Here is a 54679-nt window from a genome sequence, read left to right on the forward strand (position 1 = left end):
TGCGGAATATAAAGCAATGCTATTTTGATGTTGAAATTGTTTCGAACAATTTGTGTAGAAGTGGACTTATCCAACCAGTTAATTTGAACCCCAATGAGGCACTTACCCAGAATTTTAAAATTAAAGTGTAGTGTACTGTTAAAACGCGACTGCCTTTATGTAAATTATAGCAATAAACACACTTTGGAAATCAAATAAATCGTTTCTTATCGAAGCCAAAATTAACTTTACCTATGTTGTTAGTTGCAGAGAAGTCGCGTGGAATAAAAATCTTTAATTATTGCTACTTGGTTGATTTAAGGAGACCATTTCAAAGATCATTTGGGACCCAAACTGTCCAATCTGTCAATTCCATTCCTGCTTTACCTTTCACATTTCGCAAGAATACTGTATACGAAAGTCAAGGTCGGAAAATCAAGGTCAGAGTGCAGTTGTAGCTCCTGATACTTTGAATTGGTGCTCAAAGTTTAAACTGAGAGGAATTTTATTTTTTACCTGGCTTGGGATACTTGCCCAAAACAATCAACTATAATCTGTTGGTGCATTTATATTTCAAAGGGCAAATAGTTATTCTTTGGAACAGAACCACTATCAGTTATTTTCAAAGAGTAATCCCTCGTTTTGCTCTGTGTCATATTAAATGTTCACTCCAATTATTGGCATGGATTTGCGTCTCCAATAAGCTGGTTGAGAAGTTTAAACTTCAGAAAGAAAGCAATATTTTGCAGATGTGAAATTGTGCTGACCATCATTTCGTTGCAGAATCTGTGGTGCCAATCCGTCTGCCGCTAGCCTGACTTTCTGACAAAGAGTTTTGGGGCGAGCCAATTCGTGGGAATTTTTCCCCTCCGGGGGAAAAAGCTATCTGATATCTACTCTGAGACAAGAATGGGACCCAGCCTTAAACTTTTGTGAATAAAGTGCTTGGCTACGTTTCCAGTAGATTTTTTGCGGTTTCCGTTGTTGAAATGATAGCATTTTAGGAGACTAAAATAAATAACTGGGTCCACTTGTTTTCTTTTGAATAAAACGGGTTTTACCAACAGTTGAGTTGAAATCCTAGCTTCTTTTTCATTTTGCAGGGTCTGACACGCACATTTTCAGCAACATTTCTGTTGAAGTGCTGGGCAATGACCTCTTGTGATTATTAAAGAACCGCCTGACCGCCACTTTGTTCCGTTGCCCTCATTTATAATAAATTATGGTTTTAGTGGCACTCTGCTATTACCACTTATCTTAATTAGAGCTTGGTCTGCAGGGCACTTTACTAGCGTCGGTGGGAGGGAGAGATTATACTGTATATATGTGTGTGTGAGAGAGAGAGAGAGAGAAGAAATGCATAAAAGTTAGTTACGAGAAAGTGGATTTGTGTGGATAAAATGGTCCACTGCCTGCTCACAAAGTGTCTATAAAAGAAAATCCGTATTTGCACGTGTATAGACGAGAACCAGTGATTAATATATTGTAATTAGTCTTTGATCAATTCGTATTAAATCTACTCTGGATGGTTTAAATTAACAAAATAAAACGTAGGCTGGTCTAATGCTCAATACGGAATCCTGAGACAGTTTTTTTTTCTGTCGTTGGAAAAGGTATTCATTACACATTTAATAAATAAGGAATAGCACAAGAATGATACAGAGCTGCAATTGTCAACTTTTCCAATGAAAGGGACTCACCCCATTTGTTAATTTCTCATTGCTCTTTGCAAATGTTAACAAGTATTGTATAGTCCCTGCCTTTTTTTAAAAAAAAAGTTTGTCAGTATTTGATTTTTTTAAAAATATATTGCTAATATGATATAAATTCATGCTTTTCCTGTTCGTGTCTTACACATTTAGCAAGGCAGCCAGATAGATCATTTTTGATGCCTGGTTTCCAACGAGATAAATACAGACAAAAGATGCATGTTGTGACATTAATCAACTTGCTTTATGGATTACAGCCACGAAGTGACATGCCGACTGGCGATGATTGCACATACACCTTGGCTACAGACACAATACATTCCAGATAGAAAGAATAGTAATTGTATGATTATGCTGCAGCATTTGTAGATTTGTATACATGTAGCACAGAACTAACTCAAAACCTGTGAATGCAACGCTAATCAGCAGTATATCCTCATATTAAAAATATATACCTAATTTAGACCATACTTGAATACCAGAAAATATCCTTTCAGTTTCTGGATTTGACACTGGCAAAAGTTTCCAACAAATTACAAAGATCACGCCAATTTCCATTAGGTAGTGTGTTACATTATAAGTGATGGAACTGGCAGGATTCAGTCAAAGCTCATCAGTTGCTATAGTTTAATAATATGCCAGCACAATATACAAACCACACAATTTTACACAACTCTATCATTGTATTTTTAAAATTGAGCATTGTAATAAGCACTTATATGTACACTGTTTCTGAGACATCTCTATTCTCAACATAATCATTACTATTGTTGCTTCGCCCTTCTGTGAGGCGTGCTGTCAAATCAGAAGGTTAAAAAATAGCGTTATTATACTAGCGCACGCTGAGCATTACATCTTTGCTTCAAATTATTCTTTGCACTTTGGCAACTATATTAACCGTCATCTCACAATGGTAAACGGAAAAAAATATGAACCTACCAGGGTAGTTTATGGTAGTTTGCGGTTTCTATCTTAATGTTGAAATGATTTGGGTTTTTTAATATATAATTTACCAGCAACATTGAAATTAAACTCATTGAAATGTGATTGAGAAGTATAATCAATTCTTCTCATTTATGAAAAGGTCACTTTCCTAGTGTACCCACAGAGGTGTTTGATAATTTAATCAATCCCGGATGGCAGTGCTCTAGGTACGGTCTATTTATTAATTCTGGACATTATTTGGCTTATAGCACTGACGCAGCTCTTCATATTTTCATATTGTGGTAATAGTGTCATATCCATGAGAAACGGGGCGTATTATTTTTTACTTTGCTGAGTACTAGATTTTTGGGTGTCAGGTGCACAGAACAGACATCTGAAATTTTAACCCACGCACCTCCCCACGCGTGACAATATCACACGAGGAATGTCCTCCGGTTTGATTTTATATCCCAATATCCTTTGGTAAATATAAAACACTGCCTCTCTCAATTTATCCAAAAGCTTTGACAACGAAACAATACATTATGAATGAACGATCCCAGCGTAGTCATTATTATGAGGGAAGGAATTAATGGTGCTAGTAAATATATCCATTCCTCATCCACTTTTCTTTACCACTTTTCTTTAGGAGAGGGGACGGACGAAATCCGCGTTTTATGGAAGTCAGAAAGCCCTTTTGCAACATCCGCTCCCCCAGAAAAGATCAGCAGACCCCAAATAAAGTGATTCTGGAATTGAACGGTATTGTTTCATTGGTTAATTTTCAACCATCTGAAGAATGAACGAAATGAACAGTCGATCACAAATATGTTCTGACTGCAATGGATGCTTGGCAATGAATTGGATCGATAAATAGATTGGATGTTTTGGTTTCAGATCTCCAGAATCTGCGGAACGTTTATATGCCTTTGCCATAATTAGAAGCATTTGACAGAGAAAAAAATGAATATGGAACAAAACTATCAACGGCGATACAACCTGGAGAAATTCGAGTGAAGAACTTGATTATTCTGACCAGTTAGCAACATGTACGCTTTCATCTTTCCTTTAACAACGCGGAAAAAAAGGGGCAGAGGGACTTGAGGTTGGCGCTTTGCTAAAATAGTTTGACACTAATCTTATTGGGCATTGCACATTAAACAGTACTCAGATAAATCCCGTCAATGATGCAAAAACACACTTTAAATGCCCGCCTTTCCGAAATGTCCTTCAAGTTGGTAGTAAATGGTAACTTTTGTCCTTGGAGCATCTTTATTAAATGGGACCCTGTATTGATTATACATTAATTCAAAAATAAAATCAGTATGATTATTCTAAATGTATCGAGCTTGGTGGACCAGATGTGATTTTTTTGAGGGGGGGGGGGCGTGTGGAGAACAAGGAGTGGGAAGACGGGTGGTGGGTGTCGACAAATCTTTGGACTGTGGTGCTTTAACCGGTTCTATGAAGCCTCCGACGCCAGCCGAACTAGGAACAGGGCTTTATGACATCTGGCAAGTTTCTTCAAAATAAAGGTTTTAACGCGATTTGAAAAATAAACACGCACGCCCGTTGGAAGAGCAATTAGAAAGCGTACAATATCAGGTTAATAAACTTCCTGGCGAGTTCATTTGACGTTTCCTTCCGCGTCTATGAGTTCGACGAGAGCAAATAATGGGGAGAGGAGGGAGGGGGTTGAAAAGCTTTCTCCAAACAGATGTTGATAGAAGTCTCAACTCAATGATATTTGTAGATGAAAAAGACAGACATGTTGCACTGGCACCGTACCGGCCGCCCAAATCTGAGGAAAGGGTCTGGAGGGAAACTAATGATGAAAAAAAAAGTCTACTCCGTCTCAGTTGCCTTAATTAAATGCATGGAAAGAACCGAGAGGCTCACATCTGGTTTCAATATGGATCTCTTTGATGGCATCAAGTGTTCTTTTCCCATATCAGGCCGCTGCAAAGTAATGGGATGTCTATTGCAGCGTGGAGTCCAGACTCCTGCCATTTCCACACATGGGCTCCCCTCCACTCCCGTTGAGCCCTGTTTCAGAAGCCTCACGCAATCTTTGTAATGAGTGCAGACCATTGAAAAAAAAAGACTTCATCCCGATTCTCTCAGATATTTAACTCAAGTTTTAATAAAAATGACAAAAGAGATGGATTCCAGCTGAATCTTTAAATTCATACATTGCTTTGCAATGCTTTTTAAAAGCATAGAGAAAGTGGTCAACCTAAAAATAAAACTGCCTTTCCCTGAAAGCTTCGGCGTTCTCCCCTCCCCCTTCTTATCCGTGTCTCTCTGGTCGCTGTTGCGTTCTGTACGTCCAGTTATAAAAGTGAAACAAAAGCAGAGAGAAAAAAAAACCTCTCCGGGCTGCGTCCACACAGACAGGCTCCAGTAATGGCAGTGTATCGCCTGAACCCACAGCGCGCTGCGAATACCTAGAGACGCCGGCGGTTCGCACACGGCCAACATAACGGGCTCGGTTTTTAGATCTTCAAACAGTTCCGAAATGAAAGTTAGGGTCATCGGATTAGCCTTTTACTCGCCACTTCACGTTGATTTGGCGCTGCTCGTGTAGGTGAGTACACGGCCCTTGTAATATTTTATTTTGCCTGAAGCAAGGAACTACTTATAGCAGTAAGCGACGGGAAAGCGGATTTTTTTTGGGGGGGGGGGAGGGGAGAAGTGCACAGCGATTGGTATAAAACATGCAAATTAGTTATTTAACCGCAATGCAAAGCAAGTCTGTCTGACTTGACGGGATAAACAAGCTCGCTCTTTGATGTATTTTTCTGGCTGTCAGTTTCTTTTTTATATATTTTTCAGATGATAATTACGTCTTATTACGAAATACAAAGGGATCCCAGGGCAGATTACAAGAGAGCAAAGGTTTCATTTGCCCGCTCTAATCAAAGTGGTGGGAGTGCTGTGATGGAGAGGGGTCTGTAGAACGTCAGAGGCACAGAACACAGGGGCTTTGCCACGTAATTACAGGCGCGTATGAGCAGAATCTCGTCTCCCTGGGGTCGCCAATTTTAATTTATTCGGCGCAAAACAATCCCTGGACGGCACTCTGCTGGCTTTTGAAGTGCCAGAAAGGCCTTTTTTTTTACTCAGCAAGGAGGAGAAGTACAGCTCACTTCAGAGTTCCTCCCGCCTCGAGTCTTCCAGCAAAAAAACTTTTCCCCCTCCTGTATGTGTGTCTCCTTTTGAAAACAGAGTAAGTTGAGAAAGCTGCATGTACATCTGCAAAACATCATTCTTTCTAAACTGATGTCACCTATGTGAGTCAAGGAGAAGGAAGGACAACTTTTCTTCAAGTTCCTCTGAAGTTGGCTATGTGCTGCTGTTACATGGGCGTCGGAACAGCTCTCTATAAGGGAAGTTTGCTCATTTTCTAACTTAAAAAAATACGTTTTGAGTTTCCCGGCGTCCGGTTCAAGTGCGTGGAGTTCTCTTTTCTGACAACATTGGCCTAAACTGGAGACGAAGGGCGTCGAGTCTCGGAAGGTTGTGAGAATTTGCACCTACATTTTTTGTTTTAAAATAAAAGATTTTTTTTAACATCTAAGCCATGACCTCCAGTTATCCTCATGTAATGGACAGGCAAACGTCCTCTGTACCCAGTCGCTTGGAGAACACTATCACTGCCAACATGGACAATTTACAGTCTAAAAAGAATTTCACGGTGAGTCACCTGCTGGATCTGGAAGAAGTGGGGGAGATGAACCTCCAGCAAGCCGACGAGAGTGTGAGTGAGGCGGGCAGGAAACTGGTCGAGTCCCCGGCGGTGACCAGCGGCAGTGACACTCCACAACAAGAAAGTAAGTGTGAACAAAAAGAAAGAAATACAGTAGGGGACAAGGGGTAATTAACGGGATTATCACTGTGGCGCAAAGTGGGATCATCGCATTAACACGTGCGTGTAAATGTCATGGAACCGTTTGATATTACCGAACGTGGAGATACCGCTTGGCAGAGTCCCGAGGCGACTGTTGGGAGGCAGCTGGAGCTAAGAGTTTGGGGGGAAGAAGCGTAGAACAATTTAAAAGTTGGCGATACAGAATCTCACCTTTATTAGCAAGAGAGCCCACATTTCGCTTCCCTTTAAGTATATTTTTGAAATAAAAAAAACTTCTCCAATGTTAGCTTCACGCAAAGTTCACATCTGAGAGATGTGGTGGAGAATGTTCACTCGCACCAAGATCGAGTACTGTTCGCCTAATGTATGGTGAGGTCTAATAAATAGTATTTCATAAGGAAATCAACAAATGCCGATATGTTGAAAAAATGTGAAGGAGACATACAAGACACATTCAGTCGCCAGGGTCGGGAAGTCAAGTATATTCAGACAATAATGTTACAGCACAATGTGAATACTGGAGAGGCTACAGAGCTAGACCATCACTTCAATGGAAACCTTTTCAAGGACATGTACGTATGGATAGTAACGTTAAACGCATTGCTTTGAAAAAATCAGGGAGCTAATTCACTGCTAATTGAGCGAGTGTAGGAGTGCATTATTCAGCAATGTGCTGTATCGCCTTCCATTAGCAGGAACACATTGCACTTGATAGTTCATTCTCTCAGAACATGTGTAGGGATTATAAGTGGACGATTGAATTTGACAAAACTGCTTTAAGTGTCCCCACAGACAACACACTGGTAATGACAGCTAATCTGATTAGTTTGATAAATTGATTTGTCATGCACCAGCGATAAAAGACGACATCTTTGTTTTCAATGAATCATGCCTAGCATGTAACGCTAAGGAAACATTTACTTCTAATTATCCACGGCAACACGCCGGCCAAAACCCAACCGTTTCCCTTGCACCAAACGTCTGATTTGTATCAATTTTGGAAGTAGAACAATTATTAACTGTAGTGTAACTTGAATTTCTAGTCTTTTCTTTCAGGTTAGTCCATTTAACCTGAATGATGAGTCTAAGATTGTGTGCATGGATACAGGAAATTATTTGAAATCTGCATCTTCCATAACATATACACGCAGGCTTTGGTATACGCTTGGGAAAACCATGTCAGTTGATACAAAATTTAACCTTGAACAGAATTTTATTTCAACGTGTTGATTTTCAATATCTTTCTTGAGAAGAAACATTTTAATTAGGCCTTCTTTTAGTGCTGGCACCAGTTTGCTAATAAAAGATAAGGGCAAGCGTGTAAATTTCTCAGTTCCTTTCATCCCGATGCTGTTAAGATAAAGATTGTTAGAAGTTTTCCGACTGTCCATGCATCAGAGTGAGTTTGATGCTATGGCTGATTGATGTGAGGTGTTCAGAGCGTGCCTTGCTCTCCTTCTTTTCCTCCAGAGACCTCTACTGACCATTAGATACGGCTTAAGGAGCCAGTTCAGCCTAAATTCATTGGCCCCCACCCCCTTTACATCTCTCTGACAGCACAGCAGATGTGGATCGGCGCCGGCAATGTGCCCCTGACCGGAGATCTGCCTTGATCCTCTGGTCTGAGAATCTGCCCCGAGCAACAGAACTAGCTAAGCATTCTGGAGAAGGCCCCGGGAAATGTCTACAAACAGTTTATAGTTTATAGTTCTCCACTACATTTTAACTACCTAATTATGAAACATTTTGATGGTTAAGGGCATTTTGTATCAGTAATAAGTTTCGTAGGACCGGCTATTAACCTAGGAGGTTATTGCATGAGAGGAAGGCAGTCTGGACTACCAAGTTAAAATCTGTTTTCAGCTGAAGGCCCGATGTTCCCAATAAGAATTTCTAGGTTGGAGGCCTAGAATCATCCACTGTCCAGCAATTTAAAACAACGGATTTCACACAATTAACCACCAACTTTAAACCAACCTCTCAGAAGGCAATTTGAGGAAATGATGCAGGATAGTTGATCCTCGATTTAACCTCACTTTGTCCCACTAGCCGATGTCACTCCCGAGAGAACACAAGCCAGGGAGTTTTTCGTTCTTTTTCTCATATACCTAATGATTCAATTTACACATTCACATATTTGATCACTTACGGCATCAAAGGCCGAGTGTGGGAGATTGATTCGTCCGCAAATGCAGAATGAAATCTGAATAGAATCGAAACGACGTGACATCAGTCCCAAGACCATCAGAATCATCGATTGCTTTGCATTCTTCTATTGGCGAAGAGGGATGGCCTTTACTTTGTACAATATGTAGTGAACAATCCTAGCGTGTAAGTTGCTCAAAGTTGATCTTTGTTGAGGAGAACTGACAGTACATAAAGGATGCAGAAGGCGCAGACATGTTTGAGTGACATTCCGACCAGCAGCAGCACTTTTCCAAAACCTTTCTCCTGGGCTGCGAGGAAGCAAACATTCCGATTTGTGTCTGTAAGAGGCAGAGCGTTTGTAATTTGTTTATATCAAGAAAATATGTTATTTATTAACCTGACTTACAACCTTAATTATCAGTTCCAGCTGTAAATAATTATTTCATATGTTAGACAAAAAGAATCATTTTGGTATAGGTTGGTAGGTCTCCAGTGGATTTATACCGAGATTGTGAATGGCTGGAGGCTGGTCTGAACCACGTTCGTGCTGAATCACTCCCGACACTGGTCTGCTGCAATGTAGCCGCCAAGGAGATCACAACTTACACATTAGCATGGAGAAAACGAGAGGTTTTGTGCTCAAGATTTACAAAAAAGTTGAACATAATGTAACAACATTGTAAAACAGATTCTAAACTGGGAGGAGGCGGATAACACACTGTCCATCGCAGCAGATTTACACGGCCTAAGTACACCGCGCACCCAACCCGACAGGTTACCCAAGACAATGTTACCCAATAGTCAATTTCTTCAAATGATATCTAGTACACGCCCATCGTGCAAGCTAACTAAACTCTTAAACAACACTCACCACATTGACTGTTAGAATAAGGGGTTACCCTTAAAGGTTTACCATGTCAAACATTCACCATGAATGGGTGGCATTTGGAACACAGATCTGTTATGACATCTCGTTGATCCATGCATTATGGAACTTGCATCCATCGTTAAACAACACTGCGTATTCCTTGTGTTGGCAGGCCATTGGCAAATCATCCCTAGTCTGGAATCGCTTGGCGAATTTGTGGCGAACCTTAATTTCCAGTGAGAGGTAGCCATTTCATTTCAGCTTAGTGGTCGAGCAAGAAACCATTTAACGAGCAAAAAAATAAGCTAAATATTTCTCTAATCCCCACGCAAGTTTCCTGTGCTCGGAAGTTCCCTGTCGTGGCTTCAGTTCCAGTTATAGCTCAGGGAACCGGTAAAACTTCGGACAATATTGATGCTCAGTACGGTTTAATCTTCGCATCAATCAAAGCTAAGGCACTGCTTTGGAATTGGGAATTACAGATAAAACAAATGGAGTATTCTCTTAATGAAATGATGTAGCCCCAGGCATTCAGGAAAGTAATAAGGTTGGGAAAACATAAGAGAATGGAGGCTCTATTTTATGACTCAGTTGTGATTTATAAACGAATGCTGTTCCAAAAGGGCTCAGTAAGTAACAGGAAAGAGTCATCTGATAATGATTCCCTCTCATATCTCAAGAATGCTAAAAACTCATAGGATACCTAAACAAGTGTGTTTCGTTTCATAAATAAATGCTAGGAGAGCAGTGCCAGTTTGTTTTATCTCGGCATTTGTCCTTCATTGAAAGTGAGCAGCTTTTCAGACAAGTCATACCTCAACTCTTAAGTGAGCAAACGAAATTATATTTTTCTGTAGGACAAGGGAACCTGAATTGTTATCTCCACAGCCCTCTCTCCAATCTGTTTTAAAAGTTAGAATGAAGGGCAGTCTCTAATCTTTGATTAGCGCAGTGGTGGCGATTTACTTCAACTGGGCACGGTTGCCACGGATAACATAGAACAATACAGCACCGAACAGGCCCTTCGGCCCTCGATGTTGCGTCGACCTGTGTACTATTCTCAGCTCGCCCCCCTACACTATCCCAAAATCACCCGTGTGCTTATCAACTGCGAAACTGAGTCTCTAAAATTCAGTTGCGGTGGTACACAAATGGAAAGTCTTTAAGGTCCCCTGTACTTCGAGTAAAACTTTTGTCTCTTTTAATTTTCCAAGTGCTAACTGATTAAACGGTGCATGTAATTGTTTTTATGGAGTGTAGGTGATAAAATAAACACAGAGCAGAAGAAGAAACGGAAGCAGAGGAGGAATAGGACCACCTTCAACAGCAGCCAACTGCAGGCTCTGGAGAGAGTCTTCGAGAGGACGCACTATCCGGATGCTTTCGTTCGTGAGGATCTGGCCAGAAGGGTCAATCTCACCGAGGCTAGGGTCCAGGTAGTTTCATTTTATTCCGAATAATGGCTCTCGCCATTTGATATAATTCATTGGAAAATGGGTAATGGGGTAAAGAATTGTTTTCACAGGTCTTTCACTGCTAACAAACCATGCAAAAATATTGCGTCGTTGTAGCGCCTATTGCTGGAAGTGTTTTGCGCTTGTAGCTAAGCGCCAAGCAACTTTGTCCAACTCTCGGCTTTCAGTCAAATAAATCAAGTAACTCGAAGTGTTATTTTAAGACCTAAATCAATTACTTGCTGCTTTATTATTTACCTTCAATATTATAGAAATTTGTAATTCATTTCGCTTTTATGAAAAAAAAGAAGCACATAATAAGCGAATGCTCTTTACGGATGTTTAACATGAGAAATAACGGAGTTCCCGCTGTACAGACAGGTTAGACGTGAACACAGATATCTTTGCAAACCCCTCTACACATAATTTGTTTATAATTTTAATTTAAAGCCTACAAGGACCAATAAAGATTGGTATTCATAATTTCCTTGACAAAGTTAATCTCGCAATCTCTACTCATAATGAGAACAATTCCAATGTTACATGCTATTGCCGCTTTTTGAAATCGTTTGTTACTAATAAGTAGTGGTAGATCTCGGTCGAGCTGTTAATTGGAAAATATTATCTTCTGGAGAGTGGGTTCAGCATCAGAGTGATTGGAACTAGATATCTCAGTTATCTCAATTGTTTGGGTATTGACTGGAGCCCGAAAGATGACGGAAACGTTTCGAGAAAACATGAAAAAAGCAAAATTTCTTAATTGTAGGAATAAAAGTTATGTATGCTTCCTTTCGCCTATATACTGCGTTATCTTATTTCAGGACAGATCACCCCCTACTGTCTGAACCTGGTTGCACAATGTTGACCAGCACTTTTCCGACTGAGATAATTGTGTCTGTGGGTACGAGTTCATTAAACCTGGTAATTGACACATATTTTCTGCTTTAGTGTTCGAATTAAAACCGTGATGGCTTCAAGCGGAACCCAAGACCAAAGAAAAGTGCCGGCCAACTCAAATATATATTGTAAAAGTTGTGGCGACTTCATCATAAAGGCCACGTTTCAGACCCATTAAATCGGACACTGCAAATGTCCGTTTCATGTGCTTTACTCCATCGATTGGCCAATTTACTTTTTCACAGGATTATTAGTGCGAACCTTTTTTATTTACTTCATGTTTCCCTTAGTGTAGTCGAAGTAGCACCACGGTGTCCACGCAATAACGCTATGACAGTTTCCCAAAAGCTGTAGCCCAGGGCGGGTGGAGAAGGTACTCAGTCACCCCGAATCCTCATGAAACAGAAGTCGCCAACTTTACGCCACATCGCAATTTATTATACACATGAGCAGCAGAAAGTGAACTCCAAACTGTTAAATATCCTGCTATGCGGATATCATCGAAGCTTGAAACATTTTCACCAATTTTCCTTACATTTGACCAAAATATACCACCCATATAAGGAATATGTATGGCTCATGAACAGAAAATGCAACATACTAGAGTCGAATGTACGCAGTACACAGACAGTACATGTAACACAAGCACATCACATTGAAAAATGCAAAGTAAGTAGGAGCGAGTAGCTATTTGTTTAGGGTCAGCGAGAAGACAATTAAATATGAAAGTTTCTAGCTGCACTGGAGGTGCTTCTCCACTAATTAATTGTGTAGATGTAAGAAAACTCTGAGGGGAGAGTCACCCCTGGAACAATGGGAACCTTCAAATTGAGAGCTAGCCTCCAAGCCACATGGGGAAAGATTCTACGTGAATCAAAACAACAAAGCAAGAAACACTCTATCCATTGCTTATGGTCCAATTCCACCGCTATAGTCAATTTTATTATGTTCTTTGGAAGGCCACACCAAGTTCCACAGTGTGACTGACAAGTATTTAGACTATTTATTTTGCAAAAGGGCAATCAGCAGGTTTTTGGCACAAGTGATTGTTGCCATATCAAATAGGTGGGAGGAATCCAAAGAATATCTTTTGGTAGAAAACAGCAACAAAACACTAGGAATACTGGGAATTTGAAAGAGAAGCAGAAAACTTTGGATGTGCTTAGCAGATCAACCAGCATCTGAAGAGTAGGAAAAATTAGCATTTCAGGTCTGTGACCTTTCATCAGAATTTTTAGTAGAATGCTATCTGACCCCAGGCTATCTCTGTATCTTCAGACAAACTGGATAATAAATACCGTTTCATCTACTTGTACTGTACACCATCATTTCCATCGTACAGGAAGCACTTCAATGCATTTCCATGGCACCAGAAAATTTTGTGACACATGACATTATTTGTTCATGATATTGAGTTTAGTTTGGCAAAGCCATTAAGACCTTAATGGGGACTAAACTCTATATTGTAATTTCAAAATGCTGAACCTTCCAATTCTGTGCCCCATTGCAGTTGACAATGTACTGATTTGACTTATTGTATATTGACAGGAATCAGAAATTTGTGAAAAATTGAAAATAAACTATCATTTATATGCACAGTTAACTCTCCACATAGAGTCACAGAGATGTACAGCATGGAAACAGACCCTTCGGTCCAACCCGTCCATGCCGACCAGATATCCCAACCCAATCTCGTCCCATCTGCCAGCACCCGGCCCATATTCTTCCAAACTCTTCCGATTCATATACCCATCCAAATGCCATTTAAATGTTGCAATTGTACCAGCCTCCACCACATCCTCTGGCAGCTCATTCCATACACATACCACCCTCTGCGTGAAAAAGTTGCCCCTTAGGTCTCTTTTATATCTTTCTCCTCTCACCCTAAACCTATGCCCTCTAGTTCTGGACTCCTCGACCCCAGGGAAAATACTTTGTCTATTTATCCTATCCATGCCCCTCATAATTTTGTAAACCTCTATAAGGTCACACCTCAGCCTCCGACGCTCCAGGGAAAACAGCCCCAGCCTGTTAAGCCTCTCCCTGTAGCTCAGATCCTCCAACCCTGGCAACATCCTTGTAAATCTTTTCTAAACGCTTTTAAGTTTCACAACATCTTTCCAATAGGAAGGAGACCAGAACTGCATGCAATATTCCAACAGTGGCCTAACCAATGTCCTGTACAGCTGCAACATGACTTCCCAACTCCTGTACTCAATACTCTGACCAATAAAAGAAAGCATACCAAACACATTCTTCACTATCCTATCTACCTGCGACTCCACGTTCAAGGAGCTATGAACCTGCAGTTTTTTTTTATTGGAAAGAAAACTACTCATCAAGCCCAGAATGTGTCAAAATGGCTTTGCATATTGAAGAAATTGGATTATATCAGCTTATTTATTGAGATTTGTTATCAGGTGGTTCACAGAAGAACATAGAGATTACTGTATACTGCACTACCACAAAATACAAGTTATTAGGTGACAACTTTTCACTCAGTTATCCAATCAAATATGTCTCACAGATCCAGGAGGGCCCGTGATTAGAATCACAATTTGTACAAAAAAAGGCCACAAAATTTATTATTTTAAAGTCCAAGAATATCATTGTTCAAGTATTTATAAAGTGGCCTTTCAGTCTTATCACAGACATGACATCCATCTTGCCACATGATATAAATTACTCTCCTTTCACTCTCTCCCTAGTTGTGAAAGGAATGCTTATAAAGTTCCTTTTCTGAGTGAGTAATACATTACTACCATGTAACAAATCATTAGTGAAAGTGATCAATAAGGGAACTGGTTTAACTTTGCACTACCTAGAAAGTCTTGTAGATTGTATGTCTTCCAAATGAACATTTTCTTCCAAATGAACTTCAGTAATGTTGAACCTCAGTTTAACATCTGTGATTAACTTTGAATCTGTTTATTTGTGGAACCTAATTCAATGGAATCTGCACATGTGTAAACTACTAAACCAAGGAAGGAAGACTGTCCATAATTTTACATCTTAATCAATAAAAGTCTAGATTATTTTCATTTCTATTAAATCTAAGAATTCAAAGTGTAGGTTCTTGCTATTTTGGTGGGATCATGACAACATTGATAGAGGTTGTGGTTGGTCATATTGCAATACTTCTGTATTTCAACTTGGACGTTCACTTTAACATTGAATCCACCACTACAAATCAAAATCTAATCCAAAAGCATCAGTTTTGAAGTTGTTAATAAGTGGAAATTTCACATCTCATAATGGGACTTCTTTGGAGATTCTGTCAGTGGTATAATTTCTCCTGATGACAGTCCTGATTTGAACATTAGTCCACTACAAATATTTTGTTTTAACTTGGTATTTAACACAATATATCAACAATATAGAGTGCAGTGGCAAAATAAGGACTCTGTTCAAACTCCACCTCCTACTCTGGAGGTAATCATAACATGTTGAAAAGCTTGATTAAAAATAATTATAACCAAATGAGTCTTATGCTTTAGATGTTGCTACATAGCATCCTAATTATATTAGGAAGAAGCTAATAAGTTTAGAGGCAAGATTAAATGTTCTGTATTTATTATTCATTCTCACTTCTCTCTCAGGTTTGGTTTCAGAACAGAAGAGCAAAATTCCGACGGAATGAAAGAGCCCTGTTGGCCAGTAAAAATGCCTCTATCCTCAAATCATACAGCGGGGAGGCAGTGGAGCAACCCATGGCTCCGCGCCCAGCACCCAGAGCCCAGGATTACCTGTCCTGGGGAACGACATCTCCATATGGGTAATCTCTTATTGGTAATACAAATGTCATCTTTAACTGCAGTGAAGGCAAATTTGCCACAACATAGATACAACAATTTCCTCCTCATTGCATTCTCCAAGGCACAAAGTTAACTATTCTAACATAATTTCATAGATAATGTTATGTACAATCTCATACAATGCTACAGGGGACTGTGCAAATCTGGATTTAAACTCAAGAAACCCAAATTAACTGGCTCTGAGGGAAGTAAAAAAGCCATAATGACAATAAATTCACCGCTACTTGTCCTGACATATCCCTTTGGTTAATCCTTGATACAAATGTAATCTTTAAAATGGTGATAGATGCAGAATAATGGATATGTGAGAGAAGTATCATTAAATTTCACATTTACCGACGTTATAACATTGACAGTGTTCCAATAGCACATTGGTGGTGAGCCTTTTTGGTGCATCAGTAAACCTGAGAGGTTGCATAAATGCAAATTGTCTTGTTACAGTGGAAAAACAGGGGCATGAATAATTGGACAAAACGTAATTGAGATCTGGCTGATACAAGTTGAGTAAAATATTATTGGTTTAATTAGCATAATTAGAATTCCAAAGTAAGATAATAACTTTGACCTCCTGCCTGGTGATGGTTACCTAATAAACTGTACGAGTTCTTAGAACAATTGCAGTGATTTCCATGACTTTGGTGTGACTTGGCAGTGTCATCTAAGTACAGGTTGAGAAGCAATCCTGCGCATTTAGGTTTTCACCTGTTCACACTATTGAGAAGATTTAGCAAGAAACTCCAGCATGTGAAATCCACAGCATCCCCAAATAGGTTCAAACCCAATACAACTACTTCCCCAAGAACAGAAGTCCTATTGCCATGTGCAAGTATTGAGGCCTCAATACTGGAGTGTTTGAACAAATCTAAAATAACAAAGAAATGTACCTGTGTCATTTTCTTTTTATCTAGCTGGACTTGTCTGTAGGCAACCAGATAGTTAAAGTAATTTATTCGTTTCAGATGGATAGTATTTGCAGTGGACAGTTGGAGTGTCAGTAGCTATGCCTATTAGCAGCAAAACATCAATGAAAAATGGCAATCTATAATGGTAGGATAATAAATTAAAATCATAGCTTTAGAGTTTTGAAAAAGAGAAAAGAAAATGGGCTCTTTTTAGTAACCAGAAGATGAAATCGGCATGGGTTGAGTTTCTACATGGGCATGGTACTAATGAGCACCCACAGGCTATATCCAGACGCTAAATCATTAGTCAACAGATTGAAAGGCCACAGGGCCATATAAAACCTTTTTTTAAATTTATGCATGGGCTGTGGATATCGGTAGCAAGCCAACATTTATTGCCTATCCCTAACTAGCCTTGAACTGAGTGGCTTGCTAGGCCATTTCAAAGGTCAATTAACAGCCAACTACATTGCTATTGTCTGGAGTTACATGTGGGCCAGACCAGCAAAGGATGGCAGATATCCTTCACTATAGGACATTTGTGAAGCAGATTTGTTTTTGTGACAATTGTTACATGGTCCCCATTAGACTTTTAATTCATTATTTTTTATTGAATTTACATTACACTATCTGCCCTAATGGGATGCAAAGCCATGTCCCCAGAACATTTGCCTGGACTTCTGGATTATTAGTCCAGTAACATGACCACTATATCACCACCCACTCTTGTCTCACTTGGCTGGATGTTTGGATTGTGATGAAAGTGATACCAACAGCAGAGATTCAATTCCTACATAGGCTGAAATTACCATGAAGCACTCCCCTTCTCAACCTCTCCCCATGCCTGAGGCATTAAATTGACACCCAGGCATCTCTCTCGAATGGGAGAGCAGCTCTACGGTGACTCTACCTTTACCGTATAAAATTATAGAATTTACTGGAATATTACATTCAAATAACAGCCATTAACTCATCTCCAATATTGACAAGTTAATAAATTATTTCCACTGTGTTTTCTGCTTTTATAGCTGGAGATAAGTGGAGCACCTGAAATATTCTGTAGGGGACACTGACTATTCATAAGGCAAATGTATTTTGAACTCATGGTTAGTTCCAATATGAGGATTTGGCTTTCGTGAAATTCAGCTGATCCTAAACACAACTTTATTTAAGAATAAATGTTTAGGATACCATAAATGTTCACCCAAAGTCATACTTAAATCAAAAACAAATCACTCTTAACATTTTTTGTGTATCAGCTGTGCCTTAGTTGGTAGATTTGTCTTTGAGCTACAAGATTCTGAATTTAATACTGACTCCAGACAAAATTAAGGCTGATACTCTAGTGTGGTATTGTGGGAGGCATCATCTTTTGGATAAGAGTCTATTCAAGTGACATAAAATATCCAAAGGCACTATTTCAGAGAAGAGCAGGGAATCATCCCAGGTGCCCTGGCCAATATTTATCCCTCGATCAACACCTCTGGTCATTATCTTATAGCTGTTTATGGGAGTTTGCTGTGCGCAAATTGGCTATTGTGTTTCTACCAACACTGGCTGCACAAAGATTTGAAATGTCTGGGGTTTGTGAAAAGTACCACTTAACTACAAGTTGTACATTTTAGTTTATGTTAAACCATGTTATCTGAGCCTTTGCAACACTTTCTGAGGTAAAAATTGAATAGCATTCCAAATCTCAGAACAGTTTCCCTTGCTTTCCATAGTTCCTGCTTATTACTATACCCCTCATACTATGTTAAATTAGTGTAAATAAACTGGGACAGTTTGTGGATGCATTACTTTTTGACTTTTATTATTTATAACATCCAAGAGACTGCATTTAAAACAATCATTACTGGCTATTAATTACACATCCCAATTCCTAGAGGTCTTTTCAGTTGTAATTAGATTCTGTAATTAGGTGGTTAACTTTTTGATGGTTCATCTCATGTTGGCCAGGGACCAGCTGCTACTTGTTAAAATAGTTTGCCCTTTGCTAATTAGTGGATTCAGTAAAGAGATCCTTCCCGACCGTGTTCCTCATAGAAGTCATAGTTCCATGTAAATAGAAGGCAATAGAAGTACTGTTATGGAATATTGCAATTTAGAACTGGATCAGATTCATTGTTTAAATTATATCTAATCTTTTTAATATCTTGCTTTAGTTATAGTAAATATATTTCAATTTTATTTAAACTTCATGTCCTTTACCCTGTTGTCAGTATTCATAATTTAAAGTTAATGAAGATTTAGAATAAATATTGTTTTTAAAAGGGGATTGTCACTTAATTCTAAAAATTTCCAATATTTAAATAAAATGTCTCACTCTCCTGTTCTTTGCTATGGTTTATGCTTTAAAGTAATCAGTAAAGGACAGCAAGGAGACAGACATTTTGTTTAGAGATATCGAATACAACATCATGAAACTACAAGAAAGTGACCACATCATTTCAGAGGCCTTGTTACAGTCACAATACTTCTTACATTTATTTTCTTGAATTGAAATACCAAGATATCACTAGAAGAGCTCTATGCAAAACATTTTGCATCTGACAGCCATTAGGAAGCTCAAGGGTCAAATTGCCAGATCTTCCTTATAGTATTTCTATCTATGATCATTTCGAGCTGCAGTTTGAAAGGGTCATTCACTATTAAATATGTATTATTTCTAGGCTATGGTATAATGTGAAATACAGTAGAGCAAGCTTTATTTTAATATTTTACTAAATTTGAATATTTTACACAGAATAAGAAAGTATACTGAACAAGCAACTGAGTTGAAATGTGCAAGAGAAGGGTAGTTTAACCCAGGTTGAAAAGTGATATTTTTGTGATCGAATATGTAGTTTATGAAATTTATCAAAGCAAACAAAATAATGTACCATCTTCAAAATTTAATTAGCAAAGCTGCTGACCATTATATAATATTTAGTACACTTAAAAAACAGAATCTTGCGATACACACATTAAATATTTTCTCCCACTTTACATGTGAATTAGAACAGAAATCATCCCTGACTGAAAGCCATATTTATCTTAATACCCCAGACAGTACTTCAGTAAATGATGATCTATTGTGGATAGATATTACATAGATCACTACCAATTTGTCTAGCCAAGCTGTAAAGCAGAAAATTGTCCCTTTTAAGTGTTCTACAATAATCATGCATCTAAGAATACAATTTGCTTAGTATGATTAAGCATTCTAAAAATTGTTTGGTTCTAATATCTGTCACATTTTGTGAAAACGAATGATTCTAATTATCAAACTCAGTCAGAAATATTTTTATGAATTGGGAGGACATTGCTGTGAACAGCATTGCCAAAGAAACATTCCTACTTAATGGTTAATTAATTAATTTTCTTTGATTGAGATATATAGTGTCTTTTTATTTTTCCCCTTTCTCTACTTGAATTTTTAAGTGATGTGTCATATCTGTGTAAGTCAAGGCAGTCAACATCTTCTACACCTCTGACACTATAGCTTTGAAGCTACATAGTAACCGAGTGATGGAAAAACATGCTTTGTGGGTAAAATCACAATGATAAGTAATCTGACAAAATTAATTTTAAATAATTATTCATCAGTCATTTATATGTAAACAGTTTACATTCCAGTCCATTAATACTTAATACATAAACTTCCAGAGCAGACCAAAGCCCCACATCTCTAATCCTGAACATATGCTATCTGATCTGGGAATGGGATTTCATTGTGTATAATCATTGTTCATATGTCATTACTAATTTTTTTTATATAGACTTATGCAATTCATACAATCCTTGTATATATATCTTGTTTGCTCTAAGTTTTCATCTAATTTACAAACACCTAGAAATTGACTTGTGAAAATGCTTGCCTCCTTCAGTTTTCTTTTCTTACAATCAATATGCTTCAAAGTTCAGCATTTTCTAACCTGTGCTTCTAGATTTATTCTGTTTTCTCTTCTGCTCATTTCAAATTTGGTGGTGTCTTGGAATATGAGATTTTTGGTGATTTAACCTAATTAATGCAAATTTCTAATAATCCATCTTCTAATCAATGGGAAGCAGTCATTGTTTCAGATCCAATTTCAAATATTATCCAAAAATTTGTCTGCAAGAGATTATTTATATGCCTAGCCTATCCATGGCTATTTTCCACATAAGTATTATTCACTAATCAGCCTGGCCACCACCTCTACTAGTGAGACTTATTTTACAGTTCACATTTCTGTCAAAAATTTCTACCAATTATAATTTTGCCATTAGTGTCATGAGTATGAACTGGGTGAGAGAAAATAAATTTTGTGTCCATAGTGAGAAAATCAAGGATTTTCTTTTATGTTGGCTTCAGTGAATTGTGAAGTTTCTTGACTCTGCTGTAATGCCAGAGTAAATCTGTTTGCTTTCCTACGGTTAGACTCAATAAAATGGATATTTTTCATGATTCACTTTAGCTAATCCATTGTTGTTCCCTGTGTGAGACATAGGTGACAAGAGACAGTAGTCATCCTATTCCACTAAGTGTACCATAAAAGCAAATGGGTTTGTATTTTCATTTATTTATTCCACTCCATCTACTCTGCAGCTAACTTTCTCCATTTTTTCTGTACTTTGTTTTATGATTTCTTTCCTCACATGGGCCCTATGAACCATAATCCCTGACAAACAAGAACACTGGAGAACTTCTTCCACACCATGTTTCACCAGTCAGCTGCTAAATGATTGAAACAGTAGATTACTAGTTTCTCTCCTTTTGAACAAAACACTGTCCCCCAATCTAACCCCTATCCATATGGTGTGAATATATATCTACCATGAGAAAAATTGTAAACTCAAATTTTTATGCCAAAGTTCTGAGAAAACATCATGTCTGAATTGATATATTTTATGTTATCCTTGTTTGTTTTCCTTTTCTTTTCTAATTACTGCATTATACTTTCCTTAAACACTTCCATCAACTTGTGCTACCTCCAATATTTCACCCAAATAATTGTTAATCATAGGTGAACATTGTAAAAATCATTACAGCCAAGTTCGATTTTGTCTTCGCTTGATTCTCAAACATACATAATTTGCAGCAATAATTAGTAAATACCTACCACAACAACAGCAACTGACATTTAGGTAGTGATAGTGATTAGTGTGTAGAACACTAGCAAATTTCTCCCTCAGAAGCCTGGAGATGCTGAGGCCACAGGTTTCATTGCCACTGATGTCTCACTGTTAATTGTATGAGCACAGTCCAGGGATGGATTGTGACTTTCTCATTTTTATTGCTTGGTGTTACAAAACAGAATTTGTTTTTACCCACCAGTTCATTAGCACAGTCCTAAAAATGGAAATATTCCTGTATAAATGATCTCTTAGTGCAGAATGCATTTTAGTCATGCACAACACTCGATATACAACTTGATTTCAGTACACTTATTAATATATATATATATATATATAAATGTTTTTATAAGGACTGTGTGATATATGGAATAGCATGCAAAGTAATAATCTATTACTATTGCTCACTATTATTTTCACTTCCATTGTTATCGCCATTGGGAACATTGATTTGTTCTCAGGCAATTCAATGACAATAAGCTTTGTCCTGCCTGCATGCGTATCAGTAATTCTCACATACAGGTTTTATATTTCTTCTCCTGTTTCTAGTCAGAGTGTTTCTTAAATGCATTGGTGGCAGGGTTATCCCAGCATCCGTGGCATAGTGCAAGTTATCTAGTGAAACTGCAGACTTTATAGATTTTAAATCTTTACAAATTTAATTAAGCTACATAACGTGTGGGCTAATGATTTATGTTGATAATTAAAACACATGCACACAACACATACAACACGCATGCATACACAAGCACTTTGTTTTAATGTTGACTTTATGCAACACAATCTGAAATGTATTTATTCACTTGAAATTTACTTTATTCATTTGGAATGATTGCTATGTCAATAATCTGATGTCAATAGAACCTTATCAATAATCAATACATCAAGGGTAATTTCCACATTTTCTGTGCACAACCTTTCTAAACAGACTCTATACACTTGAGGATCAACCTTACCCTACTGCTAGTCTCTTTGGCCGTACATCCTATTGGACTCCATAAGTCCCATCCACAATTCCTCTGTACACAATGGGTATGTATCAATCACATTAATATACAATGTACCCATATGCCTAGATATAAATAGCACTGATCAGTAACACTCAAGCAATGTACATCACTTATTATATAAGAGCTGTAGCTCAGATTTGTCAAGGAGCATGTGTTAGCAGGGACTAACACGTATGCTACAATTCTGTTTGTCCTTGAGTTTGCTTTTTTCTCTCTCTTTCCCACTCATGCACATATGTTTAATTATACACAAAATGAATCTTTATTTTTCTCGTATGTGGATTTTTGTTTTTGCTTCTCACAGCTATCTCTAAGAAAATAAAACAAAAGTATTTACTCAACTTTAAGGGACGTAACTATTGAGAACAAAAATATGGTACTACAAGAAAAGGCATGAGGAATATCATTACCAGATGGGTGATATATATCATACTCCATTGTTGACGACAGGATATTTTAATTGTAACAGCTAAAGTAGGCTCTTAACTGGAAAAAAATGAATTTTTGAATTTAAAATGTTTTGTAAGGTCTGTTTTCCTTCATGACATTCAACTGAGGTTTATTCATGATATTTTTACTATCTGATCGCCAACATCAGCGTACAATTTACAGCACCTTGAATGTAATAAAATGTCCCAAGTTGCTCAGCAGGTACTTTAAAGAACAAAATATGATATCAAACCGCATAAGTGGATTTAAGGTCAGATGACCAAAAGTTCAGGAGAAAGTGAGGATTGCAGATGCTGGAGATCAGAGCTGAAAATTGTGTTGCTCAGTCAAATAGATAGGTTTTAAGGTATATCTTAAAGGAAAAAAGTGAGCTAGTGGGCAGATACATGAACAGAAGGAATTCTAGAGCTTAGAATCTACCCAAAGAGGGCAGTTGCTGGTTAAATTGAATTGAAGTAGTTTTTGTGGTTAAATTTTGGGGCGCTCAGCAGAAGAGAGTTAGATAAGCACAGATATCTTATTGGACAGTACAAGACTACAGAGATTGGGAGGAGTGAGAAATCAATTTTAAAATCAGAGTATTGTTTGACTGGTACTAAGTGTACACACTTGATGAACAAAGCTGGATGCAGACTAAAAAATAGTTAACAGAATTTTGGATGACCTCAAGTATATGGAGACCAGAATATGGAAGACTGGTCAGAAGCCCATTGCAATAATCAAGCCTAGATGTAATGGAGGGATGAATGAGGGCTTGAACCCCAAATGCGCTGAGACAGAGATGAAGCTGGGTGATGTTGTGATGGTGAAATAGCCTGTCCTAGTAATGGAGTTAATTTGTGGTCAGGAACTCACCGTGGGGTCAAATATCATATGAAACATTTTAAGATCCTCTGAACATTTAACTGTCTGAGAGTCATTCAGAACAGTGTTAGTCAACCTAATGACCTGTCCATGAATATTTTATTTGTGTAGCTTATGAATTGTGTTAAGGATCATAGATGCATATTGATTCAAATTTAAGGTAAAGTTTTAAGTAAGAAAAGGGGAAAGAATAAGGACAAAAATATGAGTGCTATTTCTGGGAAAGTAGTAAATTACTAGCATCTTGTGTAATTCATAAATAAGTAAAATATCGTACTGGGCTGTGAGGTAGGAGCTGTGCATGTCAATTGATATATCAGATCTCTAACTTGTATTGGTTGGTTGTGTTGAAATATGCCCTCTCCATGTTAAAAATATGACAGTTTTAACATTGATAATCAGTTCTTACCCATTTCTTCAGTACAAACTGTAATATCATTGACTAGTAATTTGTTGATGATTTAAATTTTGGTTTGTAGGTGGCCTCTCCCTACAGGCACAAACAGTTGGTAATGAGAAAGAGATGTCCCCTCATGCAAGCAATTGTTTATGCCTTGGGTTATGTCTCACTCAGGCAGAGCTATCTATATATGGTAGTGGCTTCAATTTGCATGACTTGTACTTCATATAGGCTCAACTGCAATCAATGGGAAGCTATATTTTAAACAGTAACAATAACATTTAAAATATTAATGTAGTCTACTATAATTTTAATGTTATTTACATGCTGACAGGTCAGTCAGCTCTTCACTAAGTTAAATATTTCTTTAGTAGCCTCTGAATGGTGAAGGTTATATTATATTATAATGCAATTTGAGCAGATATGTCTAAGGGAAGCGAAGAGACGAAAATATAACTAAATAATGCAAGCTCACATCAATCTAAAGAAAATGCCTGTAACAATGTAAAATTTACTGCGGGTTCTTGGCATTAAAAAACGAACAATTAAAGTAAAAATTAATGCCGTGAACTGCACAAATTCGCTGTTCCAAATGAGTTTTGTTAGAGAAAACGTCATCCTTACCCGAGTGGGACAAACAGTAAACCTTAACGTTTGTATCGTGTCTTTAGTATCATAAACATACGAAGCCTTTTTGAAGTGCAAAGACCATCCTTGTGTCAGAGCACAGGATATGATCTGAGAGAGCTTGGGCTTCCAGCGACCTTCTTAGTGTTTTAAATTATTGAAAGCGCTGCATGCAACATGACCTTATGTGGCCAATAGACAAGTGTCGGTGTTTGCGGTGGAATTTACCTAGGAGTAAAAGTTAAATGCTAAAAAGCAGCTGTAATTTGTTTGCAAAAATAAAGCTTGAAACGAACAGATCGCCTATCTATATAAAAACACACACAGTTGGATAGTGTTTCTCTGAACTCCAAAATTTTTCCTAGTTTCTTCTATCCTCGTCATAAAACTCTGAGCTGGAATGGGGTACATTTTAAAATTACAAACATGGGTCTTCTGCATATACAAACTTTCAGAGACAAAGAATCGGGCGTATGCTAACCTCAGTAATAAACCATAAGTGACAACCTGTGAAAGGTTACGGAGAACAATTAGGAAGAGCAAACGGAAATTGCCCTTTTGATTGGATGGCACCCGACGTTCAAAAGGTTGTGGTACCTGGTGATTTAGTTCTACAATGCCTTAGAGGAGTGTGCATGAGATTTCAAAAATTTAGGAGCCTATACAATTAGATACAACAATGGGTAGTTATCTCAACCACAGATTCTACATTGAGATTAGGAAACCGTTAAATGCAGAGCAAACTTCTGGATCATGTTTTGCTTCTCTTTGGCCTATATCCCTTTGTTGCTCCAGGAGTTCTACGATTTCTCTTCCATAGCCCTCCCGAAATATTGAGGGTGCACTGTAAAATTCACTCTCTGGAGCTCTTTTCATATCAGACCGTGATCCAACTAAGCGCCAGAAGTTGTTAATAGGTCGCTTGTTACAGTTTTATTCTTAGCTTCCGCCTACTCTTTTCACCCTCCAGCCCAATGTAACAGCAGTAGAAGCGATTCAAGCCAGTGTGAATATCCATAGAGCCTATTCCAAATAATTCACCCACCAAGAATCGTTTGTTTCATATCGTTGATTTATTGTTACTGCAGTTCAAATGGCATATTGCTTTACACAGCAAACTGAGACGCTTGTTTACTCGTGTGAAATGTTTTAGACCAGCAAATCATTACTGAGAGCGGAGAGTATTAAAATAACCAGTGCGAATGGGTGATCTATTTTACAAAATAGCTGTGGTATTTGTTTTACGAGTAAATGTTTCCTGCCTGAACCTAACATGTTCTCTATTTACCCTGATAGAAAACTTTCTTAAGACACTCTTGATATTGCTTCTAATACCACCAGTAATGTAAAAAAAACTTAACTTTTATTACAGGTACAAAATATTGTAAAATAAAATCTTACCAAAGAAAATTTGTATGATGACTAATTCACATCCCTGTGTTTGTCCCGCAGTGCTATGGCCACGTACTCCTCCTCTTGTGCTACCACTAACCCTACTCAAGGAATGAACATGGCCAACAGTATTGCAAACCTTCGTCTCAAGGCCAAAGAGTACAGCTTACAAAGAAATCAGGTGCCCACCGTAAACTGAGCGCCCTTCATGGACTAAAGCAATCAGGGGTCCTTCAATTCCCTGCAACCAGACAGCATCAGCAAAATATCTCATGGAAGGACAAAGACACAAGCTATAAACAGCAACAAATATCCCAATACAACAGGCAAATAAAAACAAGGACACGCACAAATACTTGACCTGTAGAGAGCCAGAATTGCTGACGCGTTTCATCCCTGTGGATTTTTAATAAAGATAAGAGTAAGTATATATTCCAGTTTTGTCAAAATCTTTTCCACCCTGGATTTAAGATACTGGGACACAATTGTCAAACTTTGGCTAGACCAATTACAAGACTTTTTTTTTGTTTGTGTGTATGTTTTAAAGGGGCTTTTATTAGTTTTCCAACTGTGTTGTATTAAAGTTATATTGTATTGTTTCTATACAGATTTTACATTTTGTATCCCATGACAAGGTTATTGTTAGCAATGCATTTTTTTCTATAGAGGCAAGCTTGATAAGGCAATCTTTTTGTTGACCAAACTATTTTTGAAATAAGGCAAATCTGATTTCCTATTCTTTCTACGTCTGTAACAGCCTTTACCGATTCTTAAAGGAAAAATGATTCTGTTGTGTACAATAAAGGAACAAGCACTCAAAAGACGTGGGTTTATATCTGACTAGAAATGCATCAATAAATTATTACTAAAGTATTGTTGGTGCAAACGGGTCTTTTTTAAGATTATTTGTTTTATTTTTTAACAATATTGCTATATACATAAGTCAAGCAGACAAGATACACAGGGACATTTCTTTCTGTTTTGATTTTATACGTATAGTTGATGTGCTGGACTGAAATTGCTTGTTTGCTTTTTGATGGCCCAGTTTCTAAATTTCTGCAGCGTATGTCATCAAGACAATTATACAAAATGAACTGGGCCAACTTTCCAATACTGCATCCTTTCCCATCTCTCTCGCAGGGCGCAAGCACCTCAAATCTAATTTCGCTTGGGCTATTTAAAAGAAAGCCAGACTAGCTCTACAAACGTTCCTCACATGGCTTACTGCAGGGTGGTTTCAACTGAAGCTTGGCTGTCTAGAAAATGGGAAGTTATAATTCAGCACATCTAGATGTTATTAAAGTGGAATTAGGAGTAAGTGTAAACGGTCCTAATATTATGGCTGGTATGCTCCAACCATAAGAACAATGCTCTTAATTAATTTATGGCCTCTCATCACTCCACACGAATTTGGATGGCAATGTAGTTTTTTCAGGTGATTTGTAGAAGGTTTGAATCGGAGGTGGGGAAAATGGGATTAATTGAACCGAAGGGTCATCCTTTGAACAGAAATAGGTCATCCAGCACAGTTTATCCTGTATTCTATATTGAAACAAAACTGCGGACGATGAAAATCTGAAACAAAAACGAATTGCTGGAGAAACTCAGCAGACCGGGCTGCATCTGTGGAAAGGAGACAGAGTTAACGTTTCAGCTCAGTGACCTGTTTTAAAGAAGGACCACTTGACTGGAAACGTTAACCCTGTTTTCTCCCCACAAATGCTACCAGATCTGCTGAGTTTCTCCAGTAGTTTCTGCTTGTGTTTTCTATATTATTTGCCTCAGTCAAATATTTAATCTAAACCTATAATCGCATTCTTTAATTTCATTTCCCTCTGGCCTTTCTTTAAATGCATGTATGCCAATGCGTTTGCAGTAGTGAATTTTCTATCTAATGTTAGTTATTAATATTTGGAATAGTTTTGAAGCGAATGCAAGGTGTAAGCACCTAATGTATGGAGCGTCTTAAAGTACAAAATACTCGTCAGTGGCTGAGAGATAGCCAATTATAAGGCTGGGAGACTGGGAATGCAAAGCAGGCCAGTGTCACATGAGAGCTGGTTGTGTGCTCGGCATATGTGTTCTTACAGGATCTAGAGAAGCTACCAGGAGAACTGAAAATAAGGTCGTAGGCCTTGAAGTCAACCCTGGGAGGGGTTGTTTGACAGGACATTGCTTTAATGTTGTTACTTTAAGAACAGACACCCCAACAACGAAGTGGAACCCGCTGTAAAGTTGTTCCATGCAGTTCTTCGACCTTTCCGGTCTTCCATAAAATGTCCCAAGGGGTTTACTTCCACAAGTCCACATTCACAATGTGTTGGACTGTCGAAAGGAGAAAAAGCATTCACTTTCGCATTTAGTTGGGTAGATATTTCCCAACGCCTATCTGCCTGCCTCCCTAAGTTCAAACACGGCTGCTAGCTGTAGTGTTCCTTTCATTCAATTTTTAAAGCGGCTAAGTTAAAGTCAGAGGAAAGATGGGGGGGGGGGGGGGGGGTAGTTTAGTTTAAAGTTTTTTTCCTCAATGACAGTTATAAATTGTTGAAACGTGAGGCAGACCCTTTGAATTTAATCAGTGTCGACGACGCTTTGTTTTCACATGAATTTCGTTTTTACAAAGCGGCTCGTTTCAAAATTGTACAAGTAGATTTTACGCAGTGACCTTTGTTAAAAGCTGAAACTGTAACTAACGCGTTAAGTTACGTTATTTTAAATGCACATAATCATGATCGAAGTTGCTTCTAGATTTGATGTTGAAGGTTTGGAGGAATTTGTCAAACACTCAGAATACGTGGGCCTGCTCTTGATTGCTGTGTGCGATGTGGAACCAAAGTAAACCGCCAGGGTCCGGGGCAGTTGTAGCAGCAGCTTTTTCGGGGACAGGGAGGGGAAAATGGTCAGGTCAGGAACATTCAAAGTGGGTAGCAACAGGAGTAATATAACAACAAATAACAACGGATTCTGGATATCTGAAACGGAAACAAATTGTTGGAGAAACCCAGCATCTGTGTGAGAGAGAGAGACGGTCTAGTGATCTTGCATCAGAACTAAACTGGACTGGAAATGTGAACTGTGCTTCTCTCTTTCTCTCAACAGATGCTGTCAGACCTGTTGGGTTTCTCCAGCACTTTCTGTTTGCAGGAGTTATCGGGTGTATTTACATTCTGGATTAGTGGTGCTGGAAGAGCACAGCAGTTCAGGCAGCATCCGAGGAGCAGTAAAATCGACATTTCGGGTATATTTACACCAGAGTGCTTTGCTCCTTCTTACTACTATTATTTTAATATAAACAATTCCAATGATCACTGTGAAATATAACTGTTCATTTTTGCACGAAAGTATAGCTTTCCATATACGCATTTGCTTAGCTGTATGTCCACTTGGTTGTTTATTTCAAGGAGTCAGCTGTGGCTCAATGAGTATAACTAGCAGGATATGGATTCAAGTTCAGTTTCAGAGACCGAAGGACAAAAAGTCTTGGTGACACTTGAGTGCAGTACTGAAGTACTGCAATACTATCTAAGTGTCCTTGTTTGGATGAGATTTCAATCTAAGGCTGCTGCTTAACTTTGTTCATTTTTTGAAAACTGCTAAAAGAAAATTGTTGAATCTTTTCATTTTGCATTCATCAGGATCACAAGAATACAATTCAAAGTGGAAACCAACATTTATACTGTACAAAAGCACAATGTTAACAGGTTGGCAAATGGGCTCTGATTGGTACAGCATTGTGATGGAGAATGCACTAAATAATGTTTAATGACCGTTGACTATCAGACTTTGCTTACATTTTAAACCAAGCACTTGACTGATTGTTCTGGGCACTGCATTGTGTCTATTTCATTTCAGCTAAATAGGTGACATCCATTTGATGGTTCATTTCAAGGGTTTTTCCTTTGCATTGAAAATCTTGTGAATTGGCCTGATGATTGCAAGCTGAAACTCTTCAGCAACATTTGTCCCTTTCCACAAACACCTAAGTTCTGAATCATTGGAGGTGTAATAATTTAACTTACGTGGATTTGTTAAAGGGATAATGCATATCTCTTTACTCATTGATCCTCTCAAAAGTTTATGTGTCTATCGTCTCTTTCTGCTTTTTAACCCTTTCTCTTTGCCTCACGTCATTGTCCTTCTATCCTTTCATTTTCTTTCGTTATCCTAGTATTCTCTCTCTTCCTACTTATATCCTCATCTGTTCTTCTTCTACCTTGTTTTCCTTCATCTACACTTTAGCTCAGTGGATACCTTTTGTGTCAGAAGACTGTAAGTTCTTCTTCCACTCCAGAGATCTGGGTACTATATTAGGCTGCTCATTCACCACAATACTGAGGGAGTTTTGTATATTGGAGGTACAGTTTCTTTGACTAAGGAAATAAATTGTGGCTGCATACTCTTTCAGGTGGATGTAAAAGGTCCTGTAACACTATTCCAAGAAGACTCTGAGTTCTTAATGGTTTCCTGGCCAATATTTATCCCTAGGCAAAAGTGAGGACTGCAGATGCTGGAAATCAGAGTCTAGATTAGAGTGGTGCTGGAAAAGCACAGCAGGTCAGACAGCATCCGAGAAGTAGGAAAATCGATGTTTCGGGCAAAAGCCCTTCAACAGGATTGAAGACAGGGAGCCTCCAGAGTGGAGAGATAAATGGGAAGGGGGTGGAGTGGGGAGAAGGTAGCAAAGAGTACAATGGGAGGATGGGGGTGGGGATGAAGGTGATAGGTCAGAGAGGAGGGTGGAGCGGATAGATGGGAAGGGAGCTTGGCAGGTAGGACAGGTCATGAGGATGGTGCTGAGCTGGAAGGTTGGAACTGGGTTAAGGTGGGGGGAGGGGAAGTGAGGAAACTGGTGAAGTCCACATTGATGCCCTGGGGTTGAAGGGTCCCAAGGCGGAAGGTGAGGCATTCTTCCTCTAGGCGTCAGGTGGTGAGGGAATGGTGGTGGAGGAGGCCCAGGATCTGCATGTCCTCGGCAGAGTGGGAGGAGGAGTTGAAATGTTGGGCCACGGAGCAGTGGGGTTGATTGGTGCAGGTGTCCCAGAGATGTTCCCTAAAGTGCTCTGCGAGAAGGCATCCAATCTCCCCAATGTAGAGGAGACCATATTGAGAGCAATGGATACAATAAATTACATTGGTGGATGTGCAGGTGAAATTTTGATGGATGTGGAAGGTTCCTTTGGGGCCTTGAATGGTGGTGAAGGAGGAGGTGTGAGCACAGGTTTTGCAATTCCAGTGGTGGCAGGGGAAGGTGCCAGGACGGGAGGGTGGGTTGTTGAGGTCGTGGACCTGACTAGGTAGTCACGGAGGGAAAGGAGCGGGAAGGGAAATATATCCCTAGTGGCGGGGTCCGTTTGGAGGTGGTGGAAAAGTCGGCGGATGAAAGGTGGAAGGAGGGTTCTGTCCTTTTTATGGTTGGTGGGGTGGAGTTCAAGGACGGAGGTGCGGGATGTGGATGAGGCATTGGAGGGCATCTTTAACCATGTGGGAAAGGAAGTTATGGTCATTAAAGAAGGGGGCCATCTGGTGTGTTCTGTGGTGGAACTGGTCCTCCTGGGAGCAGATACAGCAGAGGTGGAGGAATTTGGAATACAGGATGGCATTTTTGCAGGAGGTGGGGTGGGAAGAGGTGTAATCCAGGTAGATGTGGGAGTTGGTGGGTTTGTAAAAAATGTCAGTGTCAAGTCGGTCGTCATTGATGGAGATGGAGAGGTGCAGGAAGGGGAGGGAGGTGTCAGAGATAGTCCAGGTAAATTTAAGGTCAGGGTGGAATGTGTTGGTGAAGTTGATGAATTGCTCAACCTCCTCGCGGGAGCACGAGGTGGTGCCGATGCAGTCATCAAAGTAGCTATGGAAGGCGTGGGGAGTGGTGCCGGTGTAACTACGGAAGATGGACTGTTCTACGTAGCTGACAAAGAGACAGGCATAGCTGGGGCCCATATGGAAGTTAAGAAACGGAGGGTTTGGAGGCCCTGGTCATGGCGGATGGAGGTGTAGAGGGATTGAATGTCCATGGTGAAGTTGAGGCATTGGGGGCTGGGGAAATGGAATCTTGGAGGAGGTGAAGGGCGTGGGTGGTGTCTCAAACGTATATCGGGAGTTCCTGGACTAGAGTTTAAGAAACGGAGGGCTTGGAGGCCCTGGTCATGGCGGATGGAGGTGTAGAGGGATTCCTGCATCAACACAAAAATAGAGTACCTGTTTGTTAACCCATTGTTGATTATACAACCTGTGTGCAAAATGATTCTTGTGTTTCAACATTATTACACTTTAAACATATAGTTCCTTTCAGTCTCATCTACTTCTCTACAAGTATTCCTTAATTTCATTAACTCTCACTTCTTTTTCTTTATCTACCCAAGAGTCTACTACTGCAAAGTAATAAGGTCAAAGGGAGCTAATACCAGTGCAAATGTTAATAGTAAACCTGAGAATTTGAAGTGTTTGAAAAAACTGCAAAGGGCAACTAGAAAATTGCTTAAAGGAAAAGCATACGAAAAACTGAGAGTACATTGGTCAGGAATACAAAAACAGATTGTAAGAGCTTTTACACAAATTGCATACAATAAAGAGTAGGTAATTAAGGGCCTAATAAGAGTGAGGAATTTATGGCAATTAATATCAGAAGGGAAACTGTATTAAAGAAACTTAGGGGATGAAAAGGCAACAAATCACAGGGCCTAAGGCTTAGGGTTCCAAAAGAGATGGCTGCAGAGACAACGGATGCATTAGTTATAATTTTTAAAAATTTCTTCGCGTTTTGATTGGTTCTTGTTAATTGGAAGTTAAAAAATGCAACACTACCAAACAAGAAAGGGGGGAGAGGGAAAAGAGGAAACTACAGACCAATTAAGTCAGCCATCAATCATCAGAGAAATGCTGGCATCTGTTATTAAGGAAGTCTTAACAACGTTCTTAGAAAATTATAGTACGATCAGACAAAGTCACCATGGCTTTGCAGAAAGGAATCATGATTGACAAGTGTTTTACAGATTTTTTTCAGACATATTAGGTAACTAGTAACCAACCATAGAGAACTAATAGATGTAGTATATTTAGGTTTTCCAAAAAGCACACAATAAACTGCCAGTCAAAAGTGAATACACAAGACAAGAACTTATGGAATTGCAACTATATTAACATAGTGAGAGAATTGGTTAATTGACAGGAGTTAGGGACCATGAACAGGACATTTATAAGTTGGGTGTCTGTGACCAATGAGTGTCATAGGAATGAATGCTGGGGCCCTCAGCTCTTTGTAATTTATATTAATGACTTAGATACAGAAACTACAAATAATGGGACCAAAAACAAAGTGCTGGAGAAATTCAATGGGTCCAGTTGTATCTGCAGAGAGAGAAAAATACAGTTAATGTTTTGAGTCCACTGACTCTTCATCAGAACAATGTATAGCCCGAATTTCTAATGAAGGATCACGGAATGTGAAACTTTAACTCTTATTCTCTACACTTGCTGCTAGATCTGCTGAATTTCTCCAGCATTTTCTGTTTTTATTTGAAATTTCCAGCATCCTTTTTTTTGTTTTATAATAATGTGATCAAATCTGTAGATGATTCAAAGTTAATTAGAGATACAAGCTGTGATGAAGACTCAAAGAAATATTGACGTTAAGTTATAGTCAACAAGATGGCAGATAGAGCATAATATGAGGAAGTGTGAGGGTATTTATTTTGGCAGATAAACAAGAAAATAGAAAAGGATACTTTGTAAAAGGCTTGACAGGTTTAATTGGAGGCAGAGAAATTTGGATGTTGTCCTGGACATATAAGATATGTTCTCTTTATTGAAGAGGATTCAAGAACAAAGAGGTCTTGCTGCAATTAATCAGACCTTGCTTACTGTGTGCAGTTTTGGTCTCCATACTCAGTGAAGGATATATTTGTCTTGGAAGCAGTACAATGAAATTTTACTAGTTTGGGTCTTTTGGATGAGAGGGTTGTCATAGACTGAGGATCTGAATAAATTAGGATTATAATCTTGGATTTAAAAGAATGAGAAGTGATCTAATTGAGACACAGAAGATTTTGAAGGAGATTGATGAGAATAAGATTTCTTTTTATTGGCTGGAGAATCTAGAACATGAAACATAATCTAAGGATATAGGATTAATTATTCAGGATTTGGAAAAGGAGAAATTTCTTCATTCAGAGCAGTGTGAATCTTTCAAATTGTCTTTCTGGAGGGTTTGGATGTTCCAGCATTTAGCATATTCAATGTGAAATGCTAGATTCTTTCAGCGATCTGAGGAATATATAAAGAACACACAATAAAGTGGAATCAAAGTAGAAAATTAGCAATGATTTTATTGAATAACAAAGAAGCCCTGAGGGCTGGTTGGTCTACTCATGCTCCTGTATATTTACCTTTATTATCTGAATTAATTTTATTGTGAATGCTTTGAAACCTCTGGAGGACCAGAAACTCATTACAAAAATGTAAATTATTTCTTCCACAAACTATATCTTGCACTACTCTTTGTACACCTCTCTCCTTCTCTGTGCCTCTACCTGGGCCATTTTCTGTTTTCTTCTTTTGTTCCTTTCTTTTTTTATAGCTTCTACCTCCTTTTTCACTATCTCTCTCTCTCTCTCTGTCCTTTCCTGTACTCTTTTCTCCCTATTTCTTATTCTATTCTAGTTTCTGCCTCAATTGTTCATACTCTTTTTGTTTCACTTTCCTTCTTCATTTGCCGCTATCTGATTCTTTTAGTTTTTATTCCTATATCTCCACCTTGAACTTCCCCTCTCTTTATCATTTCACTCTCCTTTTCTGCTTCTACCTCAATTCAATTCTATATGGTATTCTAACTCTTCCCTCTTACGTCTAACTTACTTGAATTTTATTTGTCTTTTCATTGTCAACTTCCTTTTGCGCTATCTTTCTTGTTATACCCACCAACTTGAATGTTCCTTTTAACTACACACTGACAGATTTGAGTGGATAACAGAATAGAAGATCTGTGCAGAATATATTGGAACTACCAGCCTCAGAGAGTTTGCTTTGAAACTGTATCACTTGACCACATCACATCACAATAACATAAAACAAACAAAAAAAATGCATTGCAAGGAGTTGAATGAGTCTTGGGTCCACAAGTACATGAGAGTACTTATTTCCATTGAGTGGAAACAGAAATATCCAGACCAGATTGCATGTATTTCACCTACAAGACCGAACACATTACATCATTAATTTGGCAAGTTTGCTGACCTTCTTTCACTAAAAGAAGAAATCTTACAATTATCCCCCTACATTGTGTATATTTATGTCAATGAATTAACGTATGGAAATTGCCTTGTCTGCATCGTAAAGAGCAAAGTGATGGAGTTACTGATTTACGAGGGCAGAGTCGAGGATAATGACTTTTATATTTTCATTTTAATAGACTTATACCATTGCTGTCTACGTCAGAGACAACATCTGTTACACCGTTTTTTCCTCAAGTACAAATACATTATTTTTGCATGACTAGCTTTAGTATAAATTTTAATTTTACTGACATTCACTTATGAAGTGTCCAGAACCCAAGAATGCAACTCAGCTGAGGCCTTTTCCAGCATACTGCAGATTCTGCAGTTCATCTTGTCAGTACCCAGAAACCAATGCTAAAAAGTTCATAAGACTGAGTTGGAAGTTGCAATTCCAAACTTTAAAAAAATGATGAACTGAAAGACTGCTTTACATCACAGTAAAAATTGTCTTTACTTCCTGCAGGTATCACTTGGATGAGTAATTGCACTCCCACCTCTTTTTAAAAAGTTGTGAATTGGAGTCCTGAATCCATGCTGACACATTGATAGGATTTTACTGGCCCTGGGAATGTGGGGATGGGTGACAGATCACCAATAATACTGTAGAAGGCCAGGTCTAATCAGCTGGCCAATGAGGTCCCACATCAGGATATATCTCCAATGGCAGGACTGAACAGGGAGAGGTTACCCACCACTGAGTGACAGGCAGCTGATTACAATAATTAAGGTACAATTTTATGTTGTTATTGGCTTTTAGGCAATGGGAAAGCAACCCCTTCCCCTGGTCCTGTTGCATCCCTCAGCAGTGACCAACTCTCCCATTGATGTTGCTCTGACGTCATGGCTGCTGGCCCTCTGTTTAGAAAGTGAGTCCACAGGCACTTAATTAAGACAGTGTCTATGGTAAAATTGAGGATGAAGTTCTGCTTTTCACCCTGACATGAGAACTTTAAAGCTCCTTATAAAATTTAACTCCTCATTGCAATACTGAAGGGGGCTGCATTGCAGGAAATGTGTTTATGGAAAAGTATAGGAGGGTCCCTCTCAGATCCTATATCACAAAAAAAATGGGTGTTCTACCAGTGTCTTGGCCAATATTTTATTCCACAGTTACAAAATATACTGTTCGGTATACTTCACTGTTTGTTGGACCTTGCTGAGTGCAAATAGACCATATGCTATATTAAAGTATTATAATGTTCCAAAAGGACATTGTGGTCTTCTACATTTCTCAGAATTTTAACATTTATTGTAATTTTTTTGCTTTGTTTCCCTTCCCAAATGTATTCTGTGGCCATCTTCATTTGAATTCCCCATTCCATTTTTCTGCCTGTCCGATGATATTTTCCTGAAATATACAGCTTCTTCCTCATAATCTACCGTAGAGCCAATTTTATATCATCTGTAAACCTCTTACGCCCTCTTTTTGTATTTACTGATGTTATTAACTGATAAAATCACAGGCTTTTGTTATGTTGCATAAACCATTTCTATTCAGCTTTACATCAGGCACTGGAATATTTTCATTATTGAAACAATTTAAAACACAAATATTTTCTTTTTGCAAGCATGTCATAAAGCAGACATCAACTAGGTTTTGCATTTACCCAGTATCGTACTCTGGTGCAACATTTTAAATCAGTGCCCTGTTAATACTGTAGATTATGAAGGTGACTCAACTGAGTAAATAAGCATTATCACAACTTTGACACTTTATTCTCTTTATTTGTTGTGTTGTTTTATTATTAAATGAGATCTTTTTTTTCCTCACCTGCACCACCGTCACCATATTCCACTTGCTGGTAGAAATTCACAGGGCCTAACATATCAGTAACTTTGTCAGGTGGCTTGTTTTGTATATGAGCCTTGACAAAGTGTATTGGCAGACCTATGAATATCTGCAGGAGCAAAGTGAGCATGGCTGTAACTTTACTCAAATTTCCACTTTTTACTTCCCTGCAAGATTGTTGGGTATAAATAGCAAGAAGCATTTTTCTCACCCACATAGCATAAGCACCCTGTTAGAGATTGTAATGTCAATTAGATCAATTTACTTCATTACATTTTGTATGCTATTTTCAGAACATATTCGTTGGTATTTATAATGCATTACATGTTTTGAGGAATAGGCAATGCCATTTAAGTGTTTAACACTTCTTAAGGTGGTGTTGAATTGAATCATTATACTTTTGGCAGGGTTTTTCCTATGTTGATGCATCATTCCTGTTTTAATAGAAACATTTTCTGAGATATTTGTTAGGGATCTAGTTGTGTTGGCCATCAGGGAAAATTGTTTTAAGTGCCTGGTACTTTTTACAGCTATTGCTGAACACTAATCTGCTTTGAGTGGGTTGGTGTGGGTTGAAATCTATGCTTTAATTTCTCTCAACGGGGGCTGCTTATGTTTTTTTTCTCTCAGTAGCATTTGAACCTTTAAATAGGTTGTTGTACCAGGATTGACATCAAGGGTTAACAGGATGTCAATTTCTACTTGACTTTATCACTGACAAGGCCAGCATTTATTGTCCATGCCAAATTGACCATGAGTGATTAGTGTTGAGCCATATTCTTGTAGAGCTAGTGTCTGTGTAGTAAAGATTTACTGCAGTGCAGCTCAGTAGGAACGTGCAAGAATTTTATCCAGTGATGATTCAGGAATATCAACATAATTCCAAGTCAGCATGGTGTGTAAAAGCAATTTATTGTGGATGCAGGAAATCTGAAACAAACATAGAGAATGCTGGAGCAACTATTTAAGTAAGGTGGTAAGGAAAAGCCAGGGAACTATATACTGGTGAGCCTAACATCAGGGGCAAGTTGTTAGAGGGAATCCTGAGGGACAGGATTTACACATATTTGGAAAGACAAGGACTGATTCAAGGAAAACTGATTCAATTCCACTGGATTGGATCTCCATCCACCAAAGTAAACATTAACTTCCTCCATTACAAGCTACTAGATGCAGTGTAGCAACTCACCCAAGCTTCTTTAATAGCATTTCCACAATCTCAGACGGGTGGTATGTAAGCAGATCATCTGAACCAAAGCACACACTATCCTGAAGCAAACACATAGAATTCTGAAGTAACTTAACTAATCAGGGAAAAACCTACCTGGTTCACTCATGCCTTTTGGGGAGAAAACTGCCATCTTTACCTGGTCTGGCTTACATGTGACTCCAGACCCACAGCAATATGGTTGACTTTTAACTGGCAATTAGGAAAGGGCGATAAATGCTGGCCCAGCCAGTGATGCCCACACCCTGTGAATGAATAAAAAAAAAATCACATTCTGAATTGTACTTGTTAGGTAGTGAAAAGCTTTGGGAGTTGAGGGTTTATCATTCAGCAAAATATCCATCCACTGATCTGTTCTTGCAGCCATAATAGTTGGATCAGTTATCTAACTGCTCAATGGTGTCATACAACACTTTAGGATGTCAATGGTGGGAGACACAGCAGTAATAATGCTGTTTAACATTAAAGGATGATAGTTAGGTTCTCTTTTGTTGGACATATTCATTGCCTGAAACTTATGAAACATCACTATTACTTGGCACTTATCAAATGAAACCTGAACGTTGTCCAGGTCTTGCTATCCGCAGTCATGAACTGGGTCATGTTTGGAGAGTGAAAATGGAACTAAACAATATGCAACCATCAATGAGCACCCCCACCTCTGACCTTATGATTGTGAGAAGGTCATTGATGAAGCACCTGAAAATGATTGGGCCCAGTCCAAAAATGTGCAGGTTAGGTGAATTGGCCATGCTAAATTGCCCGTAGTGTTAGGTGAAGGGATAACTGTAGGGGAATGGGTCTGGGTGGGTTGTTCTTCGGAGCGTCGGTGTGGACTTGTTGGACCGAAGGGCCTGTTTCCACATTGTAAGTAATCTAATCTAATCTAAGATATTAGCATTGCTCTTTGGTTTAGACAATTGGCCTTCAAAATCAAAACCATCTTCCTGCACTAGGTATGACTTCAACCACTAGACTTTTTTCCACCTAAATGCTACTGACTTCAATATTATTGGGACATGTTGCTATTATTTTCAGTCAAATGTGGCCTTGCTGTCAAGTACAGTCACTCTCACCTGACCTCTGGAATTCAGCTCTTTTGCCATGTTTAGACTCAGGCTGTAATGAGGTCTGGAACTGAGTGGCTCTGCTGGATCCCAAACTAAGCATCAGCTTCTGGCAGAAATACCTATTCTGAGCAATAGTCTATGAGAATGTAGTTGGAATGACATAGCTAGAAGTCTCTCTCCAAGGAAAGAAATCCTCTAAATATTTTACAAGTCTGTGATGGAAAAACATGTTACATTAATAATACTTTCCTTGGATAGAATGCCATACTCTTTTTAAACTAACAAACAACTGATGCTATCAAGAATAGAATTTGTATTGCTCTTCTGTATCACAAACCTGATCCAAGATACAATCTAAACCACAGTTAGAATTCTGGTGGTCTGAGCCATATCCTATTCTATTGAATTCCTCATCCAAGCATAAAATTTAAATCAGTAGTGCTGATCCAAGTGTGTAATGTTTCCTGATTCAGCAATCTATTGTTGTGCATATTCAATCCACAATTCACTGCTAAACTAGACTTAACATTTTGAATATTGACTAGTTTATATGAAAACTGTCTGTCCGAGTTTTGATAAATATGTTAACCCATTCACTGAAGTCAGTCATCCTTGGAACCATTCTTATGAGTCATTCTGTCATCCTCTCCAATGCATTCACAGCTTCCTTAAAATATGGTGGCCAGAACTGGACATGATGGTGGAATCTTATAGGGCTTTGAATGACATGGGCTGTGGAGAGATGTGTGGCAGAATCAAGTGCCAGGTTCAGCAGGCCCAACTCAGTATCAGGAGCAGTTTGCACCTTTTTTTGTGCTTTTAACATGTTGCATAGTGAGATTCATGATTACTAATTAATGGTGACCATTGCTTGTTACACACTTTATTAACATCTAAACTCATTTACTACTATTTAGGCACCCATCTTACCAAACTTGCTGACAAACCAAGCATTGAGAAAACTAAACAAGGAAACGAATCAGATCATGTATCTGGCAGATTCACTTGCCACTTGCTTGGAATAACCTCTGTGTTGGAAACTGGGCACAATATCTCAGGGTACTCTCCATGGACACCAGCCACAAACATGCCACATCCACAGATATTAGCATCCTACATATGCCAGCCTCTAAGAACCCTCATGCCACACATCTGATTGGCATCCAGGATGCTATTGCACTTCAACCTCTGACTACACCAAAAACTATAATTGCAATGATGTAGCAAGGACACTGGGTGTTCGGGGACACACACCTGACTCATAGACTGCACCATGCAGCGTCTCCAGGCTCTTTACTTGTTCTCATATCATTCACTCAGTCTGATCTTATCTGGATTCTCACAACATACATGCTTTGCACTACCCTGCCTTATATTTTTGTACTTTACCCTTAGAGCCAGAATTAAAGAGTGCAGATAGTGAGGTCCTGAGTTAGTCAGTTGTCAGTGCAGTGAGCATGTGGGATTATTGGAGGTTGAGCTGAGTGGGAATGGCCGGGCAAGATGTTGCAGGCAATAGTGAGAGTGGTACAGCATAAGCCTTGGTGGGATGTGGGTACAGAATCAAAAATAGATTAAGTGTGAGGTAATGGAGAGAACTTGGTGGAACTTACCTTGGAGAATGAAGAAGGACTTTGACCTTCTGTCTACACTACTGAGCATTTCTCCAGAGAGCTGAGACTGCTTTAACCTAGATGGCAACCTTAGATAATGCTGGCATGATCTGGTGACATGGTCCTGGGAGAGGAGGAAGTGCTGCCTTAGTACCACCCTGTCCAGTAGGACCTATCCTACACAACAGGGTGCTGACTTCCACCTGTCTGCATTGTCCAAGGCAAATATCAGGAACTGTTCAGCGCAACTCTGAACTAACAGCATTTGTCCAGGTGCACAATGGGCTTTTAAAGGTGGCATGGGCACGAGGGATGCTGGTGAATTGTGGGGATATCGGTTGAGTGGTGAGACTTTCAGCAATAGTATGTAGTAAGATAGGGTTAGAATCAGACATGGGGGTGTGGGGGGGGATAAGTAATTAACAAGGAGAAAGTGAGTATTGCAGATGCTGGAGATTAGAGTGAAGCACAGTAGGTCAGGCAGCATTCAAGGAGTAGGAAAATCGATGTTTCAGGCAAAAGCCCTTCATCAGAAATGAGAATAGGTAATTAATGAGATGAGCTTGATGAGGTACAGTGAAAAACTAGTTAGGCCTTATGGAGAAAAACCCATTTAAAAACTCAGTGCAATTCAGACTTAGCCAAGAAAATGTAAGTTTCAGTCCAATGAATGGAATTTAGTTGAGGCAACAGGAGTATCATCCACTGGTTGGAGAACAGATAAGACCTCTATGTCACCTCTCCAGCTGTGGTCTGATGTTATTTCAGTGCAATACATCATTTACTTGGATAATACTGGGACTCTCACAAATTAACACTTCAGGAAAGTAAAATCCCTCCCCCCCAAGAGCTCCAGTCTATCAGAGATTGACTGCTCTCCAGCACCACTGGAAATGAAGGCCATTGCTTGTATTGTACAGCATTTACACAGAGGATTAGTAATCAGATAACCTTCTCTAATGAGGTAAATTGGGTGGGATAGGACTCTCAGGGCATTGGCTGGGGTGGAGGGGGTGGGAAGATGAGGGGGAACAAGGGGAGTTAACAGCAAGGCAGGGGTTGGGTTCTCTTTTCCTGGGTTAAATCTCTCAAACAGTCACAGTGTGCTTGAGAATAATGGAACTGTTGCAAACTCAATAGGGTGTTCTGGGTGGCCTTGCCAAATATCCCTGCCTGCCACTAGTTGAATGCCATTTGTCTCCAGGCAAGAAGGCCTCCCACATGTCTTCCGAAACCAGAATTAATTGGAAGAAGGCAGGAAGGCAGTGGTTCCCCACCCTGCACTCTCCAGCATGATCCCAAGCAGTCCCCCATTACCAACCACTGACATCTGGGGGAGGGTGGAAGTTATTAACTTCCACCAAATACTCCCATTGAGGCTGAACCAGAATTTCCTTTATTTTTGTATTAAATGTCTCTATTTATGAAGTTTAGGATTACAGTTCCCATTTGCCTTATCAACCAATATCGCAATCTGGAATTTCACCTTAAATAATATTTGCACAGTTACTTTCTGATCCCTATGCTCCTGCACCCCTAGTGTGGTATTCTTTATTTTGTATTAACTCTCTTCATACTTATCACAAAATGTATTACTCCTCTGCTCTTTCTCATGGCCCTGATTGCTTTTCTTTTTATTTTCTAATGTATATCTGATTATTTTTCGAGCATCACTATTAAGTCTTTTTCCCATCATCTTTCAGGCATGCATTCCAAATCATAATAAATCTTTCTTCCTCTCTCTTTGATTTATTTTTTATTATCTTAAATTAATGGTCTCTGGTTACCAATCATCCTGCCAGTGGAAACAGCTTTCGTGATACATTTTAGTATTTTGAAATCAGAATTTTGAACAATTCTATTAAATTCCCCTTATTATCCTTCTCTACTATAACAATCACATTTTCAACAGTCATGTTATATAACTGAAGTCTCATGTCATTGCTACCAGTCTTGTAAATCTCCTCTGCACCCTCTCCAAGGCCTTGACATCCTTCCCAAATTGAGCTGCCACTTGTCTATATGGTTTAGCAAAGTCTATTTTTAATGCAAACTGTTTTAGTTTGTTCATTTATATTTTTGAAAGTAAACAAATCTGTTTGATTCATGGAAGTCTTAGAAACTAGTCTGTTGGTTGTCGATAACAGGGTGACATAAATAAGTATTTTCATTTTGGTGCAAATAAAAACAGAAAATGCTGGAAATAATCATCTGCTCAGATAGAAACTGTGAAAAGAGCAACAGCATTTATATCTCAAGCTGATGACTTTTCATCAGAACCTATTCATAAACAAAATAAAGACATGATCAGAAGTAATACTAGCTCATTAATGTGCAGGTTATATCACTCAATATGGTCTCAGAAATAAGAATTGACCCAACATACTACTCCATATAACATAAAAGTGTGACTTCTACAAAGCAGCGAGTGACTTCAATTCTCAAGGATTTATATGAGCTAATTCTAGCATGATTTACTCCTAACCCCAGGAGAACAACATGCTAATTTGGATAAGGGATTACATCCAAAATTAAACACATGCCATGTGGGCGGCACAGTGTTTAGCACTGCTTCCTCACAGCTCCAGAGACCTGGGTTCAATTCCTGCCTCAGGCAACTGCCTCTGTGGAGTTTGCACATTCTCCCCATGTCTGCGTGGGTTTCCTCCGGGTGCTCTGGTTTCCTCACAGAATCCAAAAATGTGCAGGTTAGGTAAATTGCCCGTAGTGAAGGGGTAAATGTAGGGGAATGGGTCTGAGTGGGTTGCTCTTTGGAGGGTCAGTGTGGACTTGTTGGGACAAAGGGCCTGTTTCCACACTTTAAGTAATCTAAATATCTTTATGCTCACCCTGCTGTGCCAATATACCATTTTTGGTTTTGATGCATTATTAAACTCAACAACATTGTGGTAAATTATTTCCAAAAAACTATAAACACCATTACTAAAACTCTCCATGCAGCTATATGTTAGTAAAACTAACATGATACATTTTTATTCACCTTCAAGGGTGGAGACAGGATGGTAGCATTTCTATAGTAGTAAGGAAAAATTTATCAACTCATTCTTCTCTATTAAGTTGGCATCAACTTATTGGAAATGTCTACTTGGCACAGGCACCATTCTTGCTTGAGTTAGTCATTAGAACTTTTCCATTCTACAATCTGATTAGCACCCAGGTTTTCATTTAGGCTTCTGGACATAACAAGCACTGTACACACTTATAGTATCAACTGGCAGTTTAACTAAACAGGAGCCAAGCAAGTAAGTTTTAACTTATTTTTGTAGGTTTAGAGAAAGCACAATTGCTCAAGCTCCACAAAACCAACTGAGGTGACAACTATTTGAGGATACCCCCCCACAACTGTCTACATTCTTCCAGTCTATTCAATGGCCAGGCCACCAACACTGTCTGTTTTCTCTCTTGCACAGCCTGCAGGGTCCTTTTCGAGACTGTGAACCAGCTAGTCGGCATATTGTGCCTGTTGGTCACCCCAAACCTGCCTGCAGCCAAAACCTACCTCAATGACTGATCACAATATTTGATACCTGTAGGTGACATTTAGTGTTGCATTGTATAATATATTAAATAAAGAAACATCATGTTGAAGTTAAACAACAACTCCACTTTACTTCTGACATAAATGTAGTTTCAGTGATCTCTGGTCAACTCGTTCTGTATTTCTCCCCCTTTGTTTTATGCTGATAATCATTTCTGAAAAATAAATCAAATACTAATGCATGCACTGGACATGCAAATGCAAATGTTCAATCTCCATCCACAGAGGGTTCTGCATGATGCCCATGCTGGCATCTTTCTCTCCCATAAAAATGTCATGCAGTAAAAATTGCTGGTCTCCCACGATCCCTGACTCAGCAGTAAAAGAAGCACATTGGCAAGTGAACTGTTTCTTAAATCTGACATTTGTTTTGCATTTCTTGTGCCATGTGTCAAAATTTACCATGACAGATATTTTCTACTCACTGCCACATAGCTGCTATTTCCTGACAGCCACTCTCCACCTAGCCATTTTTACTCATCCATACTTACTTTTCTGTTATTGCCCATAGAGACACCCTTCAGACTGTAATTGCTCCAATTGCTCTTCATTTCCACACTTATATTGAAAAGCTTTTCACTCTTGTGCCTTATTATGTGCAGCGGGTAACATCACTGACTCTAAGCTAGGAGATTTGGGTTTGAGTTCACTCTGGAACCTGATGGCCATGGAAAATGTGTTCATGATGTGACTAAACAGTTTCAATGCCAACCTGCAAAATCCTTCTGTCATGACATGGGGTAAACCCCTCTGCTAATTTAAAACCCACAACACAGACAAGATTTATCCCATGCTGTAATCTGTGAAAATTCGAGAGGTCAAGAACTATTTAAAATAAAAATTAACAACTTTATTTCTTTAAGTATAACAGAGAATAATTAACTAACAACTATTTACAACTCCTTCCTCTAATCTATCTTTTATCTTCCCTTCTATAATACTAGTCTGATAAAATTCCCAATTAAAATTTACAGAACAGAACTTTTTATCTCAAAACCAGGCAGCTTTCAGTTCTTCTCCGTATTCCTGTCGTCTTATCTTCTTCTTGGGGATTCTGCTTCACTGGTTACTGATCGATAAAGGTACCTTTAAGACAGCTATTCCTTTGGCAGTTTGCAGATACTGGCTTGGCAGTTCTCCTCCCAACTGTTTGATTTTCCCTGGTCTTATAACCCCCAAAGTATCAGATTATGTCATTGGCTTTTAAGACTGTCAATACACTAAATTCAAACTTGATTGGGATTTGGTATTTTCAGGATATAATTTAAGCTCATTGGCCTAATTCGAATTTGTTTTTGTCCTGTAGCAACTCAGCCAATGCTATCTGTTCTGAACCAAATGCTACTTTGTAAGTTCTCCAGCACTCTGTGTGCTTGCCAAGTCCTTCACTCTCTTAAAGGTACAGTAAACTTCTACACATTCATAACATTTCTAATATGTCTATGGAAGATGGCAAGAGTGGGAGAGTCTCCTGGTCAACCAGAACCACATGGTAGTTACAGGAACATAGTTTCCTCCGGCTAAAAGACTCCTATGCACACTCCTACCACATGTTGGGTGCCTTGTTTTGAGGGACTGCTGCAGTTAATGTCGTTGAGTCATGGTGGCATCTCTTGGCTTGTCTCCTACCTTATGCCACTCCTAACAAGGCAATTTGCTACCTAATTACCATCCTCTTTTCTCACATTCCCATTTAACAACATTCACTCCTTTTCTTCATTTTTTCTCACCTGCTACCCATTCTTTCCCTCAGCATTCCTCTCTACATCTCAACCTTTACCCCTACCCTTCATCCTTCTTCCTTTCTCCAAGTCCTGTCTTTTTCTCACAGCACTAATTCACTCTTTTCTTCCTCGCCTTTCTATCTTCCATCTCCTTCTCATCCTCCTCACCTTTGTTCCTATTCTCTTCACCTTCGCCAAATCACTCCGTCTTTTCAATATTTATCCTTTCCTCCTTCTGTCACTTCTCTTGATATAACTACCCATCCTGCCCTCTCATCCTGCTCCACTTTCATACAGTAATTGGTTTTGATTTACTGTGTGCAATTTCACAGGAATTCAACTCTTCTTTAGATTTCATGTTTTGCAATATCAGTGATCATGGCGATGTAATTTTCACAGTTCATGATAATAGTCAATAGTTTGGTGCTGTTCAAATATTATATCAGTCTTATTTTTCAAGCCATCAGTATACTTAATTCTTTGTATTTCTCTCTCTCCTACACTGCTACACTCAATTTTACCAGTCGTTAACAAATGTTCTAGTGTAGCTTTCCAATATACATGACTAAACATTTGCAGTCGACTCTTGGCAATCATTTGCAGAAGTTCTTCTTGTGTGTCTGCTTTCCACAAAACTTTTTATTAGTATATGTGTTGTGCAACTAATTCCCTTTGTACATCTCAGAAGATATATCTTTGCAGACTTATTTTATCTTAATGTCTTGCCTACATTTCAATCTTTTTAATCTATTTAGTAACAGTGAACAGATGTAGCATTTTAGTAATCATATTCTACATTCCACATGGAGTGTTCATATTTCTAAAAAGATCTGTCCTTTTCTGAAGGTTTTCATTTGCAAATGTTATATGTTGCCTGATGTCTTGATCACTTTTCCCATCAGATGTTATTAGGTTTCCCAGATAAGAATAGGATCTCACTGGTTTAATTTCATTTGATTTTGAGTGTTATTTTATGTATAGGTGTTAACCTTTTCTTTGATATTACCATGCATTTCGTATTTCTGCAGTTCAATGATAATCTGTACCTATTACTGTCTGTTACAAATTTGTCTCAGAATCTTTGTAGACTTTCTTCTGTATCTGCCATAAATACTGTGCTATCTGCAAGTCTCACATAATTTTTATTCTCACATAATATCTGGCAACTCTGATATTAATGTGTAATCTTTTCATTGTAATAACAAAAACAAAATTGGAGACAGGAGACAAACCGTGTCACGCTCCTTTTTTCATGTCTTTCATATCCATTCTCTGTACTGATTGTCTATTCTGACAACAGTTGTTTGGTCCCAGGTAAGGTTCTGAAATAAACATTTCCTTATCATGTTCAAGTTAAGTAACATTTCAAACATTTGTTCCTGCCTTACACTGTTAAATGTTTTGGTATAATCTATGAAACAGACACTTTGGATTTATATTGCTCCCTCAATGATCATTCTTCACACAAATGTTGCATTTTTTTTCTGTTTAATTCAATGAGCCCATTTTGATTTTCTGATACTTCTGGTTTAATTCTGCTTTGTCCTGGAATATTAGAAGCAAGATTAGAAATTTAATTTTTAATGGAATAAAAATCTTGTACAGCAAACCCTTTCTGCAAAAGTTATACTTGTTTTGTTGAATAGGTTCCCTACTACTGTCTTCCCCATTATTTTTGAAAAAATAGGCTTTTTTGGGGGGAACTACTACTTTAAGCCCTCAAAATTAAGATTTTTGTTCTTACCAGATCAGAGTGAGCTTCAAATGTCTGGGCTATGACCAGAATTTTATGCTCAAAAGAGGATGTGTAAATTATATAATCCCATCCACACAGTTTGCTGAATTTCTCAACATGCAATATTTGCATTATGTGGCTCAGTGTTAAATATTATTTGATAATACTGATGTGAAGCAAATGGAATGTTTTATTAGTTTAAATAAAGGATATATGTATGAATTGTATGTATGAATTTATTTGATTAGTAGTTGCTGTGTTCTTATTAGATTAGATTACTTACAGTGTGGAAACAGGCCCTTCGGCCCAACAAGTCCACACCGCCCCGCCGAAGTGCAACCCACCCATACCCCTACATTTACCCCTTACCTAACACTACGGGCAATTTAGCATGGCCAATTCACCTGGCCTGCACATCTTTGTGACTGTGGGAGGAAACCAGAGCACCCGGAGGAAACCCATGCAGACACGGGGAGAACGAGCAAACTCCACACAGTCAGTTGCCTGAGGCAGGAATTGAACCCGGGTCTCTGGCGCTGTGAGGCAGCAGTGCTAACCACTGTGCCACCGTGCTGCCCACATATTTAGCAGCAATAGATGTATTTTCCTCATTCAAAAGATTGAATATTTAAGTTAAAGTCTTCTTATTTTGACTGGATAAAGGAATTTAATTCAAAAATAGAAAACTACATAAATCCTGAAGTGTACCATTGAATATGTTGAAGTAATTTTATTCCAAACACATGATTTTATTATGTTAATTTTATTACTGTATACATCAATTTTCATGAATTCATTTAATTAATAGTAACTACTATTAATTGTCATTAAAAAATTCACTTGTTCACTAATGTTTTGAGTGAGGGACATCTTCCATCTTTGTCTGGTCTGGCCCATATGTGAAACAGCAGTAATGCTGTTGACTCTTATCTACATTTCTCTGCAATTAAGAATGGGCAGTAAATGCTGACCTAGCCAGTGATGCTGTCATCCGATGAACATATTTTTAAAACAAAAACCTATCATATTGAACAGGATTACTACTGCAATAACATACATATGCAGAGTAAAACTAATCAGGCTCATGAAAATTTAAATGCAGCTCATGTTTCCTAATCCAATGTTCAGGCATTGCGAAAGAAAAATACATTTTCTTGATGCTTTTCATCTTGCACTCCTTAGGATGATTTGCAAAAATATCAATTCAGAGGGAAAACCACAATCTATACTGTATGAGAGTACCAACCAATCAATATTCTCCTTCTATGCAGTATAGATGTTGGTGTCCTGATGGGTGCAAGATGTAAAGTTTCAACAAAGGTGCCTTGGTCAGTAACATTCAAATTCTGTTCAAATGTCTATAATCTAATGTTTGATGAATTGTGTATCACAATGTTAGGAAGATCCAACATGAAAAGATCACAAACCAGAATAGAGGAATAGCAGTCAAAATGATTGACTGCTAGTGGGTCATAGACGAAAACAAAGAACAGTATTATTTTGGTGACAAGTTCTGGAAATTGCATTGCTCTTATAACGATTCCAGATAATTGTGATTTTCATTTAGATTCCTTCCGACTGATTGTTGGTGAGTTGGTGACTGGGCAGAATTGGTTAGTAATCACAGGAAGAGTGCATCCTCCAATTTAAGATGACTAACATAAATGCAATATTAACATGGACATGCAATTACACAAATGGGTAGGCTGCCTGGCACCTCGAACCTGCTATGCTTTTCAACAAGACCGTGGCTGATCTGATTACTTGAGACTCTCCCCTACCTCCGGTAACCTTTCACCATCTTACGTGTCAAGAATTTATCGAGGAGAAAGTGAGGACTGCAGATGCTGGAGATCAGAGCTGAAAATGTGTTGCTGGAAAAGCGCAGCAGGTCAGGCAGCATCCAAGGAACAGGAGAATCGACGTTTCGGGCATGAGCCCTTCTTCAGGAATGAGGAAAGTGTGCCAAGCAGGCGAAGATAAAAGCGAGGGAGGAGGGACTTGGGGGAGGGGTGTTGGAAATGCAATAGGTGGAAGGAGGTTAAGGTGAGGGTGATAAGCTGGAATGGGGGCGGGGGCGGAGAGGTCAGGAAGAAGATTGCAGGTTAGGAAGGTGGTGCTGAGTTGGAGGGTTGGGACTGAGACAAGGTGGGAGGAGGGGAAATGAGGAAACTGGAGAAATCTGAGTTCATCCCTTTCAGGGTTCCTAGGCAAAAGATGAGGAGATCTTCCTCCAGCCATCGTGTTGCTATGGTCTGGCGATGTAGGAGTCGAAGGACCTGCATGTCCTTGGTGGAGTGGGAGGGGGAATTGAAGTGTTGAGCCATGGGGTGGTTAGGATGGTTGGTCCGGGTGTCCCAGAGGTGTCCTCTGAAACATTCTGCAAGTGGGCGGCCTGCCTCCCCAATACAGAGGAGGCCACATCGGGTGCAGCGGATGCAGTAAATGATGTGTGTGGAGGTGCAGGTGAATTTGTGGCCGATATGGAAGGATCCCTTGGGGCCTTGGAGGGAAGTAAGGGGGGAGGGTGTGGATGCAAGTTTTGCATTTCTTGCGGTTGCAGGGGAAGGTGCCGGGAGTGGACTTTGGGTTGGTGGGGGGTGTGGACCTGATGAGGGAGTCACGGAGGGAGTGGTCTTTTCGGAACGCTGATAGGGGAGGGGAGGGAAATATATCCCTGGTGGTGAGGTCCGTCTGGAGGTGCCGGAAATGACGACTGATGATACGATGTATATGGAAGTTGGTGGGGTGGTGGATGAGGACCAGTGGGGTTCTGTCCTGGTGGCGATTAGAGGGGCGGGGCTCAAGGGCGGAGGAGCGGGAAGTGGGGGAGATGCAGTGGAGAGCATCGTTGACCACGTCTGGGGGGAAGTTGCGGTCTTTGAAGAAGGAGCCATTTTGTTTGTTCGGTATTGGAACTGGTCCTCCTGGGAGCAGATGCGGCGGAGACGAAGGAATTGGGAATATGGGATGGCGTTTTTACAGGGGGGAGGGTGGGAGGAGGTGTAGTATAGGTACCTGTGGGATTCGGTCAGTTTATAGTAAATGTCCGTGTTGATTTGATCGCCCGAGATAGAAATGGAGAGGTCTAGGAAGGGGAGGGAGGCATCTGAGACGGTCCAGGTAAATTTGAGGTTGGGGTGGAAGGTGTTGGTAAAGTGGATGAACTGGTCAACCTCCTCGTGGGAGCACGAGGCAACGCCGATACAGTCATCGATGTAGTGGAGGGAAAAGGTGGGGGGTGGTGCCAGTGTAGTTGTGGAAGATGGACTGTTCCACATATCTTACGAAGAGGGAGGTATAGCTGGGGCCCATGCGGGTGCCCATGGCTACTCCTTTGGTTTGGAGGACGTGGGACGATTGGAAAGAGAAGTTGTTCAGAGTGAGGACCAGTTCAGTCAGTCGAAGGAGGGTGTCAGTGGAAGGATACTGGTTGGTACGGCGGGAAAGGAAGAAGCGGAGGGCTTTCAGTCCTTCGCGATGTCCATGGTGAAGATAAGGCGTTGGGGACCGGGGAAGCGAAAATCATTGAGGAGGTGGAGGGCGTGGATGGGAGATCCCCTGAGGAGATGAGGTTATGGATGGTCTGGGAGATGATGGTTTGGTGGTGGGAGGTGGCGTCATGGTCAAGGGGCAGTCGAAGGAGGTGTCTGTGAGCTGGCGTTTAGCCTCAGCAGTGTAAAGATCGGTGCGCCAATTTACTACCGCGTATCCCTTGTCTGCCGGTTTGATAGTGAGGTTGGGGTTAGAACAGAGGGAGTGGAGCGCTGCACGTTCCGAGGGTGAGAGGGGTGGAGAGGTTGAGGCGGTTAATGTCGTGATGGCAGTTGATCTCTTCATAGCCAACTTCATAACCCCAACCTCGCTATCAAACCGGCAGACAAGGGAGGCACGGTAGCAGTTTGGCGCACTGATCCTTACACCTCTGAGGCAAAATGCCAGCTCGCGGACACCTCCTCCTACTGCCCCCTTGACCATGACCCCATCTCCTACCACCAAACCATCATCTCCCAGACATTCTATAACCTCATCACCTCAGGGGATCTCCCAATCACCACCTCCAACCTCATAGTCCCACAACCCCGCACCGCCCGTTTCTACCTCCTGCCCAAAATCCATAAACCCGACTGCCCTGGCCGACCCATTGTCTCAGCCTGCTCCTGCCCCACCGAACTCAACTCTGCATACCTTGACACGGTCCTGTCCCCCTTAGTCCAAGAACTCCCCACCTATGTTCGGGACACTACCCATGCACTCCACCTCCTCCATGATTTTTGCTTTCCCGGTCCCCAACGCCTTATCTTCACCATGGACATCCAGTCCCTGTACACCTCCATCCCCCATCATGAAGGACTAAAAGCCCACCGCTTCTTGTTTTCCCGCCGTTTCAACCAGTACCCTTCCACTGACACCCTCCTTTGACTGACTGAACTGGTCCTCACTCTGAACAACTTCTCTTTCCAATCCTCCCACTTCCTCCAAACCAAAGGAGTAGCCATGGGCACCACATGGGCCCCAGCTATGCCTGCCTCTTCGTAGGATATGTGGAACAGTCCATCTTCCGCAGCTACACTGGCACCACCCCCCACCTTTTCCTCCGCTACATCGATGACTGTATCGGCGTTGCCTCGTGCTCCCACGAGGAGGTTGAACAGTTCATCCACTTTACCAACACCTTCCACCCCAACCTCAAATTTACCTGGACCGTCTCAGACGCCTCCCTCCCCTTCCTAAACCTCTCCTTTTCTATCTCGGGCGACTGAATCATCATGAACATTTACTATAAACCGACTGACTCCCACAGCTATCTGGACTACACCTCCTCCCACCCTGCCCCCTGTAAAAACGCCATCCCTTTTCCCAATTCCTTCGTCTCCGCCGCATCTGCTCCCAGGAGGACCAGTTCCAATACCGAACAACCCAGATGGCCTCCTTCTTCAAAGACTGCAATTTCCCCCCAGACGTGATTGACGATGCTCTCCACCGCATCTCCTCCACTTCCCGCTCCTCCGCCCTTGAGCCCCGCCCTTCCAATCGCCACCAGGACAAAACCCCACTGGTCCTCACCTACCATCCCACCACCCTCCATATACATCGTATCATCTGTCGTCATTTCCGCCACTCCCAAACGGACCTCACCACCAGGCATATATTTCCCTCCCCTCCCCTATCAGCGTTCCGAAAAGACCACTCCCTCCGTGACTTCCTCATCAAGTCCACACCCCCCACCAATCCAACGTCCACTCCCAGCACCTTCCCCTGCAACTGCAAGAAATGCAAAACTTGCGCCCACACCTCCCCCCTTACTTCCCTCCAAGGCCCCAAGGGATACTTCCATATCCGCCACAAATTCACCTGTACCTCCACACACATCATCTATTGCATCTGCTGCACCCAATGTGGCCCCCTCTATATTGGGGAGATAGGCCGCCTACTTGCAGAACGTTTCAGAGAACACCTCTGGGACACCCGGACCAGGCGTTTTTACAGGGGGCAGGGTGGGAGGAGGTGTAGTCTAGATAGTTTAGAAGATTAAGGGGAGATCTAATAGAGACGTACAAAATAATACATGGCTTTGAAAAGGTGGATGCTAGAAAATTGTTTCTGTTAGGCGAGGAGACTAGGACCCATGGACACAGCCTTAGAATTAGAGGGGGTCATTTCAGAACGGAAATGCGGAGACATTTCTTCAGCCAGAGAGTGGTGGGCCTGTGGAATTCATTGCCACGGAGTGCAGTGGAAGCCGGGACGCTAAATGTCTTCAAGGCCGAGATTGATAGGTTCTTGTTGTCTAGAGGAATTAAGGGCTACGGGGAGAACGCTGGCAAGTGGAGCTGAAATGCGCATCAGCCATGATTGAATGGCGGAGTGGACTCGATGGGCCGAATGGCCTTACTTCCACTCCTATGTCTTATGGTCTTATGGTCTTATGGACCAACCAACCCAACCACCCCGTGACTCAACACTTCAACTCCCCCTCCCGCTCCACCAAGGACATGCAGGCCCTTCAACTCCTCCATCGCCAGACCATAGCAACACGACGGCTGGAGGAAGAGCACCTCTTCTTCCGCCTAAGAACCCTCCAACCACAAGGGATGAACTCAGATTTCTCCAGTTTCCTCATTTCCCCTCCCCCCACCTCGTCTCAGTCTCAACCCTACAACTCAGCACCACCTTCCTAACCTGCAATCTTCTTCCTGACCTCTCTGCCCCCACCCCCACTCCGGCCTATCACCCTCACCTTATTACCCTCACCTTAACCTCCTTCCACCGATCGCATTTTCA

General features: G+C 39.9%; 1 protein-coding gene across 3 annotated transcripts; it reads left to right on the forward strand.

The window, feature by feature from the left end:
• Window positions 1-4957: 4957 nt before the first annotated feature.
• prrx1b (paired related homeobox 1b) lies at window positions 4958-27280 on the forward strand. 3 transcript variants are annotated; one of them, XM_072573975.1, is made up of 6 exons: window positions 4958-5199; window positions 5448-6445; window positions 10760-10935; window positions 15450-15625; window positions 22593-22696; window positions 26468-27280. In XM_072573975.1, exons 2-5 carry the CDS (start codon window positions 6196-6198, stop codon window positions 22663-22665), a joined length of 675 nt encoding a protein of 224 aa, XP_072430076.1. In that variant the 5' UTR covers window positions 4958-5199; window positions 5448-6195; the 3' UTR covers window positions 22666-22696; window positions 26468-27280. The 3 variants fall into 3 exon arrangements, with proteins under 3 accessions (XP_072430076.1, XP_072430077.1, XP_072430075.1); XM_072573976.1 differs by lacking the exon at window positions 22593-22696 and having other exon boundaries at window positions 4964-5199; window positions 15450-15639; XM_072573974.1 differs by lacking the exon at window positions 22593-22696 and having other exon boundaries at window positions 4968-5199.
• Window positions 27281-54679: the final 27399 nt, after the last annotated feature.

Source organism: Chiloscyllium punctatum, chromosome 7 (genome assembly GCF_047496795.1).
Source record: "Chiloscyllium punctatum isolate Juve2018m chromosome 7, sChiPun1.3, whole genome shotgun sequence".
Classification (NCBI taxonomy): Eukaryota; Metazoa; Chordata; class Chondrichthyes; order Orectolobiformes; family Hemiscylliidae; genus Chiloscyllium; species Chiloscyllium punctatum.

Bases quoted from the DNA above. Each gene is read 5' to 3' on its own strand.
- prrx1b (XM_072573974.1), top strand. From the start codon at position 6,196: ATGACCTCCAGTTATCCTCATGTAATGGACAGGCAAACGTCCTCTGTA. The intron at 10,936-15,449 runs GTAGTTTCATTT...CTTCTCTCTCAG, and splicing joins TCACCGAGGCTAGGGTCCAG to GTTTGGTTTCAGAACAGAAG. The intron at 15,626-26,467 runs GTAATCTCTTAT...TTTGTCCCGCAG, and splicing joins GGAACGACATCTCCATATGG to TGCTATGGCCACGTACTCCT.